Source organism: Gigantopelta aegis, chromosome 4, assembly GCF_016097555.1.
Source record: "Gigantopelta aegis isolate Gae_Host chromosome 4, Gae_host_genome, whole genome shotgun sequence".
NCBI classification, from domain to species: Eukaryota; Metazoa; Mollusca; class Gastropoda; order Neomphalida; family Peltospiridae; genus Gigantopelta; species Gigantopelta aegis.
The window spans coordinates 701,834-769,204 of NC_054702.1; the positions used below are offsets into that span (position 1 = coordinate 701,834).

Here is a 67,371-nt window from a genome sequence, read left to right on the forward strand (position 1 = left end):
ACATGTCTATACTTTTGATGAAAAACAACAGCAACATCATAAAAAACCAACTCAACAGATTCCCAAACTTCAAAAACGTGTACCGGTATATTGTTTCTGACAAACCAACTGTGACATACCTGGAGACAAGATGGTTTGAAACAGTAACATGAAAAACAGCAGGCACACAATCAAGAAATGTGTGAGCTGGAATTGGGGGGGGGGGGGGGGGGGGGGGGGGATGGTGAGGGAATACATATCCCATCCCCAAACTTGGACATGATCCCAGAATTCAGCGTTCAACAGATGAATTTTTTTTTTTTTTTTTTTTTATTTTTTATTACGGAAGATGTAACATCTACCTGCATGTTGTCTAATTATTTCTGGTGGAAGATCCATAATACAGTGAGTGCCCACTGGAATACTGTAGGTGCAGCCCTGCCTAGAACAAGTGTGCATCCACCTCCTGAACACAGAATGTGATGGCTAACATACATAGGTCAATGTAACTGGAATACTGTAGGTGCAGCCCTGCCTAGAACAAGTGTCCATCCACCTACTGAATACAGAATGTGATGGCTAACATACATAGGTCAATACCTACTGAACACAGAATGTGATGGCTAACATACATAGGTCAATGTAACTGGAATGCTGTGGCTTGAACAGTGCTGGTAATAAAACAAATATCACATTTAATGAACAAACATACAACCAGATGAGAGGCCAAATGCACCAATCTAATTACTGAAACCTGGGGTGCAATAGTTACCCGATAACTCCTGTTTATGAACAATATGGGCTGTACTAACCCACTGAAATATAAGTGTTAATTAATAGTGTTTGAACATTTTTCAAACACATTACCCCAAGTTTGTCTCCTAGATGTGAGGCAATCACATATACACCATTGTATTGAAAACACGTTACCCCAGTTTGTCTCCGAGATGTGAGGCAATCACGTATACTGTGATATGATAGAAGACGATGGTACCAGTCAAACTATTGGCCAGTGCCTATCATCCTGAACATGCTATTGGACTGAGAAAGAAAGGCAAACACTTTCCTATATCCTGACAATGATCAACCACAAACAATATGACTCGCTTTCAACATATTCTAACCAACAACATTTGTTTAATGTTAGGTGCAAAACCCAGTCTGGCAATCAACCACAAACAATATAACTCGCTTTCAACATATTCTAACCTTCAACATTTGTTTAATGTTAGGTGCAAAACCCAGTCTGGCAAGCAACCGCAAGCACTCAACCTCCTGAGTATGCCTCTGGTTTAGGCATCAAATTGTGACTACACTGTCAGTAGTTTTCTTTATCTGAACATAATGCGACTGAAACAATTCAGATAACACGACTCAAACAATTCAGATAACGCGACTGAATTAATTTTTAAAATAATAAAACAAGTCTTAATAATCAATTTCAGTGCAAAATATCAGACTGGTACATTAACTTAGTACAAAAAATTTTGAAGTGCCAATTATTTTACAACTACTTTAAACAATCCACTGCTTCGGTAACATGCTGTACATACATGTCAAGAAAACATTGCACTGTGTGAACACAATAAGTCAGGTTGAGCACATCAGATACTAACAATGAAAACCATACAACAGTTGTTTCTTAAACAACCAAAAACACAGAGATTAAAACATCGGATGAGCTCAAACTCATGATCAGCATGAAAGACAAACGCTTCAGTATGGCTATTTACAATGAAGCAGCATTAACAAAGTAACATTAATAAATTACTGTTAAAACAAAACCTCAAAACATGTTTATTATTGCTTTGCATATTTTTACTGCTAAAATTCCACACAAACCAAAGTTCATAGAAGAATAAATAATGAAATGAATAAACAATCAAACAAGCAGTTGTACCTAGCATACAAAAAAACCCCACACAAAGAAACATTACCATGTCAGATCAAAGCTTTTCATTGCAAATGAAATAAAATCTGGGGTTGGTTTTGGGGTTTTTTTTGCAAATTCTTGTTTTACGTTTCATGAATATGTTATTTATAGATGATCCGTGATTGGCTTGTCCACATTTGGTCATCCAAACGGAATAGGGCTACAGTTAATAGGACGAAGAAATCATAAAATATTTTATAAGACTGAGTAACTAATAAAACTGTAGCAATTTTGGTGGGCATGTGGTGGTAGTTAATATTAAAGTTAAAGTTTGTTTTGTTTAACGACACCACTAGAGCACACTGATTCAATGGCTACTGGGTGTCAAACAGTTGGTAATTCAGACACATAGTCTTAGAAAGGATCTTTGATATGCACTTTCTCACAATAGTCTTAGAAAGGATCTTTGATATGCACTTTCTCACAGACAGGAAAGCACATACCACAGCCTTTGACCAGTTGTGGTGCACCGACCAGAATGAGAAAAAACTTAATCAGCTGAATGGATCACCAAGGTGGTTTGATCCTGTGACACAAACACTTCAGGTGAGCACTCCAAGTCTCCTGAATATCACAACCCATGTCAATAACAGACTACTTTTACGAAATCAAATTCAAAGCAACAATCTTTTAAATACAAAACACAATATAGCTATAAATACATCAATTTTAAATATAAAGTTTAATTTAATACTTAAAAAAAATAAAAAAACCCAATAGCAATATCAATATTTCTGGACAGGATTTATTAAATCAAAAGGCAACAATATTAGTTAAGGCCACAAATGATACAATCAGTTTTCTGGTCTTATCCTTACAGTACTTTACTTTTAAATGTCTGAAGGCTTTAGTAAGGTCTCTCCATTACAAATAGTGTGCACTGGAGAAAACTTGAGTGTTTTCTCTTTTATAGATACATTACCTGTCCTCAAACAAGTGCACCTCCCCCCCCACGCAAGTGGTCTGGTCCGAACATCCCAACAGCCAATGGGATGGCCTAAATTCTTCTACTGCATACTGCTCTCTAGTTCCGGTCACATGACTGTAACTTCCTTCTTTTTCCCTGAGCACATCGCACGGAGAACAGGAAGCGGGGAGGCCCGGGCGGGATGAATCTTGAGGACAGGTAATGTATCTATAAAAGAGAAAACACTCAAGTTTTCTCCATTTCTATAGACATTACCTGTCCTCAAACAAGTGCAGCATTCAACAGATGGTGGTGGGTGCCGAGATCCGTAGATGCTTGTGAAAACTCCCCAACCGGAAACAGGCTGACTAGTGGAAGAATAAGGCCAACCTTGGTAAGCCCTCATCCTAGGGATGCCCGTCACAGACCAATGCAGGTGATGTTAGTAACAACAACCAGAATGGTGGCATCCGTCAGCAGTGGCAGGTACGGCTCCTAGAACACATGGACCAGGAGACGGAAGCCACATCTCATGCTGGTTCTGACAGGGTGGGAAGACGTAGCCACCAGGGATGCAGGTGTTAGGTAACCCTCACGTATTGAAGTGTTATAGTTTTTCAATAACAAGCGACAACCTAATGAGGTGCATCCGTCAGAACATTGAACAAAACAAGACCCCCGAGTGTTTTCTGTCTAGTACACCAAAGATCTGTTAGTCCAATAACGACAACCAATAACCACATGCAGTGCAGGGTAAAGGTTATCGAGACAAAAGTTCTGGCACCAGTACGTGAACTGTGCAAAAGAACAAAAGTCTAAGCAATCCTCATCTGTCGATTCGATGGACATCTCGGTATGCAGCCCAGAATCAGACAGACATCAACGGCGACGAGGACGGCTTGTATTCAACAGAGTCTGTGCAGCAACAACCGGACCCAGATGATGGAACCCCTCAACGTCTTCTGTGGAGACATCCCTCAGATAATAGTTGGCGAAGATGGAGTCCGTAGCCCAGAACCAACCAGTGATAATGTGCTGAATGGGTGTGTTGCAGTGCAGGGACATCGTGGCAGCCAAGGCACGGAGTTCATGCGGATTAGAAGCAGACGGAGCAGGTAAACCCTCCTTCTGATAGGCGGTCAGGATAGAAGACCGGATCCAGGTGGCCACCGTGTTCTTGGTAAGATCCCTCAACCGACTCTGGTTACAGGAAAGGAAAAGTCTTTTGCGATGTTGTCGAAAAGATCTGGTCCTCTCGATGTACTGGTGCAGGGCTCTGACAGGGCACAACGCCAAGTCCTCAACGTCCGCCGGACCAACGATAGAGGAGAGGGCCTGCACAACATACGAACGAGGCGCTTGGTCTGGTAACTGATTCTTTGCAACAAAGTTCATGAGTAACCCCAAGTTGACTGCACGCCGATCTCGGTGAAAAACGTACCAAGTCTACATCAAGAGCATGGAGTTCTGAGACACGGACAGCCGTGGCAAAACCGAGTAAAAACACCGTCTTCCGCGTCAAGTCTTGCAGGGAAGAGGATTCGATCGGCATATAAGGTGCAGTCGATAATGCTCGTAACACCAGATTCAGGTCCCATCTTGGTGGCCGAAACCGGTGTACTTGATCTTCAAGGCGAAACCCTTTGATCATCTTATGGATCTCAGGAATACCCGATAACTTCGTTCCAGTAGTGACATCACGAACAGTAGCGATGACCGAAACGTACCCAGCGATGGTAGACCCCTTCAATCGTAAAGTGGTCCGCAGATACAGCAAAAAACCCAGCAAGACGAGGTATTTGAATCGTCTGAGGGTTGAGTTTTTTTGCCGGACACACCATCGGTGAAGACAAAGCCATCTGACGTTGTAAGCCGCAGTAGTAGATGATCTGTGCGCTTTCAAAATGGCCGCCGTAGACTGTGAAGAAAAACCTTTCTTCCTCAAACTCCACGCGTGCAGTTGGACAACTGCGGATGTGGATGGTATAGTCTTGACGTGGGATGCAGCAACAGATGATCCCAGTCTGGCAGCGATAAAGGATGTGGATCGGCAAGACGTATTAGATCTGGATACCACATCCTGGATGGCCACATCGGAGCAATGAGTAACAGGCGACAATGGTACAGCTGAAACCTCTGAAGCACCCTTGGAAGGAGGATTGGTGGAGGAAAAGCGTATGCGTCCATCTGTTCCCAGTTTATGGCCAATGCGTCGAGATCCAGAGCTTCGGGATCTGGCACCGGAGACACGTAAACCCTCAGCTGATGGTTGAATCGTGTGGCGAAAGGATCGATGTTTGATGTGCAAAGTCTGTCGCACACCCATCGAAACGCTTCGGGATGGAGCATCCATTCCGTCGGATGTGGAGACAACGGCCGAGACAGTGTCGACTAGTACATTGGAAACCCCTGGAATATGGCGAGCCCGAAGTTACAACGGAATCTCGTCAACCAGCTTGTAGAGACGATAAGTCAACTGCAGCAGACTGCTGGAGTGGGTTCCGCCCCGACGGTTGATATAAGCCACTGCGGTGGTACTGTCTGTGGCTACCATGAGAGAGGCGCCTGACGGCATCTCTCGCCAATGAAGGATGACGTAACTGCCAACATCTCCAATAGGCTGATGTGTAGATCGGCTTCATCTGTAAACCACAGCCACCAACAGGGACTGGACTGCAAGGTGACTGGTAACCGGATCAGCAAATCTGCGTTATTATACTGAAAGTATGGATTCAGAAACAGACTGGATACCGCGACCTCTAAGCGTCAAATGTTGCGCCAACGTCAAAATTACTCTTGCAATGATACATCATGAAACAGTAATAGAGTGATTCAGGAATCAAGACATCGGAAACAGCGACCCCGTGATACAGGCAAGAGCCAAGACAGCGTAGCAACTCGCTACGCTACATGCCCGATATACCTGGAAGTGAAGCAACGCAAAACAACAACCGGCTAAAATCCACGGTCGTCACACCACCCGGTGCGAAACAGCAGCAGAGACCATCTAGACAGCATCGGTCACGAACTCTGGCGGTAACAACAGTGAACGTCAGTGAGTTGATAAGCCGCAATGATCCCTGTACCACGCGATGGCAACTGGATAACTTCCGGAACCAGCGGAAGTAGCGACTGTCTTGCATCGCCACCGGATATAGAGAACGATCTGCCGAATGTCGCTGAACCTTCCTCGAACATCGGTGCACGGGATCTCAACACAAGTGACCGGACCAGTAGACTGTCTTCGTCACCAACCCGGAACGCTTGTAACGTCGAACCCCTTCACAGCAAAGAGACATATGTTGACCTCAGGTCTGCCAAGATTACCGGCTTGTGCTGAAAGTCGAGAATGGATCGCTTCAGGCAAGTCGGTTGACGATAGTGTGCAATCGTAGTGCACATTGACGTCACGGAAGATATAAGGTAGACCAACATCAAAGTCGACGGCTGGAACAAGGCATATCCTCTGGCATCCTGCACATGAGGAGTTATGGTCGCCATGTACATGTACGCTGAACTGAAGCCATTGACAGGACGTGCCAATATGTAAGTTCCAGGAAGACGTCTGGTCCCGCCGGAAACAGCGTCATCCAAAGCCGGCGCCACACCGTTGAAGGATAGATCGAAGACGGGAGACAATCAGTCACAGCCATGTGGGTCACTGCGTCCGGATCTTCTATAACGGAAGGTGCCGACGCATCATCTGGAAAATCAGTCAGTACCCTGGCACAGGCACTTCGATCCAATGTACTGGCTGCAATCGGAAACACGGACCGTGGACGGTCCCGTCAGGAGCCGGTGTAAACCCTGAACGCCGAATCAGCTTCCGACTGGTGTGGACTTTCTTTCGTCTGGTCCCGCCGGAAACAGCGTCATCCAAAGCCGGCGCCACACCGTTGAAGGATAGGTTGAAGCCGGGAGACAATCAGTCACAGCCATGTGGGCCACTGCGTCAGGATCTTCTATAACGGAAAGTGCCGACGCATCATCTGGAAATCAGTCAGTAACCTGGCACAGGCACTTCGATCCAATGTACTGGCTGCAATCAGAAACACGGACCGTGGACGGTCCCGTCAGGAGCCGGTGTAACCCTGGACGCTGCACCACTTCGATCGATCACGGGACCACTTCGATCGATCACGGGACGAGGGTACCGAACGGTGAGCCGATGACGCAGCAATCTTCCAGTTCGTTACAGGGCTCCGTCTGCTTGCTGGAACAACGATCCGCAAGGGCCGGTTACTGGTAGCCGTGTAAACCGACGGGGGCCTGTGGCAGCCAACGATCAAATGCCGACATCTGCCGGTGGAACCTCCGTGGCGATCATCGAAACCGGACCCTTCTTGGCTGAAACAGGTGGATGGGCCAGCGGTGGTAGCATATCAGATATGACAGCCAGACAATCCCTCAGTGACAGGTGGTCCGCCGCATCCAGATCTTCCAGCACCGCAAGAACCGATACATCATCAGAAAGTCACGTAGCACCCGTGAACAAGCCAGTCGCTCTGGTCATGGCCCGATGGAGATACCGGAGAACCGGACCGTGGGCGGTCCCGCGGATGACCACATCGTCGTTGGATGTGGCAAGGACGGCAACATGTCGTAGACAGCCGCCAAGCAATCCCTCATAGGCATATGGTCCGCCGAGTCGGGTTCTTCAATGACAGATGCCGCAGGCGCTTCATCACCAAGTCTCGTAGAACTCGAGCACAGGTCAATCGATGTACCGTAATGGTTAACCGGACCGTAGATGGTACCGTCTAGCCCTCGGAGGCCTTGGAAGCCACATCAATTGAAGGTTGGCGCTGACGATCTGTGGAACCCGTAGGGAGCCATACAGGTCATGTGGAACGGCTACGGTCCCGGCTCCGATGCGCCGAAGAGGACTTCCCCGCCGAAGATCAGTGAGCCTTGGAATCCGTGGAGCGTCTATCTGAATGAACCGGCTTCTTAGAGGGCTGCGTAGAGACCGCAGGCCTGTCATCCGAAGTCTTAGGTATCGGTGGAGCTGAAGAAGCCGCACCCCTGAAGAGGGGACTGGAACCGGACCTGACCCCGAACCCGCCGGTTTAGGTAAGGTCGCCATTGACGCCATTGTTTCTTCCAGCATGGTCGGTAGAATTGAACGTAACACTTCCGCCACGGAGTCAGCAATCGAAGGCGAAGATTCCACCTTCTTGGTCCTCGAAGATTCCACCTTCTTGGTCCTCGCTGACACCACCTTCAGGTAAGCCGCGAACTCGACATCAGACAAGCCCGCACAAAGGTCGCATCTAGAAGTGAGGCCACACGAACACGACAACCTGGACATAAGTCGTGTGGGTCGCCGCCGGCACTAACTTGTTGCATCGTAACACGCTCGAACTAGTCGCCTGAACATTATCAGATATGATAATAGTAATTTTTCAATCTGTGAAAAGAAAGAAAAACCAACCATAACACAAATACAAAGTCGGTAAATAAAGACGCCATTTTGCAAATGGCGTCCGACACGACAACGGGCGATATAACAACATTTCATGTAATTAACACTTGGCAAGTCAAGCGAAATACGCGAAAGACATACGAAAGCTAACGAAAATTAAGGTGAAAAACATTTCACCCAAACACAAAGCCAGTCAACACAGACGCCATTTTGCAAATGGCGTCCGACACGACAACCGGCAATATAAACAACATTTCATGTAATTAAACGCTTGGAAAGTCAAGCGAAATACGCGAAAAGAACATACGAAAGCTAATGAAAACGAAGGTGAAAAACATTTCACCCAAACACGAATACAAAACCAAAGGTCTTATAAAAAAGTTGACTCCAACAGAGCCAAGCAAAAGGACGTCCAGACCCTTTAGCGAAGAGAAAAAGAAGGAAGTTACAGTCATGTGACCGGAACTAGAGAGCAGTATGCAGTAGAAGAATTTAGGCCATCCCATTGGCTGTTGGGATGTTCGGACCAGACCACTTGCGTGGGGGGGGAGGTGCACTTGTTTGAGGACAGGTAATGTCTATAGAAATAAGTCAGCTAGAGACTTTAGACTCAACTCACGTGTACAGCGGTATGTTACACACAAAATACTCTGCTTCTGTAATCATGAACCCAATTCCTACTATTTTAAAATGCAAATTCTGATGATGATCCGAATACCCCACTCAAGTCATTTGTAGAAGCAGTTAATATTACACTGTAGGAAAATATCCAACTAACCAAATAAAACTCACATCCTGTATAAAACTGTAACAATATGTATAAAACACTTCATATTGCCACTTTAATTTTGGCAAGACTAATTTACCCAATGTGTCTGTGACATCGCCTATGACTGATGTGGAATGATGCATGCTGGGAATGATAAGCTGCCACTGAGTTACGTTTCTGCACAATTCAATTCTTCAACATTTGAGGCATGTTTAAAATTGTAATATAAACACCTAACAATAGTATTCTTTAAGTTATTTGCTTATGTTTACTAATAGATAAAAAGAATAAAAAATTATAGTTAAAAGTGAACACAATTGCCAGGAATGTTGTCAGTATGAACATTGAACATATGCATTGCTGTTGCTGAGATCAGCGCTGTACAAACTGATATCATCACCATCATCCTCGTCAACACCATCATCATCACCACTCAGATTTGTTAGTCTAAGTCCGAGTCTTCACTCACCACACTCTCCTATGGAAAAAATAAAAAGATTTTTTTTACTAAACATCAGTTTTTAATTATATTATTTAACTGCCAAAATAACACTACATACATGTACATATGCATTACAAACTTAGCATCTTGAAAGTCCTGCTAAAGAAATGCATGTTCCCTACCGAGCCAAACCAATTTTCCTATCTCCTAAGATCAAGGGCCATAACTCTGGCAAATCACTATGAAAGTGAAACTTGATCTGTAACTGTAAATGTTAGACAGAATTCTAATTCAATATCTTGAGTCATTGAATGGACCAATAATTAGATTAATACAAAGGTGTCTTATTGGCACCAGGATTTCAAATTTTATGGGAATGACATTTTCAGTTGTGTGCCCAGTGATTATCGGACCATATGAGAAACGTTTTTGGTAATTGTATTACTGGTGGACTATGTCACATGTTAACAGGTAAAAGATGTTGAGTTCCATGATTATGCTAACATGCTACTGAATCTAACAGAAAGATTTCTGTGAAATCCAGAGGACTGTTTTATCAAAACTTGTTAAATCCAAAATTAAAAGAAAAATGGAAAAAAACCCTCATAAACTACTTGTTTGAAATACTCTGCAGCATGGTTACATGCACAGCCGTAATACATCCCATGATAACCCCTCTCCACAGCATTATATAACCTTGTTTGATATACTCTGCAGCATGGTTACATGCACAGCCGTAATACATCCCATGATAACCCCTCTCCACAGCATTATATAACCTTGTTTGATATACTATGCAGCATGGTTACATGCACAGCTGTAATACATCCCATGATAACCCCTCTCCACAGCATTATATAACCTTGTTTGATATACTCTGCAGCATGGTTACATGCACAGCCGTAATACATCCCATGATAACCCCTCTCCACAGCATTATATAACCTTGTTTGATATACTCTGCAGCATGGTTACATGCACAGCCGTAATACATCCCATGATAACCCCTCTCCACAGCATTATATAACCTTGTTTGATATACTCTGCAGCATGGTTACATGCACAGCCGTAATACATCCCATGATAACCCCTCTCCACAGCATTATATAACCTTGTTTGATATACTCTACAGCATGGTTACATGCACAGCCGTAATACATCCCATGATAACCCCTCTCCACAGCATTATATAACCTTGTTTGATATACTCTGCAGCATGGTTACATGCACAGCCGTAATACATCCCATGATAACCCCTCTCCACAGCATTATATAACCTTGTTTGATATACTCTGCAGCATGGTTACATGCACAGCCGTAATACATCCCATGATAACCCCTCTCCACAGCATTATATAACCTTGTTTGATATACTCTGCAGCATGGTTACATGCACAGCAGTAATACATCCCATGATAACCCCTCTCCACAGCATTATATAACCTTGTTTGATATACTCTGCAGCATGGTTACATGCACAGCAGTAATACATCCCATGATAACCCCTCTCCACAGCATTATATAACCTTGTTTGATATACTCTGCAGCATGGTTACATGCACAGCCGTAATACATCCCATGATAACCCCTCTCCACAGCATTATATAACCTTGTTTGATATACTCTGCAGCATGGTTACATGCACAGCCGTAATACATCCCATGATAACCCCTCTCCACAGCATTATATAACCTTGTTTGATATACTCTGCAGCATGGTTACATGCACAGCCGTAATACATCCCATGATAACCCCTCTCCACAGCATTATATAACCTTGTTTGATATACTCTGCAGCATGGTTACATGCACAGCCGTAATACATCCCATGATAACCCCTCTCCACAGCATTATATAACCTTGTTCGATATACTCTGCAGCATGGTTACATGCACAGCCTTAATACATCCCATGATAACCCCTCTCCACAGCATTATATAACCTTGTTTTATATACTCTGCAGCATGGTTACATGCACAGCCATAATACATCCCATGATAACCCCTCCACAGCATTATATAACCTTGTTTGATATACTCTGCAGCATGGTTACATGCACAGCCATAATACATCCCATGATAACCCCTCTCCACAGCATTATATAACCTTGTTTGATATACTCTGCAGCATGGTTACATGCACAGCCGTAATACATCCCATGATAAACCCTCTCCACAGCATTATATAACCTTGTTTGATATACTCTGCAGCATGGTTACATGCACAGCCGTAATACATCCCATGATAACCCCTCTCCACAGCATTATATAACCTTGTTTGATATACTCTGCAGCATGGTTACATACACAGCCGTAATACATCCCATGATAACCCCTCTCCACAGCATTATATAACCTTTGAAAGACTCTTTATATAGTATGTTACCAAGGTAACAGACTGTTTCTTGTTAGAGAACCTAACTGTGCAGTTGGTAACTGAATTGTTGTTTTTGTCATTTGGAAGTTGCATAACTGGAATAGTCATTCACATGAAAAATCATTCCCTAAAGTGTATTGTGCCGAAAGGTAAATAAGTATTTGTCTACAGATAACAATGGAACATCTCTGATGTATTCCTTACTATCAGAAACCTGCAACTTTGGTAACTCATACATTGTTATCATTGGTAACTCATTATACATTATTATCAATGGCAACTCATTATACATTATTATCATTGGTAACTCATTATACATATTATCATTGGTAATTCATTATACATATTATCATTAGTAATTCATTATACATATTATTAGTAACTCATTATACATTATTATCATTGGTAACTCATTATACATATTATCATTGGTAACTCATTATACATTATTATCATTGGTAACTCATTATACATTATCATCATTGGTAACTCATTATATATATTATCATTGGTAATTCAATATACATTATTATCATTGGTAACTCATTATACATATTATCATTGGTAATTCATTATACATTATTATCATTGGTAACTCATTATACATTATTATCATTGGTAACTCATTATACATATTATCATTGGTAATTCATTATACATTATTATCATTAGTAACTCATTATACATTATTATCATTGGTAACTCATTATACATTATTATCATTGGTAACTCATTATACATTATTATCATTAGTAATTCATTATACATTATTATCATTAGTAACTCATTATACATTATTATCATTGGTAACTCATTATACATTATTATCATTGGTAACTCATTATACATATTATCATTGGTAACTCATTATATATATTATCATTGGTAACTCATTATACATTATTATCATTGGTAACTCATTATACATTATTATCATTGGTAACTCATACATATTATCATTAGTAACTCATTATACATATTATCATTAGTAACTCATTATACATTATTATCATTGGTAACTCATTATACATTATTATCATTGGTAATTCATTATATATATTATCATTGGAACTCATTATATATATTATCACTGGTAACTCATTATACATATTATCAGGGCTCTACACAGTGAGAAAGTTACTCGCACTAACTTTTGTTCACAGGCAACTGTTTGTTAAAAAGTACTAGCCAACTAGCGAGTACAAAATATTGGGCCTAGTATGCTAAAAACAAGTTGAACATGCCTATGAAATCATCAGTTATTAATATCTTAGTAATTAGTGTAACAGCATTTTGAAACATATGTAAAGTAATCGTGAGTCGGACAGCTAGTGTCTGTTTGTATCTTTGGTGCTTTAAACAATTACTGTATAAAAGCTAGTATTCCTCAGACTTCATATTGTGTTTAACAACAACTATTGGAGCAACAGAATCAGTATTCAACCAGTGTATTTTTATACTCCTTTTAATTAAGCAGCTGCAGTACATCGATTTTCTCAAAGTATTTTCAACAGACACACTAGGGTAAACAATCTTTATTCCAAAAGCGCTATATAGCAGATGATAAACATAAGTAAATGTTCATAACTTAAGATTTGAGTTTTATGTTGGTTAATTACGAAGTGGTTGAATACTTGGTTGTCTGGTCAATTATTGCATACTGTTCACTGCGGCACTCAAATCGGGCTCTAACCTGGTTATAATGCATAAACAAAACTTGGATCTATTTATTTCTTTCTTAAATGGTCGAATACTGAGGCCATTTCTGTATATTTATTTTATAAAATTATATATTAGGTGGACCGAGATTTGGCTAGTGAATATATGGCATACAGTTACTAGCCCGCATCAAGTAATGTAAAACGTCTGCATTGAGCCCCGATTATTATCATTGCTAACTCACAAATCACTCAGAAATAAATAATGTGTAGTAAATTCTATAGTATGAGAAAGGTGTTCCATGTGGGAAGGACTATAGACTCTTATTTAGTTTCTCCCATTGTATCAGTACTCAACAACTGGTGTATCAAAGTTTTTCTTTTTTCTTGTGTGAAGCCAAACTAGAATTACTGATATACAAGTTCACTTCTTGCTGGAACATGGTATGCAGGGATTCTACAATTTGTACAAAATCCACTAGCCATGGATCAGTGATTTTAAAAGTTTACTAGCCACGATTAAAAATTCACTTACCCTACTTTACTTAATACAATTTTACTAATAGTAATAATCAGATGTGTTACCTAAAATGGTAGATAGTGATGAAAAACACTAAGATTGGGAGATGATGTTGAGGGCAGGATATTCATATTTACAAAATAGACTTAAATGCAGCATTTGACACCTTTTTTTCACTAGCCGTTGGGCATGACAATAGTAGTTATTTACTAGCCCAACATTGAATATCACTAGCCATGGGAGTGGGGCTGTCATAATCTAGCAACCCTGGTATGGACAGCTAATCGAAGAGAAATGGTTTTTTTTGTGACAGCACAATGATTCCTGCTTACTGCTGATGGTGAAACCAGGTCACTAAAACTTTTATAGGTCTATCATTAAACAAGTGTGCAGGAGGCAATCAATCATTCGAGACACCAGGGCACATATTTTGGAAGCTATTTTACCGCTGCGATATCGTCATACCAACATAGGCTAATATCACCATGTGTGGTAGTGTTGTCAGAGCCTACAATGGTTTTATGATATCATAGTGCTAAGATAGCTTAGAAACTCTATTGTCAGTATCATAAGAACTATGAGCAGTGAAACCGTATTAAGAATGCACAAAACTTATAACACTAAACTCTGCAAAACAAGGGTCAGGCTTTGTCTTACCTGTAGCTTTGGAGCCATTCCTTTAGCCATTAAAGAACACACACACACACACACACACACACACACACACACACACACACACACACACACACACACACACACACACACACACACACACACACACACACACACAGAAAACAAACTAATTCTTTTAAATTATATTTTTTTTTTAAACAACAAACACATACATGCACATCAATTTTAATACAAAACAAATAAGCACCATACATTCTATTCATAAATGTAAATGTATTATTTAAGATTGATTAAATATGAATAAATGGGGCAACCATATTTAGGATTTGCATTAAAAAACAAAAAAAACATAAGGTCTTGTCAATATTATTATTAAACGAAAATGACCCCAGTTGTCTCCCCTTATCAATTTTCAGACAATCATTATGGTTGCCAAAATCCATTTTGTGAATAATAATTTTCAGGAATTTAGAAAAAAATTAAATAGTAGTACTGTTTTAATGTTATCTCCAAACAAGAATTCACTGGTAGAAGTTAAACAGAGCTTTAATTTATTGACGTCCTCTCACTTGACCTCAAATATTTGCTGTACAAGGTTCATGCAAAAGATGAAATGGATGATTCGCATAGAATGTTAATTTTTTGTGAGTATGTCGTTTGAGTGACTCACGGTGATCCAAGAGCACTAGCAACATGGACTGTACACTAACAACACAGGCCGTACACCAGACAACTCACCCAGCCTCCTTGTTCGTAGATCCAGGACGCACATTTGTCCGTGACATATTTAATTGTCATCTCCTTGAGGCGGCGAGCCTTTGTCGTGCCGACGCCCACTGCATTGAGAGCTGTGCGACTGGCGTGGAACACTAGCGCCATCTGGTGCCAGTTGACCTCGTCCCCAACCGTCTGCCGTATGGTCTGCGTGAATTGGTCGTACACCGATTGTGTCGCTTCTTGGATGAGGCCCACAGTGGGATCTTCCATCTGCCAGAAACAAATTTAAAATGAAAATTAAATGATTTTAATTTATCTTATGGATCATTCACAATTATCCACCTTTTACAAGCATACAACACACACCCCTTCCACCTCCAAACAGGTTGATTCTTAAGGGCTACTTGTATCAACATTCCTGTTTTAAACACATATGCTGCCATTAACACCCTCCCCACCTATCACCCACCCCTTACAATTAGTTTACTTGTAAAAATTATAAAGTTTGTTTTTGTTTAACGACACCACTAGAGCACAGATTTATTAATTATCAGCTATTGGATGTGAAACATTTAGTAATTTTGACATATAGTCTTAGAGAGGAAACTTTTAACACCATGACCTTGAAAGACCATCATTAAAAGCCTCTATGAAGATAGTTGACCGGGGTAAACATTCCCTGGCCGATGAAAAAAAAAAATGTTTTGTTTAATGACACCACTAGAGCACAATGATTTATTAATCAGCGGCTACTGGATGTCAATTATTTGGTAATTTTGACATTTAGTCTTTGAGAGGAAACCTGCTACATTTTTCCATTAATAGTAAGGGATCTTTCATATATACCACAACCTTTGATACACCAGTCGTGGTGCACTGGCTGAATTAGAAAATAGCCCAATGGGCCCACTGATGGGGATCGATCCCAGACAGACTACACATTTGGCCCCGTGAAAATGTCAATGCGAACTGCTCTGAAACACACACAGTCTACTTACAGTTTCTGACAGCCTGTCTCCTCCAACTCTCAGACATTCAAGAATCTCCCTCTCTAGCGATGACAACGCATCATCACCTGTATTAAAAATAATAATAGTTTTACAAAACATCTAATAAAGAAATATTCTAACCTCAAATTAGAGACTTCATAACTAGAGAAACCCAAATACTTCCATTTAATTTGTTATAAAAGCAACTTGTTAAACAAACCAATAAGTCTCTACTGACAAACAAAAATGTCATCCCCCCAAAAACATTATTTTCCTTAATTTCTCCAACCTTGACTTCCTAAATGAAAGTTTTACAGGCCTTCTAGGCCAGTGTTTTTTGGATTCAGCCCAGTAAAAGTTACTTTGTGCAATCCCGATGACAAGTGGTTAAAAAAAATAATAATAAAAAAATTAAAATTTTTTTTTTTTAATTTAAATCTACAACGCTACGTCTTACGATGATACAAAAACAAAAGAAACATCTACAAGTCATTTCTTTCGATTTGCTATCACATGCAATATTTTACTAAAAAATAGTTGGCCACCAGTAATCTCTGACCCATCCATGACATCAATATACCTACTGATAAAACTTTATTAAAGTTATAAAGTGTAAACACTGGAAAAAGAAAAGTTCATCGTTTTTCCGCCATTTTGTTTTTACACTGGAATCCAAAGATTTGTTACTCTAATACTAATGATATGCAAAATGGAACCTGTCTTTTATTAGTTTTAAAGGATGCATGTCACTATTTACAAATACTTTAAATGTGTAAATTATTAATTTAATTTATAAAATATGACATAAATTGCAAAAAAAAAAAATTTAAAAGCTTAGGAACACAGTATCATGAAATAGATAAATTTAACAAAGTACCCATATTACTAATATGGTGTATGTGTGTGTTGGGAGGGGGGGGGGGGGGGGGGAGCCGTAAACTGCAATACATGTACACTTTATGCTAATAAAGGTTCTTAATTGTTTATTTTCTCTTTTTGTTTTTTGAAGGGTGGTTGAGTTCCCATTCATAAGTAAATAAATAATGCTGTTGTAATATCTCGGTAACATGGATTATTTTTTATAACTTAGGTGGTTTTAGTGCATGGAAACAATTATTTAAAAATTTTAATAGGTACAATAACTTTATTCTAAACTGATGAAAATTATTTGCATATTTTTCTAAACAAACCATAAAGCATGCCCAATGAGCCTATCTGTTGTGTAAATTGACAAATTGATTAAACATGATCTCAGTATGAAAAATGGACATTAAAAAGTTAATTATTTTAATTTACTGGGGTTTTTTGTTTTGTTTTATCAACAGTTAAAATTGGGCAAGTGCATTTTTCACCATAGCCAGTGAATTTTCAAATCCACTGGCCCTATGGCAAGTGAATTTTAAAAATATTCTAGAACCCCTGAGTTTTATAATAATATCTAGAGCCAAAAGAAGCTATTTTACCTGGCGCACTAGCACCCGTAGTCTCAGCCTGGGCTTGTGTTGATGGACGGTTTCGAGATTCGCTGTCAGAAGAATGTGACTGGATCGCTATATTGTCTCCAATTTCTATCAGTTTCTGAACAACTTTGGCTATGACGTCTTCCTTCTCGGACTCTGTCTTCTCATCAAACGGAATATTCTCATCATCGGTTCCCTTAAGGTCTTTGCGAGTTTTACCTACAGGTGTAACACAAAATAAGCATGTATTATACTGTACTGCATAACTGATGACAAGTGAAAATGTAATCATAATTATGAATTGTTTCATACATACGTTTTTATAAAAACTAAAACTACACACACGTATTCACTTAAAACTTATCTAAGTCAGAATACAGGCTGATTAAGATTAAATTGATGGATGGATGAATGGATGAATGAATAGATGGATAAATAGATGGATGATTGGATAGATGTATGGATGGAATGACTGATTGGTCGATAGATGAACTGTTTGGATAGATAGATGGAAGAACTGATTGATCGATGGATCATTGGATAGATGAAAGGACTGATGGATGGATTGATAGATTGATGGATGGATGGACAGATGGGTGTGGTTGGATAGATGGATGAATGGTTGGATGGGTGAGGTTACATGGATGGATAGATGGACAGATTGGTTGAATAGATGGATGGATGATCAAAGGATGGATGGATGGATGGATGAATGGACTGTTTATAATTATTTTAAGATCATGAAACACATTCTATGGACTGGTGTTTTCCTCTGTAATGTACAATATTCCAGTGTCAATGATCCTGGTTAATTACCATCAGATTCGTCATCCTTCCCATCTGTTTCGATGGAAATCTGCGGCAAATAGCTCCCTCCAGGTCCTTGGTGACCGCTCTGTGGGTTGTTCTGTTCCCACAGTCCATCATCTGTCTTCACATATGTTTTACCATCATCACTGTGTTTATAGTCTGTGTCATACGGACCGTGCTTGTCATCACGGCGTTTAAAGTCAGTGTCGTACGGACCGTGCTCGGGAATCGTGGCAGGCCAGAGTCTACCGAGTCCAGGGTTAACATTGATTGACTGGTCTTGTCTGGCAGGTTCAGGGTGGCGGGTAGTGGACGTCTCGCTCTCACTGAGGCCCTGTGCCTTAGGCATAGGTAAGTTCAGAAGACTAGTGCGATCGTTCGAGGTTGACGAACTTCGAGAGTAGTCTCGTCCCGATTTGGAAGACACAGGTTCCGCAGAGTGAGATTCTGTTCAAAGCAAAAGAAAAGAAAACAAATTTCATGAAAGATCCAGGACCCATATTTACGAAGCTTTCTTAGCGGTAAAAAATCGTAAAACCATTGCAGGCTATGACATCACTATGGGATGTGATCTAATGATGTCATAGACGACAATGGTTTTGCAATTTTGTAGTGCTAAGATAGCTTCAACCCAGAACAGTAATGACCTTGAGATGTGATATTTTTCAACTTTAAAAACAAAATCCAATTTCAGCTTTTTTTGCATCAAATAATTTGCACAAAGTACATGTAGACTGAATTTGATATGAAATGCTGAAAAACAAATTGACTTTAATTGACTATATTGTAAAAAGTTTTCAGCATTTTAAAAAATTATTATAGCTTTTATTTTTAAATGGGTGTCACACCCCATGTGGCTTGGTTTGACCAGACTTCATTTATAAAAGATACACACTAACAAAAATATTTTTGGGGCATTTAAAAACATTTCAGGGTATTTTTCTTCTACTAAAGACCAACAAAATTAAACAAAATAACATTAAATGTAATTAATGTGCTTGCTTTATTAAATAAATGACAAAATATAACAGGCATATTTTATTTTTTAATTATACATTTTCTGGGTGTTTTATCAAGGCAATTTTCTAACTAATATTGAAAAAGACTTGTTTAATCTAAGGGCAGCATGGCGCTGATTAAGACAAGATGGTGTTAGACTATTGAGACATGGTGTCGCAGCATGCTAAAACATGCTAGGGAAAAAACTACTCATGTTGCAATGCTTACCAGGAACGTGGCTCTTTTTCTTCATTCGGAATGATTTGCGCACAGAATCCAGGAATCGTTTTCCCGCTGAATTCCTTCTGAGGGGTCCCTCATGCTCAGCTGAGGCACCATTTCCATCTGGAACATCATTCACCTTTAACTTGAGATCAGCATCTGCATGTACAGTAGCGTTTCCGCTCACGTCACCCTGCGAGAAACGCGAAGCATCATGCGCCACCTTTTTGTGCTTCGATCGTTTCTTTTTCTTGTCCTTTTCAGGTCCGTGAATGTAAATATCATCATCATCAGATTTCTCGTCTCGGTGAAACGTGCTAATAAGCCGTTCCTTCGCTTTCTTGAAAAAGCTCTTTTTTCGTCTTATCACTGGGGACGACTTTTTTGTTCTACCCTCACCATCACTTTCCGAAGATGAACAATAACCATTAACAGGTAAATTAGTTTTCTTCCTCTGTGAAACACTAGACTTTCTTTCTACATTTGAGTTATCAGGGGACTTTTTATCATGCGAATCATGGTCACCTTTGGCCATCTCGGTGTCGTGGCCAGACACCTGAGCTGGTACACCACTCAACTGCTTACTGTCTCCATCTTGTGATTTCTTCGACTTGCTACCTGCGCGACTTCTAGATTTTTTGGCTTTCTTCTCCTTGCCCTTCCCGTCCCACTTGAACCTGGATGGTGCGGTCTGAGACCTGACGAGGTGTTCATCGTCATTGCACGCCTCATCGTCTGGCACGTCTTCTGACAGAACGTTTTCTGCAGAGGCAGTGCGGTAACAATTGGGTGGAGAGTGCTCGGCCCGTTCTTTTCCAGTCGTGCATACAACAACTCCTCAACAATCCGAGCAGCATCGCGGTAGATCTCCTGTTGGGAAGGCTTCTTGAACTGCCTCCCCTCAGCTGACATCTTTCCTGTCCTCACCTAAAAAATAAAATATAAACAGATGTCAAAATTGTTTCATATACATATAAAAATACAGGTACGTAACATTCACCAGTTTAATGTACATATAGTGTAGCTCTTGACTACAGAGAATATTTCTATCATGCAACAATTTCCTTTATAAGTTTCATAGATTTTCTAAAATGAAAACTAAAATATTTGTAGTACATGTATTTGTTAAACATTTTCAAATTCATTAGCACAATTGTAATGAACACTGATTAGTGAGGAAAGACAAAAAACAATGAACTGTGTCTCATCATTTATCAACAGTCGATAATACACAGGACTTGGTTCTTTTTTTTGTTCAATTGTTTAATATTCAGGACTGTCTATAATTTATGTAAAAATATTCTAAATCAGACCTTGTGATAAAAAGGGAGTAATTAATTGCTTCTCTAACTTATATTATGGGGAGCCATTAAATATTACAATATTGACACCATGTAAACTAAAATTCTCATAAGGCGAGCTAAGTTTACTCTCCTTGACCTAGTCTCAGGAGAGTGATGGAGAGCGAGAGTAACAGCTCCCATTCGATGGTCAGGTCTGCTACATGTCAAATTAATGTAACAATGATTATTACCACTAACGCACCATTAAAAAATATAATTTTATTAATTTGTTGAAAAACAACATTATAATCCTTCACTTGCTAACTGTACTATCGTATGTTGCTGATACACCAATCATGTTCTCAACTTACCACGGATATTAGCAGTGCTCAGTACAACTCTAGTGACCTGTAGTTGTGGCAAGTTTATTGGTTTTAATATTTAACAGGCCAAGGTTACAGGACACATGAGCTATGTGTAGTAGAACGTAACATTAATGTGTCTCTTAATTCACTCCAGACAAATAAAAGTTTGCTGTAAGTACATATTAAATACCCAGTAAGGCTAGTCCATTGGGTTAGTGAATATGTTCCATGTCATGATTTTTAGGGTCATCAGATCTGTAAACTAAGTAACTAAAAGTCGATTATGGTTTGTTTTTTCAGAATGAACCACAAATACTGTAGATCTGCCGCTCGGTCAAATTGAGGGGGGGGGGGGGAATTGTACAGGGGGGGGGGGTTTGTGGGATTTTTGTGTTGATTCTTTTCATCTTTGGCATTGTCAGTCCCATTACGTGAAATTCTTAAATACACTCTCCATTAAAAATCCTGCTGTAATTGCTTGACAAACACCAACATTAGGTAACTGAGATTTCATGGTACCAGACGTTTCGCCCCCAAGCCCCCAGGTCTGTTCGCCCCCAGTCAGTTCACCCCCAAACAGGATGTCAGTTCGCCCCTACATGCATAACCAGTTTGCCCCCACAAATTACTAGTTCACCTCCATAAAGATACCACTGTGTCGATGTGAATGTGTGGTCTGGACCTATCTGTGTGTGTTGCGCTTCCTCTAGTGCAACCCTATATGTGTAAAAGTGCTCTTTTTAATTTTATGAAACACTTTTATGTACATATATATATATAATAATTAATTAAATTGGTGATTATATCATCGGTGCCCGGACTGAATCATACGATCCGTCCAAATCGTGGAAAGACAACAATCCCTCCCCTCTAAGAAAAGAAACACACAAACTTTAACAAGCCTCTTTTAAAAAAAACCCAATACAATAACTGTTTAAAACTAACAAATAATTGGGAGTTTGGGGCGAACTGACTACAACTTGTACAAGTTTGGAGCAAACTGACAAATAGTTGGGGGGGGGCGAACAGACAAACAGTTGGGAGAGAATCGACTTGGTGGTGAACTGGTACATGGGATGAACAGGTCAAACTTGGAGCGAACTGTACTTTGGGGGCGAAACGTCATGGATTCAGATAAATAATTTTAAAAGTGAACCACGCGACACATCAACAAAAACAGATTGACACCCACAGATCAAAGAGGTGTCTTCACTTTGTGACTTACCTGTACAGTTTGTTCGATCTCACTTTTTGTGAAATTTCCCATTGTATGATATAACCTTTAAGGTCTCTATGTAGCCCAAAACAAACTTAGTAGGATATCTGTAGTATTATCATCATCAAGTAAATCATTTACTAAATGAATTAGAAATAGTAGAAATATTTGAACTTGTTACTTTCAAGTTGTCAACTTTAGGCCAAATGCCGATTACTAAAACTTTCCTTCCTTTTATATATGACTTACCTGCGGAATTTATATTCTTTGAAAATATCTATTTACGGGTATCTTTAGTATTTGGTCATTTTGGGATTCCCACCTGCCCGATAACAAATTAAACGGTAGCACCTCGTCAACCTGCTTATGTCATTATTATTTTTCACCTTCACCTTCACTCAATATAACTGGTACTCGGATATATCTTTGGTAAAGCGTAACATCGATTAAAAATAAATGTAATACACAAAATGGCAGCGTCCATAAAGGGCATTGGTAGAGTGCTGTAAGTTTATTTTTCTATGATCCTAGCATTATAGACGAAATTAAAAATCAGTATTTCAAAAGTTTGATGATATAGTCACTGAGGCAGACCAGCTATACGCTGTTTGCGTCACTTCATTTCGTTGCAGTGGGGGCAGGTCTATAAACTCGTCCCAAAATCGTCCCAATTGATTTCACCTGTCCAGGGAAGGGAACTATATTAACGTGCCCACATCCTTACGGTTCAGGCACGCCCACCATGGACTCGGTCCAGTGTCTAGTCGTGGAGTCAGTAACTCAGTTAAACATACAGTCACGGCCAGTGGTTGGTCAACTTGGCCCAATCTGTGGACACTCGCCTCTGTGCGTGGTCAGTTGTTACAATGATTGGTCAGCTCACCCCAGTCTGATTTTACTGTTCAAACGTAATTAACACCTGTGGCTGTGGACATCCTAAAGTCTGAACCAAAATGTTAACAACTACGAAAAATTGCTCTCCTACCATTATTTTTCTTTAGATTTTACCCACATTTTGTCCAGACAGAAATGTTGAAAAAACCATTGCATTGACACAGATTCCACATACTACTGTCCGAACCAAAATGTTAACAACTACCAAAAATTGCTCTCCTACCTTTATTTTTTATTAGATTTTACTCACATTTTGTCCTGACAGAAATCTAGGAAAAACCATTGCAATGACACAGATTCCACATACTAGATGCTAACCATGTCACCAATATCGACTGCTGAGATCGCATAGGACAAAAAGCATGTAATTTTGTGCTGGCTGCCATTTTGACTTTTTATGGAATATTCTCCCAGAGGGATGAAAGGATATGACTTAATCTAGCAATGTCATAACATGTTATGATATAAAAGCAAACGTGATGACGTCAATTTTTTAAATTATTTTTTGTTTGTTTAAATATACCACTAAATATTGATTTTATATTAATTATGTCACATACTTTGGAGGCATTCACCCCTCTTGAAGAGTATTCCATAAAAAAGCAAAATGGCAGACGGCAGAAAACTTCATGTATTTTGCCCTATGCTATCTCAGCGAAGTCGATACTGGTGACATTGGTACATGCAGTCTAATATGTGGAATCTGTGTCACTGTAATGGTTTTTTTACAACTTGTGTGTGGACAAAATTTGGGGGAAATGTAACGGTAATTAAAGGTAGGAGAGTAATTTTTTGTAGTTGTTAACATTTTGGTTCGGACACTTAGATGATAACCATGTCACCAATATCGACTTCGCTGAGATTGCATAGGGCAAAAAGCATGTAATTTTGTGCAGGCTGCCATTTTGACTTTTTATGGAATATTCTCAAGAGGGGTGAAAGGATCTGACTTAATCTAACAACGTCATAACATGTTATAATATAAAAGCAAACGTGATGATGTCATATTAATTTTATTATTATTTTTTTTTTTTAATGATACCACTAGAGATCATTGATTTTATATTAATTATGTCACATACTTTGGAGGCTTTCACCCCTCTTGAAGAGTATTCCATAAAAAACAAAATGGCAGAAAACTGCATGTATTTTACCCTATGCTATCTCATCGAGGTCAATACTGGCAACATTGTTACTACAGTCTCATATGTGGAATCTGTGTCAGTTTAATGGGGGTTTTTCACAACTTGTGTCTGGACAAAATTTGGGGGAAATGTAACGGTAATTAAAGGTAGGAGAGTAATTTATTGTAGTTGTTAACAATTTGGTTCAGACTTCAGGCCTATTCTTCATGTCTTGTTTCATCTAGCCAGAGTATCGCTAAGACTATAAGGTCGATGACAATCAATTTTAGCACCCATATTTTGGCTTCCTACACAATAAATATAACTTATTTTACTGTAATTTGACTTCAGATCATTATCTGTATGTCGTAAATTTGTAGTACATTTAAAAAAAAAATTGTAATACAGTTTTCTTCAAACAGTCTGGTGTGTTATTAATTTTCCAACAAAACTTTGTCAATATATAGCATTTTTGAATTATTGTGTACGAAGCCAAAACAAGGGTGCAAAAAGTGACTGGCATCAACCGTAGTTCTCCAAAACTTTACTTAAATATTGTAAAATGGGAAAACAAACTTAACAGTGTTGAACACTGACATGATGACACATTTAGTTAGGGAGCACTTGAATAATTAAAAGAAAGGTCACGATTATTTTATACACTTAGTGTACATAAAAACACTGAGCATACATGCATGTGCATCAACCATTTGCTGGTTTTTAGTACGATTTTCGAGTCAACTAAATAATCCATTCAGGACTAGCTCTGGGTCAGCAGAAAGGTTTGCCAAATTATCTACTAAACTTCAAAAACTGCACAAACCCCGATATTTTCTAACAAAATATCAGTTATTTCATAACATTATTTCGCCAAATCAAAATAAAATTTGCCATTTGTTTTTGAAATTGGCAATTGGCCAGTTTAGCAAGTGCCCGAGCTAGCCCTGCCACAGTTGAAGGGCTAAATGGAATTTTGGAAAGTTATTTTATATAATCGCTCTCGGTCATCGGACAAAACTCTATAACGATAATGCATGATTTGTTTTACTACTGGTGACGTCATTAAGAACAGAAACAACAGGTCAAAATTAAATTATAAGTGGTTATTATTGTCAGCTTCGAATGTAGTCATGTGTGACCTAAACAAGCACAGGTAGATATCAAGGCCTACAAATAACTCAATTTTATGACCAGACCAGTCTACATTTAACTTAAATATCAACCCATACATTAATTACCAGGAAGACACTTTTCATGGTTATCAATATGCACAAATTATGTAAAAAATACATCTTTAAATTGTCAAGTATTTGTTCTGTGAAATTATATACCCTGCAATGTTTTTTCAAACAGATAGCAAATAATCCCTAACAATCGAAATAAAACAATAATTCTATGTTTGACATTAAATATATAATATATAATTTTTAGTTTTTGTTGTTGCAAAAGTTACCGGTTGAGACTGCTGTAACAGTGTAAGCAGACTCAGAATTCACATACATTGTATACATATGTGGGTATTCCTAACACTTGGCTTGAGACAATGAGAGTTGTGTGTTCTAATTATTTCCTTGTGATTTTGTGTTTTGCAGCCCACTTTGGAAGCGTAGGATTCCGCGTTACCCAGTGTATTGGAGCGGCAACCCTCAGCTACGAGTCTTTTTGCCTCAGTTTTGGATGAAAATGATAAAACCAGAAAGAGAAATCCCATCAGATGTTGTTCACTTTGTAGTTCACCCACAGTAAGTACAAGTGTCTGTGTTTTGTACATTTTATCTACTGTATGGTGAACATGGGTGCAAAAATGGAAAATATTTCACTAGCCCGCTGGACCAGAACCAACTAAAATTTAGTAGTCTGCCAAAATTTCTACTAGTCCACCAGTCTATAGAACAATATACATGTATTATTAACAGTATTATAATATACAGTGTCTCCACTTCAAATGGTATATATAGATATAAATTAATGACAAAACATTATTAAGAACATTTAGAACATCACGTGGCAAACAAAATCAAAAACACACATTTTTTAAACTCGTCTGTCAGAATTTTTACTCGCATCTGGTGAGTGGGTGAGTACTTTCTGCAGCACTGGTGAGTTGTAACATTAATTAATGTATGTATACAGATTTAAAGGCCACACAACAGTTTTGTACAATGGAAGTAAAATATGTATCATGGTGACTAAACAATTCATCTAAATCACAAGCAGCTGTTGGATATTTTGTTACTTTATTCTGTAAAATAAATGAAATTGGACATTAGAGGTGAGATAAACAGGGTTTTATTTCTTTAGGTTCCAACAGTTATAAAGTATGTTTTATTTAGTGACGCCATTATAGTGACGCCATTAGAGGTGCGATAAACAAGGATTTATTTCTTTAGGTTCAACAGTTATAAAGTATCTTTTATTTAGTGATGCCATTAGAGGTGCGATAAACAGGGCTTTATTTCTTTAGGTTCCAACAGTTATAAAGTATGTTTTATTTAGTGACACCATTAGAGGTGTGATAAACAGGGCTTTATTTCTTTAGGTTCCAACAGTTATAAAGTATGTTTTATTTAGTGACACCATTAGAGGTGTGATAAACAGGGCTTTATTTCTTTAGGTTCCAACAGTTATAAAGTATGTTTTATTTAGTGATGCCATTAGAGGTGCGATAAACAGGGCTTTATTTCTTTAGGTTCCAACAGTTATAAAGTATCTTTTATTTAGTGACACCATTAGAGGTGCGATAAACAGGGATTTATTTCTTTAGGTTCTAACAGTTATAAAGTATGTTTTATTTAGTGACATCATTAGAACTATTGGATGTCAAACATTTGGTAATTCTGACATATAGTCTTAGAGAGGAAACTCATTACATTTTCTTATTAGAAGCCAGGGATCTTTTATATCAAGCATTTTAAGACATGTTAATAACATTCAACTTAATTGCAATTTTGTATTCAAACCAATAAATAATAGGAAGTATACTAAAGTGAGCTGTACAGCCAGGTTTTGCTGTCTTCTGTTGGACTAAGACATCCCTTAAAGCTGTACTAGTCGGCATGACAACGTACGTACCTGGCTCGTTGTCGTCATCTCAAACAACCATTTAACAAGCTTACTGGCTGAGAAACAAACAAACCCACTTTTTTTTTTAACACTGTTAAACAGTATTTTTAAAATTTTAAATGAACCATTACTCCAATTAATAAATATTTATAATTACACTGCCATGTGGCATGTTGGTTGGATGTGTACTAACTATTTGATCATCACATGGCGTGTACATGTATATTTGTGACTTGCTGATAGTGATAGGGGGTGGTGTTAAAAGGAACTGATCACTGGGTTTTGATAGGGAAACCCCTGCATGTGCTGTAACCTCACCGTGGTGCAGGGGTGTAACATTCTCTTTGAGAATGGCCAATACATCACAAAATTGAAGTTTTGAGTAAAATTCAGTATCCATAAAATTCTGTGATATTTGTGTTTTTGCACAGTTCTTTACACTGTTTTTGTTTAAGTCTTGAATTTTTATATTGATGTTGATCATCACTTTATTTATTTGCATTACCATAGTTTGACACCCAATAGCCGATGTATTTTTCGTGCTGGGGTGTCGTTAAACATTCATTCATTCATTCATTCACTGATAGGGAAAGTTGTACCCCCTCCATACAAAAACATTTTGTTTTCAAAATGTTGATTATGGAGAAGCATTTGTGGTCAACTGAAAATTAATTAGAAACTACTATTTAATGTTTTACAATTGTCTAGCGATCTTTGAAACTTGCTTAGTGAATCGTGATATGATACTAAACAAAATGGTCCATGCTATAGAAAAAATTCAGCATTTATTCCTGAAGTAACAAAGAAATACAGTAACTGTTATACTTGTGTGTTAAAAATAACTTTTAAAAAGAAACAACAAACAAACAAAAACAACCAACCAAAACAAAACAATATGCTAAATCAATTAATTATCTCTGAGTGCATGTACTTTGCATTATGGGTAGTTTGTGTTTTCTCTGTTATGTTTGTACGTATATGTACATACGTATGTTGGATTATTCTCTTCCTAGTTTGATAGTCTAAAATGACACTCCCTGATTTCACTTTCAGTCACCTGTTCAATGTTCTAGCTATTTCCTGTTGATGTTTTAACTCATGAAATGTTATACTGGTCATGGGTGAAAGGACGCACCTGCTGTTTACTGAAATATGCATGATATGTTTTTACACAGGGGATTCCCCTGTTCTATTTTCATCCTATCTGCTTGGCATAAGGGTGAAGTAACTTACTGGTTGGAGTGACGTCATCTCATTCAACACACACTGGGATGGAACATGTTGTTTATGTGCGATATGCACGTGTACGTCATAGACAATACACATGCTGAGCTAATAAATAATATCCTGGTGTAAAATCACACTTAGTAAGTTGATAACATTTATAATAAGAGATATAAAACAGTTTATTAAGGAAATGTTTTATTTAACGACGCACTCAACACATTTTATTTACGGTTATATGGCATCAGACATATGGTTGAGGGTCACACAGATATAGAGAGGAAACCCGCTGTCACTACTTCATGGGCTACTCTTTGCGATTAGCAGCAAGGGATCTTTTTTATACACCATCCCACTGACAGGATAATATATACCACGGCCTTTGATATGCCAGTTGTGGTACACTGGCAGGAGCGAGAAATAGCCCAATGGGCCCACCGATGGGGATAACAGTTTTTAATTCCTGTATCTACCATGCAGTGCTCATTTTATTCAGTATTATGGTTTACATTATGCTGATATTACAATGGTGTAAACTGGCGGACCATTTGCTTGTCTACTAGTAAGAAAACTGATACTGCAATGGTGTAAACTGGCGGGCCATTTGCTTGTCTACTAGTAAGAAAACTGATACTGCAATGGTGTAAATTGGCGGGCCATTTGCTTGTCTACTAGTAAGAAAACTGATACTGCAATGGTGTAAACTGGCGGGCCATTTGCTTGTCTACTAGTAAGAAAACTGATACTGCAATGGTGTAAACTGGCGGGCCATTTGCTTGTCTACTAGTAAGAAAACTGATACTGCAATGGTGTAAACTGGCGGGCCATTTGCTTGTCTACTAGTAAGAAAACTGATACTGCAATGGTGTAAACTGGCGGGCCATTTACTTGTCTACTAGTAAGAAAACTGATACTGCAATGGTGTAAACTGGCGGGCCATTTGCTTGTCTACTAGTAAGAAAACTGATACTGCAAGCAATTAATTTGCTACTCTGATGTGCAGGACGTAGCCCAGTGGTACAAAAAAAGAAAGAAATGTTTTATTTAACGACACACTCAACACATTTTATTAACGGTTATATGGCGTCAGACACAGAGTTTTGAGAGGAAACCCGCTGTCGCCACTACATGGCCACTTTTTCCTATTAGCAGTAAGGGATCTTTTATTTGCGCTTCCCACAAGCAGGATAGCACAAACCATGGCCTTTGTTGAACCAGTTATGGATCACTGGTCGGTGCAAGTGGTTTACACCTACCCACTGAGCCTTGCAGAGCACTCACTCAGGGTTTGGAATCAGTATCTGGATTAAAAAATCCCATGCCTCGACTGGGATCCGAACCTAGTAACTACCAGCCTGTAGACCGATGGTCTAACCACGACGCCACCGAGGCCGGTCCCAGTGGTACAGAGCTTGTCTGATGGGTGGGCGGTCTAGGATTGATCCCCATCGGTGAGCCTATTACGCCATTTTTCATTCTAGCCAGTGCACCACAACTGGTATATCAAAGGTCGTGGTATGTGCAGTTCTTTCTGGGATGGTGCATATAAAAGATCCCTTGCTATTAATGAAAAAAAAATGTAGCAGGTTTCATTTTTAAGACTGTTTTAAAATTACCAAATGTTTCACATCCAATAGCTGATTATTAAGAAATCAATGTGCTCTAGTGTTGTCATTAAACAAAAGCAAACTTTAACTTTGCTACTCTTCTAGAACTACATTTGATGACTGCATTTGAAAATAGAAGGGATGTTTTGTTGGTGTTTTCATCGTAAACACGTTATTGCTTGTTAAAAACAGATCCTGTTACAATGATACATGTCACTTAAAATTTCATTGTGTTGAAACTTATATTGTAAATAAGTCCTTGGATACATCACACCCTGATGAACACTCACATGTAGGTAAACACGGACACATGATCTCACTGTGTATAAGACACACTAGAGTGTTCTAAAAAAATTATGATGACAGATAAAGCAAAGTCATGTATACATATAGTAATAGGATATGACTTTTGATGTCACTCATGTAATGTTAGTTAATGACGTAGGTTATATCGGCTTTATCCTGTTCAGGCCGAATGAGAAATTCACCTTAGTAAGCCTTACAGAATTTCCCATTCTTACCATCATAAGATAAAGCCCCATTGGGCTGTTTCTCGTTCCAGCCAGTGCTCCACAACTGGTGTAACAAAGGCTGTGGTATGTATTATCCTGTCTGTGGGATGGTGCATATTAAAGATTCCTTGCTGCTAATCGAAAAGAGTAGCCCATGAAGTGGCGACAGCGGGTTTCCTCGCTCAATATCTGTGTGGTCCTTAACCATATGTCCGACGCCATCTAACCATAAATAAAATGTGTTGAGTGTGTCGTTAAATAAAACATTCCTTCCTTCCTTCATCAAGTCATTTGTGTATTATGTCCCCACTCCAACACCCACCTCCTTCCTAATTGTGTGTATACCATTATATACCATTATACCAGATAATCAAGTCATTTGTGTATTGTGTCCCCACTCCAACACCCACCTCGTTCCTAATTGTGTATACCATTATATACCATTATACCAGATAATCAAGTAATTTGTGTATTGTGTCCCCACTCCAACACCCACCTCGTTCCTAATTGTGTATACCATTATATACCATTATACCAGATAATCAAGTCATTTGTGTATTGTGTCCCCACTCCAACACCCACCTCGTTCCTAATTGTGTATACCATTATATACCATTATACCTGATAATCAAGTCATTTGTGTATTGTGTCCCACTCCAACACCCACCTCGTTCCTAATTGTGTGTATACCATTATATACCATTATACCAGATAATCAAGTCATTTGTGTATTGTGTCCCCTCTCCAACACCCACCTCGTTCCTAATTGTGTATACCATTATATACCATTATACCAGATAATCAAGTCATTTGTGTATTGTGTCCCACTCCAACACCCACCTCGTTCCTAATTGTGTATACCATTATATACCATTATACCAGATAATCAAGTCATTTGTGTATTGTGTCCCACTCCAACACCCACCTCGTTCCTAATTGTGTATACCATTATATACCATTATACCAGATAATCAAGTCATTTGTGTATTGTGTCCCCACTCCAACACCCACCTCGTTCCTAATTGTGTATACCATTATATACCATTATACCAGATAATCAAGTCATTTGTGTATTGTGTCCCCTCTCCAACACCCACCTCGTTCCTAATTGTGTATACCATTATATACCATTATACCAGATAATCAAGTCATTTGTGTATTGTGTCCCACTCCAACACCCACCTCGTTCCTAATTGTGTATACCATTATATACCATTATACCAAATAATCAAGTCATTTGTGTATTGTGTCCCCACTCCAATACCCACCTCGTTCCTAATTGTGTATACCATTATATACCATTATACCAGATAATCAAGTCATTTGTGTATTGTGTCCCCTCTCCAACACCCACCTCGTTCCTAATTGTGTATACCATTATATACCATTATACCAGATAATCAAGTCATTTGTGTATTGTGTCCCCACTCCAACACCCACATCATTCCTAATTGTGTATACCATTATATACCATTATACCAGATAATCAAGTCATTTGTGTATTGTGTCCCCACTCCAATACCCACCTCGTTCCTAATTGTGTATACCATTATATACCATTATACCAGATAATCAAGTCATTTGTGTATTGTGTCCCCTCTCCAACACCCACCTCGTTCCTAATTGTGTATACCATTATATACCATTATACCAGATAATCAAGTCATTTGTGTATTGTGTCCCCACTCCAACACCCACCTCATTCCTAATTGTGTATACCATTATATACCATTATACCAGATAATCAAGTCATTTGTGTATTGTGTCCCCACTCCAACACCCACATCGTTCCTAATTGTGTATACCATTATATACCATTATACCAGATAATCAAGTCATTTGTGTATTGTGTCCCCAATCCAATACCCACCTCGTTCCTAATTGTGTATACCATTATATACCATTATACCAGATAATCAAGTCATTTGTGTATTGTGTCCCCTCTCCAACACCCACCTCGTTCCTAATTGTGTATACCATTATATACCATTATACCAGATAATCAAGTCATTTGTGTATTGTGTCCCCTCTCCAACACCCACCTCCTTCCTAATTGTGTATACCATTATACCAGTTAATCAAGTCAGTTGTGTTTTTGTTTTGTTTTACATGTGTACACAATGAATATTATATACCATTATACCAGATCAATTAATTTCTGCTCGATTTTCAGTTTAAAACTTGATTTACTGAGAGAGAAGTCAGTGTAATGGTATTACACTTGACACTGAGTTGTTAAACATGAGTGGGAGTAAACTAGTACCAGGATGTGATCCCAGTACCTGCCAATGTCTCTTTTGTCATCTAAATATAGTATATATATATATATATATATATATATATAAATTGATCTCTAGGTGGTGCTTAACATGGCTTTAACTTGGCTTTAACTGTACAGTGTCTACGTAATACCTAACAGTAGGTACACGCGTCACCTGTTCGGGTATTGTTGTGAACACAAACTGTAGATAAACATTCCATGCCCAGAGTTCAATACTCCGTACATTAATCACCGAGTAAATACTTGATTATAACTGTTTTTAAATACACTTAGCACTAATCCTCAAACACATTGCTTGACTTCACCCTGGAGTGTGACCTTTCTACTGTGTTGGAGGCTCTTGAACTTTATTTGTATATACTCGTGTATACTTGTAGTCCCCATCAGTAGTATTAATCAATCTATATTATGTTTGTATTTAATAAATATTCAGTTTCAGTTTCAGTTTCACAATAATTTTTACTTTGTAACTACTTGCACTATAAATATATTGTAAAATAATCACAAGTATGAAAAGTTGTACAAATAAAAAAGGGACAGCCTAATCTAAATATATGTACAGGTACATGTCATCTACATTTAGATCTGCATTTTTGATGATTCAGTTATTTTCACATTCTATAAAACCAAACATGGCAGTAATCTCTTTCAGTTGCCAATAAAAGAAAATGATGTTTGTAAGGATAGTTGGTCAATAATGATTTGAGTTGTTGTAATTCCCCCAAGATCTTTAACAACTTCAAAGGAATGTTTAAGACACCCCAGCCCATTTTAAACTGGCTGTCTGATGTCGAACCAGTTGAAAGCCAACAGCATACACCAGGTATGGCTCACATACTGATCATACTGTTAAAGTTTGTTTTGTTTAATGACACCACTAGAGCACATTGATTTATTAATAATTATCTGCTGTTTGATGTCAAACATTTGGTAATTTTTACATAGTCTTAGAGAGGAAACCCACTACATTTTTCCATTAGTAGCAAGAGATCTTTTATATGCACCATCTCACATACAGGGTAGTACATACCATGACTTTTGATATACCAGTCGTGGTGCATTGGCTGGGACAAGAAATGGGCCATCTGACTGGGATCGATCCCATACCGGCCACACATCAAGTGAGTGCTTTACCACTGGGCTATGTCTCGCTCCCTTATAGGTGCTTGTAAATTATAAACTACATTTAGGAGCTCCAAAATAAAGTCAAATATTAATAGGTGCTTGTAAATTATAAACTACATTTAGGAGCTCCAAAATAAAGTCAAATATTAATAGGTGCTTGTAAATTATAAACTACATTTAGGAGCTCCAAAATAAAGTCAAATATTAATTGGTGCTTGTAAATTATAAACTATATTTAGGAGCTCCAAAATAAAGTCAAATATTAATTGGTGCTTGTAAATTATAAACTACATTTAGGAGGTCCAAAATAAAGTCAAATATTAATTGGTGCTTGTAAATTATAAACTACATTTAGGAGCTCCAAAATAAAGTCAAATATTAATAGGTGCTTGTAAATTATAAACTACATTTAGGAGCTCCAAAATAAAGTCAAATATTAATAGGTGCTTGTAAATTATAAACTACATTTAGGAGCTCCAAAATAAAGTCAAATATTAATAGGTGCTTGTAAATTATAAACTACATTTAGGAGCTCCAAAATAAAGTCAAATATTAATTGGTGCTTGTAAATTATAAACTATATTTAGGAGCTCCAAAATAAAGTCAAATATTAATTGGTGCTTGTAAATTATAAACTACATTTAGGAGGTCCAAAATAAAGTCAAATATTAATTGGTGCTTGTAAATTATAAACTACATTTAGGAGCTCCAAATTAAAGTCAAATATTAATTGGTGCTTGTAAATTATAAACTACATTTAGGAGGTCCAAATTAAAGTCAAATATTAATTGGTGCTTGTAAATTATAAACTACATTTAGGAGCTCCAAAATAAAGTCAAATATTAATTGGTGCTTGTAAATTATAAACTACATTTAGGAGCTCCAAAATAAAGTCAAATATTAATTGGTGCTTGTAAATTATAAACTACATTTAGGAGCTCCAAAATAAAGTCAAATATTAATTGGTGCTTGTAAATTATAAACTACATTTAGGAGCTCCAAAATAAAGTCAAATATTAATTGGTGCTTGTAAATTATAAACTACATTTAGGAGCTCCAAAATAAAGTCAAATATTAATTGGTGCTTGTAAATTATAAACTACATTTAGGAGCTCCAAAATAAAGTCAAATATTAATAGGTGCTTGTAAATTATAAACTACATTTAGGAGGTCCAAAATAAAGTCAAATATTAATTGGTGCTTGTAAATTATAAACTACATTTAGGAGCTCCAAAATAAAGTCAAATATTAATAGGTGCTTGTAAATTATAAACTACATTTAGGAGCTCCAAAATAAAGTCAAATATTAATTGGTGCTTGTAAATTATAAACTACATTTAGGAGCTCCAAAATAAAGTCAAATATTAATAGGTGCTTGTAAATTATAAACTACATTTAGGAGGTCCAAAATAAAGTCAAATATTAATAGGTGCTTGTAAATTATAAACTACATTTAGGAGGTCCAAAATAAAGTCAAATATTAATAGGTGCTTGTAAATTATAAACTACATTTAGTAGGTCCAAAATAAAGTCAAATATTAATTGGTGCTACATTTAGGAGGTCCAAAATAAAGTCAAATATTAATTGGTGCTACATTTAGGAGCTCCAAAATAAAGTCAAATATTAATTGGTGCTTGTAAATTATAAACTACATTTAGGAGCTCCAAAATAAAGTCAAATATTAATTGGTGCTTGTAAATTATAAACTACATTTAGGAGGTCCAAAATAAAGTCAAATATTAATAGGTGCTACATTTAGGAGGTCCAAAATAAAGTCAAATATTAATAGGTGCTTGTAAATTATAAACTACATTTAGTAGGTCCAAAATAAAGTCAAATATTAATTGGTGCTACATTTAGGAGGTCCAAAATAAAGTCAAATATTAATTGGTGCTTGTAAATTATAAACTACATTTAGGAGCTCCAAAATAAAGTCAAATATTAATTGGTGCTTGTAAATTATAAACTACATTTAGGAGGTCCAAAATAAAGTCAAATATTAATAGGTGCTTGTAAATTATAAACTACATTTAGGAGCTCCAAAATAAAGTCAAATATTAATAGGTGCTTGTAAATTATAAACTACATTTAGGAGGTCCAAATTAAAGTCAAATATTAATAGGTGCTTGTAAATTATAAACTACATTTAGGAGGTCCAAAATAAAGTCAAATACTAATTGGTGCTACATTTAGGAGGTCCAAAATAAAGTCATATATTAATTGGTGCTTGTAAATTATAAACTACATTTAGGAGCTCCAAAATAAAGTCAAATATTAATTGGTGCTTGTAAATTATAAACTACATTTAGGAGCTCCAAAATAAAGTCAAATATTAATTGGTGCTTGTAAATTAGAAACTACATTTAGGAGCTCCAAAATAAAGTCAAATATTAATAGGTGCTTGTAAATTAGAAACTGCATTTAGGAGCTCCAAAATAAAGTCAAATATTACTACATGCTTGTAAATTATAAACTACATTTAGGAGGTCCAAAATAAAGTCAAATATTAATTGGTGCTTGTAAATTATAAACTACATTTAGGAGGTTCAAATTAAAGTCAAATATTAATTGGTGCTTGTAAATTATAAACTACATTTAGGAGCTCCAAAATAAAGTCAAATATTAATTGGTGCTTGTAAATTATAAACTACATTTAGGAGCTCCAAAATAAAGTCAAATATTAATTGGTGCTTGTAAATTATAAACTACATTTAGGAGGTCCAAAATAAAGTCAAATATTAATTGGTGCTTGTAAATTATAAACTACATTTAGGAGCTCCAAAATAAAGTCAAATATTAATTGGTGCTTGTAAATTATAAACTACATTTAGGAGGTCCAAAATAAAGTCAAATATTAATTGGTGCTTGTAAATTATAAACTACATTTAGGAGCTCCAAAATAAAGTCAAATATTAATAGGTGCTTGTAAATTATAAACTACATTTAGGAGCTCCAAAATAAAGTCAAATATTAATTGGTCCTTGTAAATTATAAACTACATTTAGGAGCTCCAAAATAAAGTCAAATATTAATTGGTGCTTGTAAATTATAAACTACATTTAGGATCTCCAAAATAAAGTCAAATATTAATTGGTGCTTGTAAATTATAAACTACATTTAGGAGCTCCAAAATAAAGTCAAATATTAATAGGTGCTTGTAAATTATAAACTACATTTAGGAGGTCAAAAATAAAGTCAAATATTAATAGGTGCTTGTAAATTATAAACTACATTTAGGAGGTCCAAAATAAAGTCAAATATTAATTGGTGCTTGTAAATTATAAACTACATTTAGGAGCTCCAAAATAAAGTCAAATATTAATAGGTGCTTGTAAATTATAAACTACATTTAGGAGCTCCAAAATAAAGTCAAATATTAATTGGTGCTTGTAAATTATAAACTACATTTAGGAGCTCCAAAATAAAGTCAAATATTAATAGGTGCTTGTAAATTATAAACTACATTTAGGAGGTCCAAAATAAAGTCAAATATTAATTGGTGCTTGTAAATTATAAACTACATTTAGGAGGTCCAAAATAAAGTCAAATATTAATAGGTGCTTGTAAATTATAAACTACATTTAGGAGGTCCAAAATAAAGTCAAATATTAATAGGTGCTTGTAAATTATAAACTACATTTAGTAGGTCCAAAATAAAGTCAAATATTAATTGGTGCTACATTTAGGAGGTCCAAAATAAAGTCAAATATTAATTGGTGCTACATTTAGGAGCTCCAAAATAAAGTCAAATATTAATTGGTGCTTGTAAATTATAAACTACATTTAGGAGCTCCAAAATAAAGTCAAATATTAATTGGTGCTTGTAAATTATAAACTACATTTAGGAGGTCCAAAATAAAGTCAAATATTAATTGGTGCTACATTTAGGAGGTCCAAAATAAAGTCAAATATTAATTGGTGCTTGTAAATTATAAACTACATTTAGTAGGTCCAAATTAAAGTCAAATATTAATTGGTGCTACATTTAGGAGGTCCAAAATAAAGTCAAATATTAATTGGTGCTTGTAAATTATAAACTACATTTAGGAGCTCCAAAATAAAGTCAAATATTAATTGGTGCTTGTAAATTATAAACTACATTTAGGAGCTCCAAAATAAAGTCAAATATTAATAGGTGCTTGTAAATTAGAAACTGCATTTAGGAGCTCCAAAATAAAGTCAAATATTACTAGATGCTTGTAAATTATAAACTACATTTAGGAGCTCCAAAATAAAGTCAAATATTAATAGGTGCTTGTAAATTATAAACTACATTTAGGAGGTCCAAAATAAAGTCAAATATTAATTGGTGCTTGTAAATTATAAACTACATTTAGGAGGTCCAAAATAAAGTCAAATATTAATAGGTGCTTGTAAATTATAAACTACATTTAGGAGGTCCAAAATAAAGTCAAATATTAATAGGTGCTTGTAAATTATAAACTACATTTAGTAGGTCCAAAATAAAGTCAAATATTAATTGGTGCTACATTTAGGAGGTCCAAAATAAAGTCAAATATTAATTGGTGCTACATTTAGGAGCTCCAAAATAAAGTCATATATTAATTGGTGCTTGTAAATTATAAACTACATTTAGGAGCTCCAAAATAAAGTCAAATATTAATTGGTGCTTGTAAATTATAAACTACATTTAGGAGGTCCAAAATAAAGTCAAATATTAATTGGTGCTACATTTAGGAGGTCCAAAATAAAGTCAAATATTAATAAGTGCTTGTAAATTATAAACTACATTTAGTAGGTCCAAATTAAAGTCAAATATTAATTGGTGCTACATTTAGGAGGTCCAAAATAAAGTCAAATATTAATTGGTGCTTGTAAATTATAAACTACATTTAGGAGCTCCAAAATAAAGTCAAATATTAATAGGTGCTTGTAAATTAGAAACTGCATTTAGGAGCTCCAAAATAAAGTCAAATATTACTAGATGCTTGTAAATTATAAACTACATTTAGGAGGTCCAAAATAAAGTCAAATATTAATTGGTGCTTGTAAATTATAAACTACATTTAGGAGGTTCAAATTAAAGTCAAATATTAATTGGTGCTTGTAAATTATAAACTACATTTAGGAGCTCCAAAATAAAGTCAAATATTAATTGGTGCTTGTAAATTATAAACTACATTTAGGAGGTCCAAAATAAAGTCAAATATTAATAGGTGCTTGTAAATTAGAAACTGCATTTAGGAGCTCCAAAATAAAGTCAAATATTAATAGGTGCTTGTAAATTATAAACTACATTTAGGAGCTCCAAAATAAAGTCAAATATTACTAGATGCTTGTAAATTATAAACTACATTTAGGAGGTCCAAAATAAAGTCAAATATTAATAGGTCCTTGTAAATTATAAACTACATTTAGGAGCTCCAAAATAAAGTAAAATATTAATAGGTGCTTGTAAATTATAAACTACATTTAGGAGGTCCAAAATAAGTCAAATATTAATTGGTGCTTGTAAATTATAAACTACATTTAAGAGCTCCAAAATAAAGTCAAATATTAATAGGTGCTTGTAAATTATAAACTACATTTAGGAGCTCCAAAATAAAGTCAAATATTACTAGATGCTTGTAAATTATAAACTACATTTAAGAGCTCCAAAATAAAGTCAAATATTAATAGGTGCTTGTAAATTATAAACTACATTTAGGAGCTCCAAAATAAAGTCAAATATTAATTGGTGCTTGTAAATTATAAACTACATTTAGGAGGTCCAAAATAAAGTCAAATATTAATAGGTGCTTGTAAATTATAAACTACATTTAGGAGCTCCAAAATAAAGTCAAATATTAATAGGTGCTTGTAAATTATAAACTACATTTAGGAGGTCCAAATTAAAGTCAAATATTAATAGGTGCTTGTAAATTATAAACTACATTTAGGAGCTCCAAAATAAAGTCAAATATTAATTGGTGCTTGTAAATTATAAACTACATTTAGGAGGTCCAAAATAAAGTCAAATATTAATAGGTGCTTGTAAATTATAAACTACATTTAGGAGCTCCAAAATAAAGTCAAATATTAATAGGTGCTTGTAAATTATAAACTACATTTAGGAGGTCCAAAATAAGTCAAATATTAATTGGTGCTTGTAAATTATAAACTACATTTAAGAGCTCCAAAATAAAGTCAAATATTAATAGGTGCTTGTAAATTATAAACTACATTTAGGAGCTCCAAAATAAAGTCAAATATTACTAGATGCTTGTAAATTATAAACTACATTTAAGAGCTCCAAAATAAAGTCAAATATTAATAGGTGCTTGTAAATTATAAACTACATTTAGGAGCTCCAAAATAAAGTCAAATATTAATTGGTGCTTGTAAATTATAAACTACATTTAGGAGGTCCAAAATAAAGTCAAATATTAATAGGTGCTTGTAAATTATAAACTACATTTAGGAGCTCCAAAATAAAGTCAAATATTAATAGGTGCTTGTAAATTATAAACTACATTTAGGAGGTCCAAATTAAAGTCAAATATTAATAGGTGCTTGTAAATTATAAACTACATTTAGGAGGTCCAAAATAAATTGAGAAATTTTGCATTTTCATAACTTTTGATTTTTATGCTTACATGTATGCATGGACATTATATTCCATGGGTTTCTGTACAGTTACATTTTTGTGCTTGTGCCAAATCTCACAATTATTAGTTGCCTAATATTTGTTGAATAAACAAACATTTTAAATATTAAATAAAAACCAACGAAACAAAGCCAACTATTTGAGAGATACCTTTGGAGGTTTGTTGTAGTTGATCACCATAGCTAGGTGTTCATTCTGCGACGTTGCGATCGTTTGGCACCTCAGTCGATTCGGCCCTTCGGCGGCCATCGTCGCCGAACTACACTTCCCTGCATACAATTTCTCGTACATTTTGTTATCACAGAAACGATAGAAACTTAACAGTAACAAAAAAAACAACCAGGAAAACAATCCTCATGTAGTATCAATCCACGTTTGTCTATACCACCAAGACAATGAGCATTGCTCTGTGAACATGTAATTATTACAGTATCCCAGTGTCATCAAAACAGTCACATCACCTCCTGTCTTATATACTGTTAATATATATCACTTCTCAGCTGTCTTTCATATTAACCGACTATTTTAGGCCCCTCCCACTTTTTCACACTCATGTCTTAGATATTAACCCACTAGGTTATGCTCCTCCTACTTGGTTTTTTCCTTCTTCTTTTGGCGTTAATATTAGTGAAAAATGCGAGCGGTCAATCAACTGAGAGGATGGTTTGCGACCCGTCTGGACCCATCAGTGACCTATTGTTTAATTGTTAACACAGTTCAGCCCGCGTCCACGTAACATTGGTCGTCGTTTTGCTGGTCAATCACATGTAAATGGTTTTGCAGCACTCTGGAAGGTTCGTACCTGGAATCGGTTCCCTTACGTAAGACGAGATTAACACTCGCTACCAGCTATTGATTCTTGTCATGCTCAAACACACATGCATGTATGTTAGGTACATTCTTGGCACTCTGGTGATGAATGTGCAAGAAATTACTGTTCTAAATCTGTGACATGAAATTGACTTGTTTTCCAAACTTACATGCACATTATTGTTGAGATTAGCCTGGTCAGGTTATTTCTGGGGCAGTGATCAGTCCAATTAGAAATTTGTAGTGTAACGTACAATGATATTGTCAGCTGTATGATTGGAAATCTGATCTGTTACGTGCACGGATGTTTCATTTTTAATGTCATTAGCCGATATATTGGAAGAAATTGATGAACCTTATGTCATACCTGTCCTCCCGGGAGAAACTCTTTGGTGTTACAGGGTCTGGATTGTCATGGGTTTTAATTTCACATATAGATTTGGGGGAGGGGTAAGATGTAGTACTGTGGTAGAGATCTTATCTCAAATATGATGGGTCATAACAGTGATTGCCTTTGGTGGATCTTTTCCCCGCCTTATCTCAAATGTGATGGGTCATAACAGTGATTGCCTTTGGTGGATCTTTTCCCCCGCCTGATCTCAAATGTGATGGGTCATAACAGTGATTGCCTTTGGTGGATCTTTTCCCCCGCCTGATCTCAAATGTGATGGGTCATAACAGTGATTGCCTTTGGTGGATCTTTTCCCCCGCCTGATCTCAAATGTGATGGGTCATAACAGTGATTGCCTTTGGTGGATCTTTTCCCCCGCCTGATCTCAAATGTGATGGGTCATAACAGTGATTGCCTTTGGTGGATCTTTTCCCCCGCCTGATCTCAAATGTGATGGGTCATAACAGTGATTGCCTTTGGTGGATCTTTTCCCCCGCCTGATCTCAAATATGATGGGTCATAACAGTGATTGCCTTTGGTGGATCTTTTCCCTGCCTGATCTCAAATGTGATGGGTCATAACAGTGATTGCCTTTGGTGGATCTTTTCCCCCGCCTTATCTCAAATATGATGGGTCATAACAGTGATTGCCTTTGGTGGATCTTTTCCCCCGCCTGATCTCAAATGTAATGGGTCATAACAGTGATTGCCTTTGGTGGATCTTTCCCCCGCCTGATCTCAAATGTGATGGGTCATAACAGTGATTGCCTTTGGTGGATCTTTTCCCCGCCTGATCTCAAATGTGATGGGTCATAGCAGTGATTGCCTTTGGTGGATCTTTTCCCCCGCCTGATCTCAAATGTGATGGGTCATAACAGTGATTGCCTTTGGTGGATCTTTTCCCTGCCTTATCTCAAATGTGATGGGTCATAACAGTGATTGCCTTTGGTGGATCTTTTCCCCCCGCCTGATCTCAAATGGTGCTCAACAACTGGTATTTCAGAGGCCATGATATGTGCTATCCAGTCTGTGGGCAATTGCTATAAAACATCCTTTACCAAAGAAATGTTGGTGATATTTATCCTTTCACTATAGAGACCAAGTGTGAAAACAACTAAGATCTGGACACCAACTAGACATTTAGTTTTACAGTAAGAAGAGGTGTTGTTAAACATTCCTTTCCTTGTTGTACATACAGGTACAAGTAGGTATACAGGTACAAGTAGGTGTACAGGTACAAGTAGGTGTACAGGTACAAGTAGGTGTACAGGTACAAGTAGGTGTACAGGTACCCTGACTAGTGACACAGGTAGGTATACAGGTACAAGTAGGTGTACAGGTACAAGTAGGTGTACAGGTACAAGTAGGTGTACAGGTACCCTGACTAGTGACACAGGTAGGTATACAGGTACAAGTAGGTGTACAGGTACAAGTAGGTGTACAGGTACAAGTAGGTGTACAGGTACCCTGACTAGTGACACAGGTAGGTATACAGGTACAAGTAGGTATACAGGTACAAGTAGGTGTACAGGTACCCTGACTAGTGACACAGGTAGGTGTACAGGTACAAGTAGGTGTACAGGTACAAGTAGGTGTACAGATACAAGTAGGTGTACAGGTACACGTAGGTGTACAGGTACCCTGACTAGTGACACAGGTAGGTATACAGGTACCCTGACTAGTGACACAGGTAGGTGTACAGGTACAAGTAGGTGTACAGGTACCCTGACTAGTGACACAGGTAGGTATACAGGTACAAGTAGGTGTACAGGTACAAGTAGGTGTACATGTACAGGTAGGTGTACAGGTACAGGTAGGTGTACAGGCACAGGTAGGTGTACAGGTACAGGTAGGTGTACAGGTACCCTGACTAGTGACACAGGTAGGTATACAGGTACCCTGACTAGTGACACAGGTAGGTGTACAGGTACAAGTAGGTGTACAGGTACCCTGACTAGTGACACAGGTAGGTATACAGGTACCCTGACTAGTGACACAGGTAGGTATACAGGTACAAGTAGGTGTACAGGTACAAGTAGGTGTACAGGTACAAGTAGGTGTACAGGTACCCTGACTAGTGACACAGGTAGGTATACAGGTACAAGTAGGTGTACAGGTACAAGTAGGTGTACAGGTACAAGTAGGTGTACAGGTACCCTGACTAGTGACACAGGTAGGTATACAGGTACAAGTAGGTATACAGGTACAAGTAGGTGTACAGGTACCCTGACTAGTGACACAGGTAGGTGTACAGGTACAAGTAGGTGTACAGGTACAAGTAGGTGTACAGGTACAAGTAGGTGTACAGGTACAAGTAGGTGTACAGGTACCCTGACTAGTGACACAGGTAGGTATACAGGTACCCTGACTAGTGACACAGGTAGGTGTACAGGTACAAGTAGGTGTACAGGTACCCTGACTAGTGACACAGGTAGGTATACAGGTACAAGTAGGTGTACAGGTACAAGTAGGTGTACAGGTACAGGTAGGTGTACAGGTAGGTGTACAGGTACCCTGACTAGTGACACAGGTAGGTATACAGGTACCCTGACTAGTGACACAGGTAGGTGTACAGGTACAAGTAGGTGTACAGGTACCCTGACTAGTGACACAGGTAGGTATACAGGTACCCTGACTAGTGACACAGGTAGGTGTACAGGTACAAGTAGGTGTACAGGTACCCTGCCTAGTGACACAGGTAGGTATACAGGTAAGTCAGTGCTTTAAGACAGTCATATACAACCTACAGATGTATCGTAATAACAGTAATCAGAAAGATTTTACTATTCCCCTCCCAGTCCAATCCAGTGGGATTATAGGTTCCAACTCCATCCATCTGTCTGTCCGTCTCAGTCCATCTGTCTGTCCGTCTCCGTCTGTCTTTCTGTCCGTCTGTCCCACATATTGTTTTCTGGGCTTCTTCTTTTTTAAATGCCACAAAATATTGAGCTGACATTTTGTGTAAAGCTTTATCATGTACGGTTACAGACAAGGTTGTACTTTCATGGTGTTTTACCCATTTGTTTCACAGAGTTATGGCCCTTGAACATAGCAGATAAAAAAATTCAGACTTTTTCAGAATTCCTCAAAATATTCATCTGAAATTTTGTGTATAGCTTTTTCCTGTAGTGTTACCAATCAAGTTTGACTTTCATGATAATTGGAGATTTATGGCCGTTGAATGGCAATTTGTTGGGCTGGTAGGGGCCATGTGTTGCTAAAGAGCAGTACTCTGAGGATGCTGGCTTCCACGACACATTTACTACATATAGCTGACTATGTGTACATGTACATAGACATATGTATGCTACGCCGCTTAGCTTATCCTTGAGAATGTAGGAAAACACGTCCCCTGGATCGTGGCAGTACCTCCCAGGTGGACGAGATCAATGTTCGAGGGCACTGGCATCTATAGTTCCAGGGCCAGCTGTTAGCCTAAACATTGGTTACTTACAGTTATTGATTTTCAACATATATATTCACTCACTATTGGCATAGATTAAACAAAATATGTTTCTAAAGTAATTCTGTAGTCATCAGATAAGTTTATTTTATGTTTGAGTTAGTGATGTTCAGATTAAATTAGTTGACTAAGTGTTAATTACCTGAGTACCAGTTAATAGATGACTGGATTTGAAATGTGCTGGGGTATGGGTTGTTTTCATGCAGACACAAATCTTCATTAATATCTACCCAGTGTTTAGCTACACAAAAACTCTAGTAAGATTTGGACACTTATATGTATAAGCATTTAATATAAGAGAATATCTGTCCAAATGAGCTCAAAAAGAGTCTTACACATATTATGTGCATTTGACACAAGCTGTAGTGCACTGACTGGAATCAGAAATAGTTTAATGGGCCCACCGGCGGGGGATCGATCCCAGACCAACTGTGCATCAGGCGATCACTTTATCACTGGACTATGTTCAGCCCCTTCTAAAGAGTCCCTACTTGAGAGCCCCTACTATCCAGCCCCTACTAAAGATCCCCTACTATCCAGCCCCTGCTATCCAGCCCCTACTAAAGAGCTGGCAACTTTGGAAAATATTTATTTCAAGCAAATAATTTAGGATATATATAATCTTATTTAATTTAGGCTGGTATAGGTACTGGGTTCGGATCCCAGTCGAGGCATGGGATTTTTAATCCAGATACCGACTCCAAACCCTGAGTGAGTGCTCCGCAAGGCTCAGTGGGTAGGTGTAAACCACTTGCACCAACCAGTGATCTATAACTGGTTGAACAAAGGCCATGGTTTGTGCTATCCTGCCTGTGGGAAGTGCAAATAAAATATCCCTTGCTGCCTGTCATAAAAGAGTAGCCTATGTGGTGACAGCAGGTTTCCTCTAAAAAACAGTATCAGAATGACCATATGTTTGACGTCCAATAGCCGATGATAAGATAAAAAATCAACGTGCTCTAGTGGCGTCGTTAAATAAAACAAACTTTACTTTTTATTTTATTTAGCTCTTGACTGTTTATGTTTAATTTTTGTTGTCTTTGTTTATTTTACTTAAAAATCCATTGCCCACCATTCCTCTACATATTATAAATATATTATAATTAAAATAATTAAAGTTATACCGATGAGTTGTAAAACTTGAGGCAGTAAAAACTATTTGTTATAGATGAATAACTGTATGTGTATACAGATTGATCATCCTATGTGGACGTGCAGGTTTTTGTTGGTGTTTGGCCGATTAACCTCGATCTTTGTTACTGCTGTATGAAACTATCACATCAGAACACCTTCTGGTGGTGATTATGAACTCACATATTATACATCTTATGTAAGAGACATTAACTCTGTTTGTCACAGGATCAGTGGTGGCTACTATCTAGGTTAATAAGCTCATCGGCTAGGCAATGGAAACTTGCTGCTACTAGCAACCGGAAATCTGGCTTATATTCTGGTTTTCAGGATTTGTTTAATGTATGTCTGGCTATGATTTTCTATGCATCCCATCCATCTATCCTTCCTTCCATTCATCCATCCATCCAGCTATATACATGTATATAGATGTATATTGAATTACGCATGTTTATTATACAGGGGACAATATTTCGAAATCTGAGGTAACCGGAAGTCGGTTCACGTGGTTTTTACCTAGGTAACGTGAATTATATTTCCGTAACCTGCGGATTAAAACAGTTTCTTTAATGATTGCAAATCGAAAGAAGTGACTTGTAGACGTTTCTTTTGTTTTCGTACGATCGTAGCGTTGTAGATTTATTATTATTATTATTATTATTATTATTCAGCACTTGCCATCGGGATCGCAAAAAGTAATTTTTAGTTGCCCGAATCTAAAAACCGCTGTCCTCGGGCATCGGGCCACCGTATTCTAGAACCCCTGTGCAGCTTGCGGAAGTTAACACTATTGTAAAAGGACTAAATATCAGCCCAGTACTGAAACAAAATAGATACAATGTACATTTGGAGGAAAAATGCCCATATGCATGATTAGACTAATAATTTTCTTTTATAAATAACAAATAAAGGCTACCATTTGTCATGTAAAATTTAGTATACAGCAGATTAAAAAAAACCCACCAAAAACTCAAACAACAAATGTCCAGTTCCTCTGAACTATAAAACAGGTTACTCATTGGTGCATGATTAGATTAATAAAAATAAATTTTCTAATAACATAAAAAGAAAGACCACAATTTGACACTGATATTTTGCAGTGGCGATGCAACTTTCACTTTATCGATGGTACTTCTATACTACAGTGACGTTCCAAATGTTTGTTATTTAAAGCTCATTATTCGATGTTAGTATTTTTCAGCTTTTGTGACATTTTTGCATTTTTGTTTACGTTAAAAACCATTTTCGACTTTTGTAGAATTATAGGTAATCCAATAGTATGTCTACATATATTCCTTTAGTACGGAAGCTTATTAGTGCCACCAAACGCAATAGAATAGCTCCAGATAATTTAGGCGACTTAGCCGTCCGTGCACATTTCTTTAAAACTTTTGGCTCGACTCTATACTGAGCCTTTGGTCGCAAGTCACAACCCTTGCAATATACCGTTGTCTACTGGTTGTCTACTGGTTTGCCGCGCATCAAGTATCTAAAAATCAGTCTAAAACACTTGTCAGAATACTAGTAATATGTCTGCATGAATACACGTCTTGTAATCGTGAAGTCTGCAAGTTTTAATTTCTGAACGTCTGAAGATCGCGACATAACCGATTTGCGGTTCGCATAAATTTAATTTTGCATAACCGACACGCGAACAGAACGACGGTTCGCGTGAAATATTGTGCCCTGTTATACATACTCACATGCATATTGCACAATGATTAAGAATAAGGTTTCTAGTAGACTAAGTGTAGTTTGAATTTGTGTTCATGTAAATATAGGTGACTTCTGTAAAGGGCCTTTCACAATTATTCAGGGATTCATGCAGTGCAGATTTTTAAAAATAGAGAAAATTTCAATAAATATATCCTTTGCAAAATCAAAATTTTTTTGACTGGGGCAGGGAAAGTTGGGTAGTCAGAAGTACCCTGCTCTGTGATTCACACAAGCACTGAATCCTGCTAACTTACCATCCTAGTGTATATGGTCTTTATGATAACACAAAGTTTTTATGGTAGCATAAAGTTTTCTGTGTGCTTGTCCCATAATGTTCTATATAAATAACTATTGTTATTAGGTGACGTTGGTTGTTATATTTCAGAATGAGCCGTATTGACATTAAGAACTACTTGGAGAAGTGATGTTGGTTGTTATATTTCAGAATGGTTGTTATATTTCAGAATGAACCATATTGACATTAAGAACTACTTGGAGAAGTGACGTCGCTTGTTATATTTCAGAATGAACCGTATTGACATTAAGAACTACTTGGAGAAGTGACGTCGCTTGTTATATTTCAGAATGAACCGTATTGACATTAAGAACTACTTGGAGAAGTGACGTCGCTTGTTATATTTCAGAATGAGCCGTATTGACATTAAGAACTACTTGGAGAAGTGATGTTGGTTGTTATATTTCAGAATGGTTGTTATATTTCAGAATGAACCGTATTGACATTAAGAACTACTTGGAGAAGTGACGTCGCTTGTTATATTTCAGAATGACTTGTATTGACATTAAGAACTACTTGGAGAAGTGACGTCGCTTGTTATATTTCAGAATGAACCGTATTGACATTAAGAACTACTTGGAGAAGTGACATCGCTTGTTATATTTCAGAATGAACCGTATTGACATTAAGAACTACTTGGAGAAGTGACGTCGCTTGTTATATTTCAGAATGACTTGTATTGACATTAAGAACTACTTGGAGAAGTGACATCGCTTGTTATATTTCAGAATGAACCGTATTGACATTAAGAACTACTTGGAGAAGTGACGTCGCTTGTTATATTTCAGAATGACTTGTATTGACATTAAGAACTACTTGGAGAAATGACATTGGTTGTTATATTTCAGAATGAGCCGTATTGACATTAAGAACTACTTGGAGAAGATCTACCAGGTACCCGTGCTGTCAGTGAGAACCGACGTACACAGGGGTAGGTAAACACTGACATACACATGGGGTGAGTAAACACCGACATACACAGGGGTGAGTAAACACCGACATACACAGGGGTGAGTAAACACAGACATACACAGGGGTGAGTAAACTCAGATTTACACGGGTGAGTAATTTCAGACATACACATTAAGAACTACTTGGAGAAGATCTACCAGGTACCCGTGCTGTCAGTGAGAACCGATGTACACAGGGGTAGGTAAACACTGACATACACATGGGGTGAGTAAACACCGAACTACACAGGGATGAGTAAACTCCGACATACACATGATTGAGTAAACACTGACATACACAGGGATGAGTAAACTGACATACACAGGAGTGAGTAAACACTGACATACACAGACGATAAGTCTAACCACCACGCCACAGTGTTGGACTAGTCCACATATCTTCAGGGTGTGTACACTGAGACTTGCAACCCCACAATAACGATCTTAGACTGTTGTCTTCATTTGCTCCACTACTTGTAACTGAGGGCAAGAAGTTGAACGTCTCCAGTCCCAGCCCGCAGCTTCATCCTTTGTATGTCTTTGTGCTCCTGTGATCCGTACTGACCGCATACTGTGAGGGCAAACATCCGTGATGGACGTCATGGATCTGAAACCTCCACACACGACCGCTCTCCTTGTGATCTGTCCACCAGACCAGGCATGGGTGCATTAGCCACTGTCATTAGTTACCGTATGGTGGCTTTTAATCTTGTCACCAACTATCAATTGCTGTTGGTTCTTTCAGGCATGTGTGTGTGTGTGTGTACACATGTGTATGTCTATGTGGATGCCAGACCCAGACACGACAGTGTTTTGTGTGATGGGTTCACCATCAGTAATTGAATGCAGATAAAACTAGTTTCAAGTTTGGTTTAGTGGCTAAGCTATCTGCTCTAGAGGGGTGGGATATATCCCAGTGGTAAAGCGCTCACTTAATATGTGGTTGGTCTAGGATCGATCCCCGTCAGTGGGCTCATTGGGCTATCATTCCAGCCAGTGCACCACAACTGGTAGATCAAAGACCATATGGTATGTGATATCCTGTCTGTGGGATGGTGTATATAGAAGATCCCTTGCTACAAAAGGGAAAATGTAACGGGTTTCCTTTCTAAGACTATACATGTGTATGTTAAAATTACCAAATGTTTAAAACAAAGTTTTAACATACTCTAGACTGCTGGTAGGTGCTGGGTTCGCATCCCAGTACAACTCCCGGGGTTGGGCCTGATGGGAGTTTTACCACTATACCACAAAGACTGGTGATCTTAAAGACTGATGGAGTTACTACTATTACACTAAGACTGGTGAAATCACAGACTGGAATACTGCATTGATTTATATTTACCCAGATACAACACATAACATGTTATTGTTAGACTCTTAGAGTGAAGCATGTTTCTATAGACACCCGTGTAAACTAAGTATGTAAGTCAGTTCCTTTGTGATCTTCATACAGAGACGGTGATGATAAACCCGGCCGTGTAATTAATATGAGAAATGAGTTTCTCTGTTTCATCAGCTGTCTGACAACTCTCCGTGAAATGTGATCCACTGTTTCCACAAGACACAGGTGTCTGTCTTAATGATTACAGTGTTAATCGTGCTAATCAGTCAGCAACTAGCTGTATGATCAACATTAAAATAATAATAAAAATAAGCTAAAATATAATTATAAAACAAAACTGATGTAAATGTTTATATTTTTTCAATTACATTATTTTTATATCGAAAAAAAAGACACTGAAAAGAAGGAAAAAAGTTATAATTAAAAAATCGTAAATTAAATCAAGCTATTTATATATGAATGTGGCCAACTTCGATACAGTCACTTATTACACATAACATATTGACAAAAATTGTCATCCAGCTTATTGTTTCTAAACTTCTATCATTTTTATTTTTTTTAAAGTGAATGGAAAATTCCTTTTTTTGTTTTTGGTTGGTTTTGTTTGTTTGTAATTTTGTTTTGTTTTGTGGCCTGCACTGATACATTTCATTTTGTTCTCTACACATGCATGCACATGTGAGAGTGGCTGCTAGAGACAGGTGTCTGTTTAATACAGTAACACGCTAAGTTTCACTGGGTTAAAGATTTGAGGGAATGTTCAAATGGCTGCATGTTCTATACAGCTGGCTGCTTAATACAGGTCAGTATGTATGGACGTGTGTCTTACAGCACTTCATGTCTATGTGTGGGATGGGTCAGTAGTAAAGTGGCTGCTTACAGGAGGTGTGTGCTCACTGGAGGTGGGTGCTCACTGGAGGTGGGTGCTCACTTGAAGTGGCTGCTCACTTGAAGTGGCTGCTTACAGGAGGTGTGTGCTCACTGGAGGTGGGTGCTAACTTGAAGTGGCTGCTTACAGGAGGTGTGTGCTCACTGGAGGTGTGTGCTCACTGGAGGTGGCCACCTAACCAGGTTTCGTGTATGTCCCGGAATGTTATTATGTTGATTGGACTGTTACACGACGATCCCGACCGGTGTTGTAATCTGCACAGTGATCAGGCAATAACTAATAACAGTCGTTTACCGCAGCACCACTGTAATCATCGTCGGAGGTGATTAGTGGCGAAACTCGGCCAGTCTCCAGTAAGCTCGGAGTACAGAGGGATTTGTCCACCTCATTGGGTCGGCACTGGAACTAAGTGTATAACTAAGTGTATTATCCTCGTTTATTGGGTAAATACTCCCAGCAAAGTGGACCACGTTTGTGTTTGTAATTGACACATATCCTGTAATCACATAATTGACAGAGTTAATATTTTACAACACTAAATGTCTTTGTGTTAAGAATCTTTTTTTTTAAATATTTGGATGAATTTACAAATTAACAAAAGGTATTTTTATCTCTTAGTCACGTCTAACTTCATGCATTTTTAATAATGAATGATATAAAGACAGGTGTTCAGTGAGAATCACACAAGTCCTGACAGTTTGTATTTTATCAGTGGTTTAGACTGTCACACACCTAAATACACATATACATGTAGGTGTGATGATCACTTTACCCGAACTCAGTCTATAATTCAAACTACAATGTTTTGTCTGTATCGGTGCTTCATGACACGTGTTTATTAAAGGTTATGGAATGTGCTGTTCTGTCTGTGAAATGTGTATACTATATATAAAAGATCACTTGCTGCTGATCAATAAGAGTAACCTATGTGGCAGCAGTTGGTTTCTTCTCTTGCTCAAGTTTGATGTTTAGGAAAAGTTAGACACCTATAGGTAGACATTTGGCTAAGCATACCTAGGTGTAATGATAATAGTATCAGAGAATATCTGGATGTCAGGTCTAGCTAATTGTAGCACTGTAAACATCACAGCTTTTTCATACTTAAAAAAATAAAAAATGTCTTACATTGAAAAGATGAAAGGTAATAGAGACAAACTTATGGACAGACCGATAGAATTACTATTAAATTAGTGGTTCAGCTAGGTGACAAATAAACAAAACATTTGTCAAATAGGTGTTACTATCACCACCATTGCCATCCATATATGATTTTCTTGCAGAAGGGGAGTCTTCTTTTAATTACATGCATTGTATATGTCCGTGTTTGAACGTCATTTTATAACATAAAAACTATTTTTGTGTTTTGTAACAGGGAAGGAAATTAAACATCCTATCCGAGACCACGTGGTTGCCCTTGACGATGATGTTAAATATGCGTATGTACAACTGGTAAGTTTGCCTCATTCACAGAATCACACTGATTGATTTTCTCATCTTGATAGTTCACATTATATCTAGAAATGAGGCTGTTGTCAAAGTGCAATGGTTGACAAACACTGATAAAGATTCATTATGTATGAATTTGTCAGTATTACAAAACAAAATAATTTGTTTAAGTTACATAGAAAAATGAATGTTCCATGGCAAAATAAATGCCACAGAAACTTGAAAACCAAAGCAATCTCATCGACATTAGTCATAAGCTAGGGTTGTTATATTGTCTAAACTTGAAACCACCACAGCAATCTCATCGACATTAGTAATCAGAGTTGAGTTATATTGTCTAAACTTGAAACCACCACAGCAATCTCATCGACATTAGTCATCAGAGTTGAGTTATATTGTCTAAACTTGAAAACACCACAGCAATCTTATCGACATTAGTCATCAGGGTTGAGTTATAGTGTTTGAACACTGTTTCATCAAACCAATTTTTTTAAAAGCCAACAAAAAGAAGAAGAAAAACAAAAATCACAAAAACAAAACCCATACACACAAAAAAAAACCCTCCCCCAACTCCTCCCCCAAAAAAAACCCCACCTACCACTTGAAATTAGAATACAACAGTTTGCCTACCTGAAAATTGTTAACAAGTGACTTTCTGCATTTCATGTGTAAGCTTTGTTACCATGCCTACACAGCAGACTGTTGTATGATTATTCTGTATGACATTTTGTTAGGGTATTTTGTTAGGGTTTATCTAGCTGAAGACGTTCTGCTGTTTGGTCTCTTTCCGAGGGAAATCTGATCCATATTCATTGCTCATTATCTCACCATCCTGCTAACAGTCTGATTTACTACAATCATTCAACAGATAAATGCTTCAGAAGTGGACAGAGTATAACTTAAACCAGTAGCTAGGGTACACAGGAAGTTATAATCACTGGAGATAGAAAAGTGTTTAAACCAGTAGCTAGTGTACACGTGAAGTTATAATCACTGGAGATAGAAAAGTTTTTAAACCAGTAGCTAGAGTACACGTGAAGTTATAATCACTGGAGATAGAAAGCAGTTTTTAAACCAGCAGCTAGAGTACACGTGAAGTTATAATCACTGGAGATAGAAAGCAGTTTTTAAACCAGCAGCTAGGGTACACGTGAAGTTATAATCACTGGAGATAGAAAGCAGTTTTTAAACCAGTAGCTAGGGTACACGTGAAGTTATAATCACTGGAGATGGAAAGCAGTTTTTAAACCAGTAGCTAGGGTACACCTGAAGTTATAATCACTGGAGATGGAAAGCAGTTTTTAAACCAGTAGCTAGAGTACACGTGAAGTTATAATCACTGGAGATGGAAAGCAGTTTTTAAACCAGCAGCTAGAGTACACGTGAAGTTATAATCACTGGAGATGGAAAGCAGTTTTTAAACCAGCAGCTAGAGTACACGTGAAGTTATAATCACTGGAGATAGAAAGCAGTTTTTAAACCAGCAGCTAGGGTACACGTGAAGTTATAATCACTGGAGATAGTACACGTGAAGTTATAATCACTGGAGATAGAAAGCAGTTTTTAAACCAGCAGCTAGGGTACACGTGAAGTTATAATTACTGGAGATAGAAAGCAGTTTTTAACACATGAAGTTATAATCACTGGAGATAGAAAGCAGTTTTTAAACCAGCAGCTAGTGTACACATGAAGTTATAATCATTGGAAATAGAAAACAGTTTTTTCTCAAACTGACATCATTTTGTAAAAACAGTTTTTAAATGTCCTGAGGACTGGATGTCATTGTCAGGGTCTAACTTCATTCAAAATACAATAGATGATCATTGTCAGGGTCTAACTTCATTCAAAATACAATAGATGATCATTGTCAGGGTCTAACTTCATTCAAAATACAATAGATGATCATTTTTCTTGTTGGTATATTCTGTATGATCCTAAGTGGACCTGTGTATTAACATGATCCTGGTACTACTATGAACTAAAGCCCCAGTCATTAACATGTTCTTATCAGCAACATTTAAGCTGCTTGTTACAGCAAAAGGAAAGAAAACAAAAAGCATTTATAAACATCAGTTACATGTAGATGTTTTAATATTATTTTAAGGCTGTGGTATGTGCTATCCTGTCTATGAGTTGGTGCATATAAAAGATCCCTTGCTACTAACAGTACAATGTAGCATGTTTTCTCTCTAAGACTGTGTGTCAGAAATCAACAAATGTTTGACATCCATTAGCAGATGATTTATAAATCAATGTGCTCTAGTGGTGTCATCATACAAAACAAACTTTATTTCAGGGAGACGGCTGCACGTTTGAATTCCCCGACATATTCAAGGACAAGAAGAAAGCGTCTGAAAAGGAGCTGGCTGAATTCAAACAGGTGAAACTGAGAGAGCAAACGACGGAACAAACTCACTGGTCGAAACTGAGTCTACCGCCGTGGTTCAGATAACATGACAGGTCTTCCTCTCAAACAATGTCTTATCACGTGACAGATGTGTAAAGTGTGTAGATGTGTAGATGTGTGTGATTATTCGTGTTTATGTCGGATCATCACAGTGCTGTGACATCAGTGATACAGGAAACATTTGAATTCAGATTATCTTGTAGTGGCAGTTTAGTAAAGTAAATAACCAAGAATAAGAAAATTCCGTTGAAGATCAGTTTTGCCAACAGCTGTTGTGGCAGCACCGCAGATTGCCATTGTGAATTTCAGCAACTGTTTGCCCAGTGATGCTGGGTTCAGGAGGCAGGGGATGAAACATCAGTTTGCAAGTCTGTTTAGAAATCGGAGTCATATCTGGCCTTAAATAACTGGTGTGCGGGGGGAGATGGGGCAGTAAAAAGCTAATTAAAGTTGAGTAATGTAGGTCTTCTCCATCTAGAGCAACAGGACATTCAAATCTAGAGAAAAAGGACATTGAAACTGATCATTTTACATTTTAGGGGAGGGGCAACTGCTCCAACGACACTAGGGGTGACTATTGCGGTGAGTTTTACAATTGCAATAGTATTGCGGTTAGTTAAAATACTATTGTAATTGCTTGACAACAGTAATATGAATAGATATTTCGCAAACTATTTACCTTAGTTTTCCAATGTGTGTCTGTGTGAGTATGCATGCGTATATACGTATGTCTGTGTTTGTATGTATGTCTGTGTTTGTACTTAGTTATTTATAAAAATGTCACTTGGTAGTGAAATCATGTGTTGGTCGTAGAACATATTTCACTATGCATACTATCGAAACTATCGATAGTTGAGCAAACAATTGCGATAGTGATAGTGCATCGATAGTTAATGCACTGACTATCGCAACATATCGATTGTTCGATGTATTGTTATACCACTATCAGACACCTGCTAGATGTGGCCCTTAAATTGATGCTTATTTTAAAATACCACCATTCACAGTATGATGCATTGACAAATATCCCCTGATTGTTACGTCTTGTTTCTCACCAGTGGGTTAGCTGGCTGTGACTGTGTATGTATGTGATTAACAGTCCATGTGTTTGTAATAAAAAGATTATCACTGAGAATCGTGTTTGTTACTTTTATTATTGCCGAGATGCATTCATGTTATTTTATGTGGGTGGTCGATGTAGTTTAGTGTTAGCATGTTCGTCGGAGGTGCAACTGATCATAGAATCGTGGACCCAGTGGTTTTTATAATGTTCCACAACCGATACATCAAAATGCATTGGAGTATGCGGTCGAGTTTTGGGGAAATACATATAAAACATCCTCTGCTGCTATACAACAGGAGTAGCCTGTAAATGCTGTGGGTTTCTTCCTTCTCTTAATTCCCTCACTCTCTTAATTTGTATTTCACCAGCAACTGCTGCTTGCAAGATTTCATCCACCTATAAACAGATGGTTTTACACATATGGGTATCTGTTAATCGCAGACACTAGCTGGTCTGTCTGCTTTTAATAATTTCATTTTAAAACAATTACTGGGATATAAATAGGATATTAAACTAGCTACCATCTTTTCAACAAATATTTATGGCTTTTTAAAATAGTTCATTCGACACTGGACATAAACTTGATAAGAAATGGATATGTTTAATACCCTATATATCAACGGATTTAAAATATTACTGATATACCCATTAGAGCTGCAAGGAATACACCAAGTGGTGAATACGATACGTATCACAAATATGAGGTTTTGATTACGAATAAATATTCACGAATACCACTATTTACAGTGAATCTACCAATACTGTACTATTGACTTTCTGAATGAAGCAAGCCACCAGTGAACAAAAGTCAAAAATAGCATTTAAATAGTAGGATGTGTTTAACATTAAACTTTGGAAAAGTTAAAAAATTAACAAGACAAAAAAACACTGCTTAAAATACTTCTGTTTGTACTTACAGCTTATAAACTGTGATCTTTCTAAATTTATATAATAATAATAATAATAAAGATATTTTTTTAATAACACAAATATATTCGGTTCTTTGGTTAACGAATACGTATCGTGGATAGTCTATATTCGGTGCCGAATACATGAGTGAATCGCTGCAACTCTAATACCCATACAATATATAATTATAAAACAAAACAACAAACTTTATTTTCATTTTATTTGAAAAACACTGTTCACTTAGCACAGTTTATTTGAAACCTTGGCACATCATTACGATTATAGTCCGCGACATTCATATGCATGAGTCTATATGATACAGTATCAAACACCTTATACAAGTAGGTAACATCTACGGCTAGTTTCAGAACCAAACACAAGGCAGCACAATATAATTAACAAAACTCTTTTGTCACTAGATTTGATTTACAGACTTCATTTAGTAAAGTTATAGTAATTCCATAATACAATTTATGTGCCATTTATAAAATACAATCTTTGAGGGTGACCTTCAACCCTCAATGAGGTACGGTGATGATGTTACGCAAGATGAGTCCCTTGTACAAAAATGGACGACTGTAAAGCAACCAATGAAATCGTAATGTTTGTCTTGTCACAACCTGCTATTGTCGTACAAGACACTCTTATTGTGTAGCACCACCTAATACATGTAGCTGCAGGAAGTCCCAAATTATTGGCAAGGCCTATTTCGACTCCACTATATTTTTGTTCTTAATTAGATGCTTTTTGCTGCATTCTGGGGCCGACTAATACAATATTTGACTGATGAAATACTGTTTAAATTAGCCACAATTGAACGATTTTTAAAGAAATGCTCAACTTATCTGAAAATTCAATAATTTCCAGTATGACCTCGGAAACATTGATCATAAAGGTAGGACCTGCAACAAGAATGGCTTGGAAATGTAGACCATAAAGGTAGGACCTACAATACCTGTATGAATGGCTTGGAAATGCTGCTCTTGATGAACTAACAAAATATTGTAAGAAAAGAATATAAATTTAACAAAACAATTACTATAAACAATGGGAAAATACATGCATATACATTTCATGTTGTTTTTGGCTAAGCTCGAGTTGTGAACTTTATGTGCACATATTATTTTTATTGCAGATACTAAGAGTTATTTATGGACCTGACAATATAAAAATAAAACAACACACTAATACAGAAGTTAAACGAAGTGTGCATTCATTCAACAAAAACTAAATCATTAACAAACTTATTTGAAAAAAATAAAATATTGCTTGTGACAAAATATCATGATGAAAATATAAGACAAAGCAAAAGAAAAAAACAAGTGTGTCAAAAAAGCCAACCATACAAATGTCTGCTAAGAAAACATTATATTATTCAAGATAAATTAAATATCAAAATTAAACGACTCGCCCCCAAAAACCCATGATATATTTCACAAACAATACTTTTAGTCCACCATATAAAATGTACTGGTTTCCTGTAAACTTTATTTTTTTAAAAACGGGAAGGAAAAATGCAAAATATGGTTGAAGAGACAGCTAGGTGTGGGTTTTTTAAATTGCTAGAGTTAAAACAATATTTTATTTAGATTAGCTTACACGAAAGTCACACATCTCTGAGCACTCCTATTTAATTATTATATCAATGAACTATAAAATAAAACTCTTTGTCATGGACTTTTCTAACTGAAAATAGCCAACAAATCTATTATTAAGGATGACCTCGCATCGAAGTACATTCACAACTTAATTTAATAAAATCTGGAAAAAGTGACCGGTATTCATAGAATGAATGAATGTTTAACAACACCCCAGCATGGAAAATACATTGGCTATTGGCTGTCAAACTATGGTAAATGGGTATTCACAGAAAACTCAAATAGGATGGTCACACATTACAATTTTGCACATTCCAGACCAAAATATATTACAATTGTTTTTCAATACAACATGTTTTTTCCTTCCCTTTGTTAGATGTGAATAATAAACTGCTTAATTACATCTGATTCAGTATTCAACCGTGCACTGGGGTCCACTTTATCAGAGTACAAACACGGAAGAATAGCGAGATGAACGTTAAGAGTTACTGTCTAGTGCATACTGTCAAACTGTCATAATGTGCTTTACAGCATCGGAAATTATATGGTTTTCCATTGTTAAATGATTGCTTATTTAAAACAACAATTTTAAATCACACATTATATAATGACATATAAAACAAACGGCAGTATACAACAGCAATACAGTTTTAACAAAAATCCATAAAACATCGAAAACCATCTAAAACAACCAGGTAGATATATCACCAAATTATGCTACCATGCAACAAGAAGTTCTGTTTTAAAATACATCTCCCAAGCACACTTAATACTGATATAATATTACATAAAGTTGTTTTACCCAAATGAAAGACTTAGTTTGTCTGGAAAGAACCAGTTGCTTTGTGAATAAACAATATCTGGTCTTGTGTGTAGAAAAACATTGTCTTAACCCATGTCTTCACAACTGTACTTATTGCAGTGAGTTCTGTTTGGTGCTAGTTTTCATTTAGTTAACTAGTCTGGGAGTGGCACACCTCTGTGGCAGTGCAAGTGGGATGGAATCTCCAGTAAAGGATCTTACCGGAAGCGACAATCCTCTGTGGCAGTGCAAGTGGGATGCAATCTCCAGGAAAGGATCTTATCGGAAGCGACAATCCTCTGTGGCAGTGCAAGTGGGATGGAATCTCTAGTATAGGATCTTATTGGGAGTGGTTGTCCTATAGACGAGGCACTAGATAGAAATTTGTGCAATCATTCACTATTTTGCCAAATGCCCATTCGTTGTGAAGAGATACCGTCTTGATCACGCATTATGGTTTTATTGTTCAGATCAGAATGAGTCGACTTAAATGTGTTTTAGCATGGGGCCAATTGAGATATACTGACTAGTTTAACTCTAGGTATGTTCACTTCAATGGTTTATAGAATGGGGCCACTAACTAGTATAATTCTTAATAATGGTCAGAAGTGGTTTAATTGTTCAATGCTGATATGTCAGATCTTACAGCCTAGAATAATCTTTGGCTTATTTAACTATGTTTGCTGAAACCTTTAAATGTATCTATTTAACATATTATATACATAGTTGCCAACATTCTCAGATTTCCCAGATGTTTCCAATATTAATACTGTCCAGATTTTCCAATTTCTGTTGTTATCTTCTTTAAAATACAAATGAAAGCTTTACTGATGGGAGAACCTGTGATGTTGTTATCCTATATCAGAAAGCAGAGAAGGCGATACCAGCAAAAACAAAAATAGTAAAAAGAAAATACTTCAGCGGTTTTCATCAAAGTAAAAAATATTTTTTATTTATCAATGAACAAATCTGCCAAGTGATGTGATCATTTTACATGGAGGTTGCAATGACATACATATACTTAGGTCTCACTACACAGATCACTTCCGGGTGAGAGTTCATTCATCACAGGCCACTATAGTTCCTAATTGTGACACATGTTATGGTTCACATATTCACTTCTAGGAAATGGTGAAGAATTAAAACAATATGTATGTTTAATGGTAAGCCTCCTGGCTGTATTTTGCCCATGTTATTTTGTAATATTGTGCATCGACCTTTTGGGACATGGGTATATAGCGCAAGTGACAGCCGGAGTGAATCGGTTAATGAACCAACTGTTCGGACCGGTACTACTGCCAGATGCGGTCATATAGCAAAAAACTGAGACGGAAATGTTCTCAATTTTGGAGTGAAAATAAATGCTTATATAATGTATGTTCGCAATGGTGTACGCGAGAACCCGTTCTATGGGCAATCTTCGCTTGAAGTTGGGCAGTTTAACATGGGTTTCAATGGCAGATGACATCTGTGTAGTGAGACCATAATGTAAAACATGAAATTACTGTTTATCCCAAAAAATATAAGTTTAGCAAGCCAAAATTAAAATGTACTAGTGTAGTATCCTTATAAAAGGTAATTACATCGATGTGGATTTGAGCCAAGCATATTTGGGTAAATATTGCAAACATGTCAATTTTATTTGTTTTTATTATTTTTATTTTTTAGGGGTGTGTGTGTCAAAATGTATATTCTAGTGTTCTTACATGTAATAAATAAATTGATCTGAGTATCTAACACCGAGTTTCTCATTGTAAAAGGTCAAAATTCAAGGTCACATGGTCAATATCCAAATTCACCCTAATTTCTGTGATTTTGTGCATAATGAATTTTTTCGAATGTAGTCATAGTGACAAACAGTTTTGATGGTATTGTGAATATATAGCATAGTATTCTACTATGAAAGTAGAATTTGTATCTGCCATTAATAATGTGTGGATCTTCATGCTGAAAAATACAGAACAAAAAACAGGATTTCAATACTTCATTATGAAACAATTGTTGCCCATAGCAACAATTGATGAAAACTAATAATTTTAATGAACTAACTAGATAATTAGCTTCTTTGTATGTTCCCTATCAGAACTACCAACAAGGTCATACATTACCATATAGTGGCTGCTTGTTTGATGGCCATCTATTGTGTGGATGACCAAGGAGTAACAATGTGATATGAAGTTTTATTGGATGGTATGGTGCATCTATCTTTTGGTGTATTGGTTAGAATTCATAAGTTACATGGCTCTAGTATAGCTTTTCATGGTGTAAATGACCCAAATTATCAAACCGACTTCAAACCAAGTTTGACAAAATCGGTCACTAGACTTTAAGGTCTCACTACACAGATCACTTCCGGGTGAGAGTTCATCCATCACGGTTCACTATAGTTCCTAATTGTTACACATGTTATGGTTCACATATTCACTTCTAGGAAATGGTAAAGAATTAAAACAATATGTATGTTTAATGGTAAGCCTTCTGGCTGTATTTTGCCCATGTTATTTTGTAATATTGTGCATCGACCTTTTGGGACATGGTTATATAGCGCAAGTGACAGCCGGAGTGAATCGGTTAATAATCTGTGTAGTGAGACCTTAGTTACTCTTGTGAAAAGAGTCAAACTTTCTCGGACTGTCGCTGCAGAAAACACTGAAGATCAGCACATGCAGGGACATCAAAGTTCAGCATCATATAAACTGTATTGGAATCGCAACATGTACACAATGTACAAATATGACTGGCACGACGAACTGTCTGCTTAGGCACCAGAGGAAAACGAATACGAACCTGATCAGCATGGGGTGTCCATGTCGTCACCTTGTTAATCTTACAGCCGAGAAGGCAGCTGGAACTTTGCCTAGTCATGTGGGTGAACAGATATATTCAGCTACTTACAAAAGTCTAAGAAATGTAAGCAATCAAAGAAAGAAATGTTTTATTTAACGATGCACTCAACACATTTTATTTACGGTTATATGGCGTCAGACAGATGGTCAAGGACCACACAGATTTTGAGGGGAAACCTGCTGTCGCCACTACATGGGCTACTCTTACCGACGGGGATCGATTCCAAACATATGGGGCCTCAAGTGAGCATGTTACCACTCAGTGATGTCCCACCCCATTTTGTGTATGACCACATCATTCTTCTAAAGGTTGGCAGCTATGTCCCACCCCATTTTGTCTATGACCACATCCTTCTTCTAAAGATTGGCAGCTATGTATATATCTATATCTATTTTATATTAATTTTAAACTTTTATAAAAATTGGATAATGGACATGCAACCATTAAGCCCATTTTAGTTGTTGTGAAATGTTATTACCATGTAAAATACGTTACTCTACATTACACTGACCTTTAAGACCTTTAACACACGACACGGCTACCATAGGTGTTTTCTCTTCTTTCTCTCTCTGTGATACATGTGTGTGTATATATATGGTATTCTATCAACTCCTCACTATGTACTGTATGCTTCAGTCATGTTCTGTTTACTGATAAGCTAACGGATAACCCAGATAGCAGAGAATGGTGAAAAGACTGGGGGTAACCAACAGAAATGAGAAAACTCTACCAAACGTCTTTTCTACTGAACATGGGATAAATATGTGATAAAAAGCACTAAAACAATCACAGTAGTTTGCTCTTGTTTCAATTACTGTCACTCGAACTCTCTCGGTTAACTTGTTCTCGATTCCGACCTGAAAAAAATACAAAAATATTTGAAACAGTGTAACGACATCCACTATGACATCTACTATGCACCAGTCTGGGATCAACAAGTAGAAGTGACTTCATCTCAAAAGAAAGGCCATAAAATTAACGTTACTGGTTTATCGGCATGTTTCGGCATGTTTCGGCATGTTCTGCATTTATCAGAAAAGGTCCTGAATTGTAAATTTTTTCCAAATCATATTTCATTATCAAATACTCGTCCTTTCAGTAATAAAGTTTTAGCAAAACAAAACTTTGAATATGTCCATGAATAATGTGATAATGTTGAGTAATTATTGCAAGGATCTATTATAGCTCTCCTAAAGACAGGACAGCACATACCATGGCCTGATATACCACTCGTTGGGACGTTAAAAACATGAATCAGAGAATGGATCCACTGACGAGATTTGATCCTACGATGCAAGCACCTCACGCAAGTGCTCTACGGACTGAGCTGCAGAGCATCGTCTTATAGTCTGATTTTGTTGTGGAGTCAGATTAGATTCATGATATTACATTGAGTTCAACTTGTCACGACTGATAACAACTCAGCATTCACGATATTACATTGAGTTCAACTTGTCTCTACTGGTAACAACTCAGCGTTCACAATATTACAGTGAGTTCAACTTGTCACTACTGATAACAACTCAGCATTCACAATATTACAGTGAGTTCAACTCGTCACTGCTACTAACAACTCAGCATTCACCATATTACAGTGAGTTCAACTCGTCACTTACTGCTAACAACTCAGCGTTCATGATATTACACTGAGTTCAACTCGTTACTACTGCTAACAACTCAGCATTCAGGATATTACACTGAGTTCAACTTGTCACTACTGCTAACAACTCAGCGATCACGATATTACACTGAGTTCAACTTGTCACTAGTGATAACAACTCAGCATTCAAAATATTACAGTGAGTTCAACTCGTCACTGCCGCTAACAACTCAGCATTCACCATATTACACTGAGTTCAACTTGTCACTATACTGTTAACAACTCGGCATTCACCATATGACACCGAGTTCAACTCGTCACTTACTACTAACAACTCAGCGTTCATGATATTACACTGAGTTCAACTCGTTACTACTGCTAACAACTCAGTGTTCACGATATTACACTGAGTTCAACTTGTCACTACTGATAACAACTCAGCGTTCACGATATTACACTGAGTTCAACTCGTCACTACTGCTAACAACTCAGCGTTCAGGATATTACACTGAGTTCATCTTGTCACTACTGCTAACAACTCAACGATCACGATATTACACTGAGTTCAACTTGATCACTCACTGATATACTGAGTTCAACTCAGCTAACAACTCGTTCACGATATTACACTGTTCAACTTGTGCTCAACTCAGCGATCACGATATTACACTCAACTTGTCACTAGTGATAACAACTCAGCATTCTACAGTGTTCAACTCGTCACTGCCGCTAACAACTCAGCATTCACCATATTACACTAAGTTCAACTTGTCACTATACTGTTAACAACTCGGCATTCACCATATGACACCGAGTTCAACTCGTCACTTACTACTAACAACTCAGCGTTCATGATATTACACTGAGTTCAACTACTACTGCTAACAACTCAGTGTTCACGATATTACACTGAGTTCAACTTGTCACTACGACAACGATTTTGGCAAAAGCGACGTGAGTTCATTTGCCCAGCTACTTGTTAGTGACAGACAATATCATTTGCCCAGCTACGTTTGACAGCATATCTATTTTAATTTTTTAATTTTTAATTATTGATGTGCCATTTTGCATGTTTTGGTGACATATTGACATTAGAAATGGCAGATTAATAAATTTAAAAAAATTTATATGTTAATAAAACAAAATTAGAAATTCAAAAACTATTTGATAACAGTTATTCAAATAATTTTTCCTAATGTTTTCATGCTCTTTAGTTTAAATTTTTTTTTTTTTCATTTGCTGGTGGGATTGGTCGACAGGCTACAAGCCTATATTTGGACCTTTCCCTACATTTTTTTACAAACAAACTGACAAGATGACAGACAAACTTATTACAATAATAACTAACAATAATAATAATAATAAAACATAATACATGTAGTAGATGAATAACATAAAAGTGAGCTACGGAAAGGAAAGGTACGTACATAGAAATAATACAGGTAGAGTGCTAATAAGTTTCAAAACGTTTAGTGCTTACAATAAAGTCATGCACAGATTTAAAAATGATTATATTTTCCTGATTAGTTAAGTGTAGATTGCCAAATAATAAAATGTTACAGTTAACATGTAGATATTTCTGTAGATGGATATTTCAATGCACAAAGAACAAAGGGCAATGACACAAGAAATGTTCGGCATCTTCCACATGATGCCCACAAACACATTTTGGATTATCTAAGATATGACGCTTAAATTTATGACCATTTACGTTACTGTTAGCCATTCTAAGTGGACAGTGAAGTATCTAATAAAAGTATGATGGAAAGGTTCAGTTACTTTAGTTGCATGTTTGAACCTAGTTATTTACATTTTAGTTTTTTGCTTATTTCGTTGATATTTTTGGGAACCAAATTTTAATTTTGCACCCTGGTATACTCATGACTTCAAACCGTAAAATCCTCACTGGTCTCATGGGTAGGGAGGTGTGCTACTAGACGTACCTGCACTGGTCCCATGGGGAGGGAGGTGTGCTACTAGACGTACCTGCACTGGTCCCATGGGTAGGGAGGTGTGCTACTAGAGATGTACCTGCTCTGGTCCCATGGGGAGGGAGGTGTGCTACTAGAGACGTACCTGCACTGGTCCCATGGGGAGGGAGGTGTGCTACTAGAGACGTACCTGCACTGGTCCCATGGGGAGGGAGGTGTGCTACTAGAGACGTACCTGCACTGGTCCCATGGGGAGGGAGGTGTGCTACTAGAGACGTACCTGCACTGGTCCCATGGGGAGGGAGGTGCGCTACTAGAGACGTATCTGCTCTGGTCCCATGGGGAGGGAGGTGTGCTACTAGAGACGTACCTGCAATGGTTCCTTCGGGAGGGAGGTGTGCTACTAGAGACATACCTGCACTGGTCCCATGGGGAGGGAGGTGTGCTACTAGAGACGTACCTGCACTGGTCCCATGGGGAGGGAGGTGTGCTACTAGAGACGTACCTGCACTGGTCCCATGGGGAGGGAGGTGTGCTACTAGAGACGTACCTGCACTGGTTCCATGGGGAGGGAGGTGTGCTACTAGAGACGTACCTGCACTGGTCCCATAGGGAGGGAGGTGTGCTACTAGAGACGTA

The 67,371-nt window shown here is 37.3% G+C and overlaps 3 protein-coding genes across 4 annotated transcripts in view; 1 reads left to right on the forward strand and 2 right to left on the reverse strand.

Moving 5' to 3' along the window:
• Positions 1-8,837: 8,837 nt before the first annotated feature.
• LOC121372431 lies at positions 8,838-23,082 on the reverse strand. Its single transcript, XM_041498733.1, has 7 exons — positions 22,952-23,082; positions 19,845-20,765; positions 18,624-19,064; positions 17,811-18,026; positions 16,357-16,433; positions 15,380-15,628; positions 8,838-9,491 (listed from the first exon to the last, which is right to left on the reverse strand). The coding sequence occupies exons 2-7, from the start codon at positions 20,371-20,373 to the stop codon at positions 9,456-9,458; spliced, it is 1,548 nt and encodes a 515-aa protein (XP_041354667.1). The 5' UTR covers positions 20,374-20,765; positions 22,952-23,082; the 3' UTR covers positions 8,838-9,455.
• A 49-nt stretch (positions 23,083-23,131) lies between these two features.
• LOC121372433 (39S ribosomal protein L23, mitochondrial-like) lies at positions 23,132-57,117 on the forward strand. Of its 2 annotated transcripts, XM_041498736.1 has the most exons (6): positions 23,132-23,207; positions 26,313-26,462; positions 49,794-49,839; positions 50,058-50,094; positions 53,502-53,578; positions 55,872-57,117. In XM_041498736.1, the coding sequence occupies exons 1-6, from the start codon at positions 23,173-23,175 to the stop codon at positions 56,025-56,027; spliced, it is 501 nt and encodes a 166-aa protein (XP_041354670.1). In that variant the 5' UTR covers positions 23,132-23,172; the 3' UTR covers positions 56,028-57,117. The 2 variants fall into 2 exon arrangements, with proteins under 2 accessions (XP_041354670.1, XP_041354669.1); XM_041498735.1 differs by lacking the exon at positions 50,058-50,094 and having other exon boundaries at positions 49,794-49,876.
• Positions 57,118-62,832: 5,715 nt separating this feature from the next.
• Positions 62,833-67,371, reverse strand: part of LOC121372434 (DDB1- and CUL4-associated factor 6-like) — a 60,423-nt gene continuing 55,884 nt past the window's right edge. Inside the window, exon 17 of the mRNA XM_041498738.1 lies at positions 62,833-64,058. Coding sequence (XP_041354672.1) covers positions 64,009-64,058 — 50 coding nt within the window. The 3' untranslated portion in view covers positions 62,833-64,008. The remainder of the gene's footprint in view (positions 64,059-67,371) is intronic.

Excerpts from the sequence above, each read along its gene's own strand:
- LOC121372431 (XM_041498733.1), bottom strand. The coding sequence starts at position 20,373 with ATGGCCAAAGGTGACCATGATTCGCATGATAAAAAGTCCCCTGATAAC. Across the intron at positions 18,027-18,623 it reads GAAGGATGACGAATCTGATG|GTAAAACTCGCAAAGACCTT; the intron begins GTAATTAACCAG and ends TTACACCTGTAG. Across the intron at positions 16,434-17,810 it reads TACGGGTGCTAGTGCGCCAG|GTGATGATGCGTTGTCATCG; the intron begins GTAAAATAGCTT and ends TTTTTAATACAG.
- LOC121372433 (XM_041498735.1), top strand. The coding sequence starts at position 23,173 with ATGGCAGCGTCCATAAAGGGCATTGGTAGAGTGCT. Across the intron at positions 23,208-26,312 it reads AAGGGCATTGGTAGAGTGCT|CCCACTTTGGAAGCGTAGGA; the intron begins GTAAGTTTATTT and ends TGTGTTTTGCAG. Across the intron at positions 26,463-49,793 it reads CACTTTGTAGTTCACCCACA|AATGAGCCGTATTGACATTA; the intron begins GTAAGTACAAGT and ends GTTATATTTCAG.